We start from the raw sequence: 72,089 nt of genomic DNA, 5'->3' as shown, positions 1-72,089 counted from the left end.
AAAAGAAGGGTCGAACCACAGGGAAAAAAGTCTTCCTATTTCTAATTAATTAATGTAATCTAAATTATAGAGTAACTAAATTATAGATATGATAAATTAAGCTAAAGGAGATGAAAGAAAGGAGAAATCAATTAATAAAAGCCTAGGGTATAGGTTCACCAATAAATAATATTCCAGGGTAAAACATAATAATCAATCATCAATGCATCAATTAACCAGATCATAGAGGGTTTTCGCTACTTATTACAATCACAGAGTTAATCTACCGGTATTAAATCTCATCTCTCAAATCTCGACTTAACCATTTATAAATAAACCTGCCTATTGAAACTAAGCTTAAACATCAATTCTCATCTCTCGAATCTCGAATCAATATTGCAAAACTCATATAATTAAACTAGGCCTAATCTAATTGCATAGCATTAAATCAATCAATAGGAAATTAATCAAGCATTGATAATTAACAATAACAAATTACCCTTTCATATTATTTATGGATCCCCATAAACCGTAGAAAGGAAACTACTCACACATAATTAAATCTAAACTAATCAAAGCAAATAAACAAGACATGATGAATTAAAGAAATTAAATTACTGAAAACAATAGAGAATAAATCGTTACCAAAGTTAACGGAAATTATGAATTGAATTAAGGAACAAAGTTGTAGAGAGAGAAACAAGAGAGAAGTTTAAGCTTAAGAGAAGATTAAACTAATGAAAGAGAGGTAATTGTATCAAAAGCAACTAAAATGTATTTATACAAAACTCTTACAAATCCTTACTAGAAACTAAGTAAAAAAATCGCCGAAATTGACTTCAAGACACACGCCCGGTTGGGCGGAGCTTCGCCTGGCCAGACTCGCCTTTTTTATTCTCAAAGCATCTCTCGCGCCCGATCGGGCGCGAGACAGGGTGCCAATCAACATTCTTGTTCTTCCGCCCTGCCCGGTTGGCGCGCCTCAAGGCGAGGGCTTACCCGATCGGGCAGGCTAGCTTGGGCATCTTGGACTCTCGTTTTGGGCTAACAACTTGGCCCAAAGGCTAATTTCCTCCTTGGGGCTTTAATCACTCTGTCCAATGCCTCTATATCTTCAAAGCAAGCCCTTAATCACCGGTTTGATGACTCTAACCGTTCCTTAGGCTACGAAAGATGGTCGTGCTCTTCCAATGCTCGTAGTTGCTCCAAATAATCCCGGGAAAAATGCTCCAAGTGTGCAATTTCCTACAAAACTCAACCAAAACTACGAAAACACTAGAAAACACAAATTTGTAATAAATGTGGCTCTAAAGAGCCAAAAACACTACTAATTATGACCAAGGGACGGGAGTAAATCACTATATAAAATAGACATATCAAACTCCCCCAAGTCAAACCTCTGCTTATCCCTGAGCAAAGAGCTCATCAATGAATAAATAAAACATGTCTCACCCCCAAATAATCAAAATCAAGAACAACCAATTAAAAGCAAATCTAACAAACATGCTTCAACATCAACCAATCTCATCCATCCAATCACTCATCCTCCCTAACAATTTTCAAGTAGAGTAAACCACAAGAGCATATAGAATTCAAGACTAGTGCTCACACACTCAATCTTATTTATGTGGCGAGTAAAAGATGTACTCAATCGCTCTCCATCCCAACCCCTTTATATGTGAACAATGCCCTCCCAACTTACACTCTCATGTGTTTAAAAAGACATACACTCAACCTAATAGTCGACTCGAAATATGTCAAATCATTCTTTACATTGATAAACAACTAATTTCACATTCACATAATTCTATGCACAAAGATCGGAAGGTCTTTAAAGCTTGTAATGTAAGGCTAGGGAAGAAGGTAGGATAAATTTGGGAAAATGTGAGAGTAAAGCCATGCTTAAAGGAGCCAAATCCTAATAAAACCCAAGGTCAAAAATAAATAATGACCAAACAACTCCAACATACTCAAATCCACCAAAAATTCACCAAATACAACTCCAATCAAAACAATAATTCCCAACACTTACAATTTCACTCATAAAAATATAACAATGTAGAACTTGAGTGAATAAACAAACTTTAACTTTCAAACCTGATTTTTTTTTTCTCATTGAAACTCATTTTTTTTTCTTTTGATCAACCTTCTCTTAGAACATTTGAACATTCAACAATTTTTTCTCTTTTTGCTTTTTTTTTTTTCTTTTGAAGTTCACTTTTTTTTCTCTTCTTGAACTTCTTTTTATTTTCACTATCATGCTTTTTTTTCTTAAAAATTTCAACTTTCAAAACAATAAAAAACAAAACACAATCAAGAACAAAACAACTTCTCAACACCCACCCACATTGTGCAAACAATAAGCACACCACAAACACCCTCACCTCAGTCACTAATAGCTCCCCCTAGCCAAGCTTGGAACTAGTAACCAATGGGGCAAAATGGCTTGTAATGTGGCTAATAAACAATAAAAAAGGGCACAAGCAACAACATGGGTAGCAAGAAGGGAACAAATATATCTAAATTCATCTTAAAGCTACCTAAAAGAACAAATGCCTTCGTCCTCCTCAATGTGCATAATAATGAGTCATATAAATATTAATCAAAGTTGCAAACCAATACTCAAATTTATTGACATACCAGGAACTAACACACAATTCCTAAACAAATCAACTAGTCAAGCACTATATTCACAAGTAGTTGGGCAAAATTGACGTATGTTAGGGCATCTAAGCAATCAAATATCAAATCATGGCTAACCTATCCACAATGTTCATCATCATATACCAAGAATCAAAACAATGTTTAAGTGTGGGGCACAGGGAAGCATGATTAACAATTCATTGGAACGTATTTTTTTATTTTTTTTTATTTTTTCAATTTTTTTTCCTTTTTATTTTATTTTTTTTTTCATTTTTTCAAAGAAATAAAAACTATACTAGAAAGCAATAAATCTATACTAAAACACACCAAAAATAGGAGAAAGAGAAGAAGAAAGATATTGTAGGGAATATTTCAAGCATTACGATCCCAAACTTGAACCCCACTGTGATCATACACTAAAGTACGGTGGCGTTCCAAAGGGAAGGAAATGAGAGCAAAAGAGTCGCCAACAAGTTTTAGGAACTTGTAAACCCAAAAGACAATCCAAAAGGACCATCAACTACTCTATAAGGTCTTGAACCAAACAGGGTCCGGGGATGAGGGTACGAATCCAATCTACAAAAGAAAGGACCCGCCCTATAAAATAGGCCTCTACTTTGTTCTGCTCGTATTCATGTGCGCTTTTCGAATAACATACAAACATTATATTGAACCTAACCTGTTTATCTATGTTGGTTGAATATTAATGCACAAATAAAACTATTATTGGCGATCACTTGAGTTAAAATCACATTAGCCTAAACCAAATTAATAATTATCTTATTAAGCGTGATTTCAAGTACAAATTCCCTTTAACAATCATAAAAGGTGTGATCAAGCAATAATAATATAAAATAAATAATATCAAGCAACATAATAATAAATCAATAACAATAATGATAATAGCATGATAAGGCATAATAAAGCTCAATAATAATAGCAAGATCCTAGGCATGATACTAACAAGATTAATAACAAATCCTAGCATGTCACTAAACAATAAAGATCAAAGCTTTAAACCTAACACGGTACTAACATGATATTAGAAAGAGTAAAGGCACCCTAAACATGATACTAGAAAGCATAAAATAACATCCTAACATGATACTAGGAATATAAAACAATAATAAGCATGCTTTCTACATTGTAAGAGAGTAATAAGATTACATACTTTGAAGCCTCGTACCTCTTTCTAATAACAAAATACACATGTTAGTAAACTTCGATGAAAATCAATAAAGAACAATTAAAGAATTAAATTGAAATCAAATTAAATAAAGTTTTGACTAGTTTTGGACCAAACCCTCAGAAATTATCAAACCTTGCACGTCTAGGGCGAAGGCAACTTCGAACTTGGCTAAGAGATTCTAAGTCTTGTGAATGCGGAATATTGTGTTTGTAAAAGGTTGGTTTAGAAAGAGAGAGAGAAAGAGATTAAGAATGAGAGTTGATGAAAGTTGACGAGAGTTGATTGGAATTGATCGTTGATGATTAAAAACAGAGGTTCGGGACCCTATTTATAAGAAAATAGTCTGGAAAATCATAGAATTTGATAAGGAATAAAACTCCACTCTGTCGCCAGAAAACTAGACCTGTCGCCAGAAATTTATCTTGTCGCCAGGCGACAAGCCTGTCGTTTGGCGACAGAGACAGTTTTTGCGGATTTTGTTTTTATCATATCTTTTGATCTAGAAGTCCAAATAAGTCATATAATATGTCGTTGGAAAGCTCTTGAAGTCTACTTTCTAATGCAATTAGAATCCGATAAAAATCTTTTGTAGAAAAAAAGATATGGCCGAAATAGTAGGACGGTATCAGTTTTGGATAGAGTTTCGTATATCTTTCATATCTTTTTCGTTATAGCTCGGAATTATTATTATAATATATCATTGGAAAGATAATTTCAAGATCTATCCAACCATATAAAATTTGGATAAAAAATATGAGGCAAGAAAATAATATCTGACTATCTTTGAACATCTTTAAATCCGAATAGAATTAGGAAAGTTTTTAAAAAAGGAAAGTTTATATTCAAATCAAATTCCTTGATCTTATCTTTTCAAAAAAGGATAATTAAGATATTTTAGAAACTTATAGAAGATTCTAATCAATCCTAATTAGTTTAGGAATAGGATTAAACCTTTGGACCCTCATCATGATCATTGGGTCGTAGGTAAAATCCAGTTTGGGCCCAGTTTAGTATTTTGGCCATAACTTCCTCATTATTCATCGGAATTGGGCTTATAATATATCGTTGGAAAGGTCTTTTAAAGCCCCATCCAACTAAACTATTATTGGACCCTTATCATGGACCAAAATAAACTTAATTGGACGTTTTTATAAAATAGAGTGGGTTTTCGAAAACAGAAAGAAGGATTTTAATAAAAACTAACCGCAACACTTGACTTTTCACACTTTCACCTCATTCGATTATGGTTCGACGTAAAAGGTATTCATCACCGGGTTTGGTTTTGGGGAGACACAAATGGGTGTCTACAGATACCAACATCCTAAAATCTCCCCCAAGCCAAGATCAGACAATGTCCTCATTGGCTCGGGAACTAGCCCAGCATGGCTAATCCGCAGCATCCTCATCCATGGAGCCAAATCCTCCGCCACTACCACCTGCACCACCAGAAGAACTACCACCAAAATAGTTAGGGTTATAAGTCCCCCCCGGAGGCCCCCCAAAAGGAATGTCTTGGCCATATCCATGAAAGGCCGAATAGTCCGTGTAAATACCATGGGAGGTGGGATCGACGTATCCCTGAGGTGGTGCCTGAAACCAGTCGGGGTAGAGAGCATCGTCGAGAATATCACCCCGACGAGCATAGTCATCAAACATGGGGTATAAGCCTAGTTTTTCTCAATGTACCCTAACCGTTGGTCTATAGAACCAACCATCTGCCTAATCTCTCCATAAGACCCCTCAATTCGGCCTATGGCCTGTCCTATACTCTGTAAATCCCAAACAATCTCGGAATCTTGCCTAGGGGGAGGTGTAGGCATATGGGGTGGTGATGGCACCACCATGGGCTCAGGCTGGGGTGGTGGTGGTGGTGGTGCTCTCCCCTAGGCATGGGCGACTAAGAGGTCATAGGTGTAAGACTCTTGCCCAGGGGGAAAAGCGGTCAACTCAGGGTTAAGGAGGGGAAAGACACGTAAAGGAGGCTCCGTTCCTGCCGTAACACACCAATGGGGGATTCATTAGCTATCCAACTCTACCCAATCCAAACTCTCAAGGTACCTAGTGGTCATATAGGTATCCCCTCTACAGTTTGTGAAACCCTGAGGCCTAGCCTCACTAAACCCGGCTTTCTTAACCGCTATTCAAGTAATAAGGCCTCATAATCAGATAGGGGGCCTAGTGGTGGTACTAGCGGTGGAATGTCTTCTCAAGTGGTGGATAATATATCTACCTATGTTCAATTTACCGTACCCAAACACATAGTGTCCTATGATTGCTAGTTCATTGGTTTGTGCGTTATGGGGCTCATACCTACCTAAAAAACAAGCGCCCGAAAATCTTTGCCGGATTTTAGGGACGGGATGGTGAATAGGTCGGGCACTAGCATGTTGGGAGTTTGGGGCCGGAAAACCAGTTAAAACACGATAAATATCTGCCATTTTATACTCTGCATGCCAATGGTGGGGGTGTTCAAATTCCAAATCAAACAATTTACAAAATTCAATATAAGTTAAACTAATATTTCTATTGTTCAACCTAAAATATAAATTAGGACCATTTTTACTATTAACAACATTCAAAGAGGAAAGAAATTCACATGTTATTTCACGAAAAGTAGGGTAATGCATGTCAATGAATTTTCTCATTCCTATGTCATTCATGAATCTTCTAACATGATCATATAATCCCAAAGACTCAAGAGTAGGGCGGTGTAACCACCGAGAAGGGATTACCTCGTGCTCATAGAGCTTGATGAGCCGTTTTCGTTGGGTTTCCTTTGTGATTCGGATGCTCAGCCATTGAGGGAGTTGCAAATCCGGGTCATAACCTTGGCTTGAGCTTGAACCACGCCTCCCTTGTGTTCTTGACCTCTTTGACGCCATTTTTGAATATGGGTTTGGAAAAAGTTTGTTTGAAATTGAACGAAATTGGTGTAGAAATGTAGAGGATAAAAGAGAGGAGAAGGAATATGTAAAAAAATTTAGATTTGGGTGAGAATTGGAGAGGAGATCTTAGAGAGAAGGTAGAGGTTTTTAAGGTTTTAGAGAGAGAAAGAATGGAGGAAAGAGAAATAAGGAGGAAAGAAAGAAGAAAGAAGAAGAGAGAAGAAGGAGAAAAGAGGAAGGGTAGCTCGCGCCCGGTCGGGCGGGTCGTCGCCCGGTTGGGTGATCTAAATGTGTGATTTTTTCCGCTCTCGCGCCCTGTCCGGCGCCAGCTCACCCGATCGGGCGAGCTAATCCTTCAATTTTCTTCAACTCTCGCAAACCCTCCAATTTTTCAAACGTATTCTCGATCCCGGTCGAGCGAGTTTCTTCTTTCTGAGACTCTCTTCTCGCGCCCGGTCGGGCGCGCTACAACACTAGGAGTCCGTTTTTTTTCTTTTCTTTTCTCCAAATTTGGCTAACTCTTTTCCTCCAAACCTGTACAAAAACTCATAAAACTCATTAGATTCCCTCTTCTCTCCACTCACAAGAAAAAGAAAGAAAGAAAATTAAACTTAAAAGCAAGAAAATACAGGTTGCCTCCTGCAAAGCACTGGTTTATCTAGGTCCCGCACGACCCTCTTACCACATGTCACTCAAGATGAACTGGGATCGATTAGGTGAAGTAATTCAACCGCACCAATCGTAGCCCCTTCATGGTATATCTTAAGTCTTTGGTCATTTACCTTGAACTCACAACCATGTTCATCGATTAAATCCACAGAACCAAACTTATTTGCCCTTTTAACAGTGAAAGGACCCGAACACCTTGACTTTAACTTTCCTGGGAAAAGTTTAAGTCTAAAGTTGAACAACAAAACCTTGTCACCCTCTTTGAACTCTCTCGGAAGGATCATCTTGTCGTGCCATCTCTTGGTCTTCTCCTTGTAGACACGTGCACTATCATAGGTCGTCAACCTAAACTCGTCTAGTTGATTAAGTTGAAGTAGCCTCTTTTCTTCCGCTAGCTTAGCATCCAAATCGAGCTCTTTAATAGCCCAATATGTCTTGTACTCCAATTCCACCGAGAGGTGACATGCTTTACCATACACAAGTCTATAGGAAGTAGTACCAATCGGAGTCTGAAATGCAATTCTGTATGCCCAAAGGGTGTCATCCAACTTATCACTCCAGTATTTTCCTTGATTTTGCTACCACATTCTCTAGAATGGCCTTGATCTCACAGTTGGAAACTTCAACTTGGCCACTCGTTTGGGGATGGTAGGCTAAACCTGTCCTATGGTATACACCATACTTTTTGAGGAGGGTGTCCAACTTTCGCTCATGAAAGTGAGATCCTCCATCACTGATTATAGCTCTAGGCACTCCAAATCTTGGAAAGATGGTTTTCTTAAAGAGTCTATGGACCACCTTGGCATCATTGGTAGGAGTGGCAATGGCTTCAACCCACTTAGATACATAATCAACGGCGACAAGTATATAACAATTCCCTCTTGAAGAAGGAAACGGACCCATGTAATCAACACCCCAAACATTAAAATTTCAACTTCCAATATTTCAGTTTGAGGCATCTCATGCCGCCGTGAGATGTTGCCAGTCCTCTAGCAAGAGTCACAAGCCTGCACAAAAGTGTTAGCATCGTTTAACATAGTGGGCCAATAAAAACCTGACTCATTAATCTTGGCCACCGTTTTGGTGGGACCATGATGTCCTCCATAAGGTGAGTTGTGGAAACTAGTGAGAATGCCGTGAACTTCCCATTCGGGAACACACCTGCGAAATAATCCATTTGCACATTCACGAAACAAAAAAGGATCATCCCAAAAATAATGTTTAACATCATAAAGGAACTTCTTTTTCTGTTGGTAGGACAAGTCAGGAGGTAGAGTACCACCCACCAAATAATTAGCATAATCAGCATACCAAGGGTGTTGCTCTACAACTGCATACAAGTGGTCATTAGGGAAAGAATTATCCATAGGAAGAGAATCCTTACCCTCATCATACCTAATACGTGACAAGTGGTCTGCCACAACGTTCTCTACACCTTTCTTATCCTTAATGTCCACATCAAAGTCTTGGAGCAAGAGAACCCAACGGAGGAGCCTAGGCTTTGATTCCGCCTTGGCTATTAAGTACTTCAAAGCTGCATGGTCAGTAAAAACAATGACTTTAGAACCAACTAGATATGATCTAAATTTTTCTAAAGCATAAATCATAGCAAGAAACTCCTTCTCCGTAGTGGCATAGTTGACTTGGGCTTCATCCAAAGTTTTACTTGCATAATAAATAGCATGCAAAACTTTATTCTTTCTTTGGCCTAGCATGGCTTCTTATGCAAAATCACTTGCATCACACATAATCTCAAAAGGAAGATTCCAATCGGGTGCACATATGATGGGTGCTGATATCAAGGCCTGCTTTAATCCTGTTAAAAGCCTCAACACACTCGTCAGTAAAATCAAATGGGGCATCCTTGAGTAAAAACTGAGTTAGTGGTTTAGCAATTTTAGAAAAATCTTTGATAAAACGACGATAAAACCTCGCATGACCTAAGAAACTCCTAACCCCCTTAACATTAATTGGAGGAGGTAATTGCTCAATCACATAAATCTTAGCCTTATCTACCTGTATACCCTTATCAGATACAATATGACCAAGAACTACTCCCTCTGTCACCATAAAGTGACACTTCTCCTAATTTAAAATTAAGTTGCATTCTTCACATCTTTTCAAGATTTTAGCGAGATTTACAAGGAATGCATCAAATGAAGACCCATATACACTAAAATCATCCATAGAGACTTCCATGATAGACTTTATGAAATCAGAAAAAAAAAATACTCATCATGCAACGTTGAAAGGTAGCGCGGGCATTACATAAACCAAAAGGCATTCTACGATATGCAAAAGTACCATAAGGACATGTAAATGTAGTCTTTTCTTGATCTTCAGGGTGAATTGGAATTTGGAAAAATCCCGAATACTCATCCAAATAGCAAAAGAACTTATGATTAGCTAACCACTCAAGCATTTGATCAATAAAGGGGAGAGGTAAATGATATTTTTTAATGGCGATATTTAATCTACGATAATCTATGCACATACCCCACCCTATAACAGTTCTAGTGGGAATCAATTCATTTTTATCATTTTTAATCACAGTCATCCCACCCTTTTTAGGAACCACCTAAACAGGACTCACCCACTTTGAGTCAGAAATAGGATAGATAATACCTGCATCAAGTAATTTCATAACCTCTTTCTTAACTACTTCCTGCATATTAGGATTCAACCTCCTCTGGAGTTGAATACATGGCTTGTAGTTGTCCTCTAGATGTATCATGTGCATACAAAAATCAGGGTTAATACCCTTGAGATCGTGAATACTGTACCCTATTGCCTTTTTGTGGGTTCAAAAAACCTCTATAAGTTGGGAAGTTTGTGAGTCATCGAGTACAGTACTAATGATCATAGGTATAGTTCCTGCTCATCAAGAAAAACATATTTTAAATGAGAAGGGAGAGGTTTTAGTTCAAGTTTCTTGACCTCTGCAGGTTTTGATTCCTGAACTAATTTCACTACCTTCTTGCTCTCTATAGGATCAAGTCCTTTAATTGCGAGAGCTTTTTCTATGGCGTCCACCTCTGTACTCCAAATACTCGCATTACCTGCATTTAATTCGCCACAAAGAATTTCCTCCAAGGGATCTCTTGCAAGTACCTGTGGTAAGTTTTCTTCACAAATATCATCCATTATATCAATCACATCAATTAAACAACAGTTTTCCTCTAGCATAGGTCCTTTCAAAACCTTCCCTAAATTAAAAGTGATATTATCATCTCCAACAGAAAGGGTTAGTTTTCCATTTTTTTACATCAATTATGGCTCCTGTAGTGTGAAGAAAAGGCCTACCTAATATAATGGGAATTTGTGTATCCTCAGCCATGTCTAAAACAACAAAATCTACAGGGATAAAAAATTTACCAACTCTGACAGGAACATCCTCTAAAATACCTAAGGGGTATTTAACAGAACGGTCTTCCATCTGTAAAGTAATGTTAGTAACATTCAAATAACCCATATTAAGTTTAGAAATCACAAACGATGGCATAACACTAACACTAGCACCCAAATCACATAATGCTTTATCTATGAAGACATTACCAATATGACAAGGAATAAAAAAACTACCAGGATCCTTTAATTTAGGAGGGGATTTATTTTTCAATAAAGCACTACATTCCTTTGTAAAAGCTATAGTTTCTACCTCATCAAAGACCGTTTTTCTAGTCAAGATATCTTTCATAAATTTAGCATATGCAGGAACCTGAGTGATTAAATCAGTGAAAAAAATTGTTACTTGCAAATTTTTCACAACCTCCAAGAACTTACCAAATTGCTTATCAAACTTACTCTTCAAATGTCTATTTAGGAATGGAAGTTTGATAACTGGGCTCTGCACATCTCCACTCTTGTCATGAGATTTACCCTGCAAAGAAACATTAGAAGGATTAGTTTTCTCTTGTAGCCCTGCAGGGTTAGTAACATTAGCACTTGGTATAAGAAAATCAGGATTAGCAATAGGTTCATCATCCTTGGGTATAGGAGGCCCATCATAGTGTGAACCACTCCTTAGTGTAATTGCATTAGCATGATCCGTAGGGTGGATTGGTTGCGATGGTAGGGCTCCTTGCTGACGAGTTTGTAGAGTAGATGAAATCTGCGCAATTTGATTGTCCATAATTTTATTATGAGTTATAATCGAATCAATTTGTGTATCCCTACTCTCCATGTGCTTTTGCATACTTGATAGCATCGCTCTAATTTCTGACAAAGCAGGGTCAGAAGATTTGGAGGGTTGTGATTGGGTTTTCTGGCCAGTGTTAGGATGGTAATATTTTTGTTATGGTGGTGGTTGTTGTTGTGTTTGTTGTGGAGGTGGGGGATTTTGTACATTGGTACTCCGGTAGGAAAGATATGGATAGTTTCGGAGGCCAGGATTATAAGTGTTGGAGTATGGGTTATTTTGCCTTTAGGTTTGGAAGACATTAACTTGCTCCATGGAACTCCTACAATCTTGGTCCCAATGCCAACAATTCCACAATTTTCACAAAAAGCTTCATTAGTATTATTGACAGCAAAAACATTAACTACAGAATTAGGAATAGCAGTAAGATTATCTAGTTTTTGGCAAATAGATGATAACTGAGCCTGTAAAAAGGATACGGAATCAACATTATGTTTTCCTTTGTTAGCAAACCCTCTAGGATTCCCATATTGGGAATTATGAATTGCCATATGTAGACATCCAAATGTGTCTCCCCAAAACCAAACCCAATGATGAATACCTTTCGCGTCATTTGATTATCGAAAGAAGTGAAAGTGTGGAAAGTCTAATGATGAGGATGTTTTATTAAAATATTTCTCTTTCTGTTTTCAAAAAATATTTCTTCTCTTACTCTTGTTTATGAAAAGTAGTCAGTCCAATTTGGTTTGGTCCATAATAAGGGTCCAATAATAGTGTAGTTGAATTGGGCTCGAGAAGAGCTTTCCAACGATATATTATAAGCCCAATTTCGATGAATAATGAAGAAGTTATGGATTAAATTAAATTGGGTTCGAAATGATTTTTACATGTAGCCCAATGATCTAGAGGAGGGCCTATTAATTATTATTACTAAAGTTGTTAGGATTGATTTTGATCTTCTAGAAGGTTCCTTTTAATTCTAATGGAATTAGGACTATTAATTATATTTTAAAGATGTTTTATTTAGAATAAAATATGTTAAATCTAATTTCAAAAACTTCTCGAACGTATAATTACCTGCAACCGGTTTTAAAGGTAATTACGCGTGGAAAAGCGCGTTGACTTTTCGACCAGCGAGAGACGACAGAGTCGTCGCCAGGCGCAAACCTTCGTCACCTGGCGCTGAACTTCGTCGCCTAGCGCTGGCTTCTGTTGCTTGCGACATGAGGTATTTTATTCCGAATATGATTTTCTCCGATCCCGTGCTATTTTTTCTATAAATAGGGGTCGTATCTCCCTGTTTTTAGGGGATCTAAAATCAATAATCATCTAATTCTATTCTCTCTCTCTAAAAGCTAAAAGCTTTCTCTTCTTTCTCTAAACCTTCCCTTTTACAAAATTCTTCATACATTAGATCTAGACACATCTAGCCAAGTTCGAAGTTGCCTTCGCCCTAGACGTGAAAGGTTTAATATTTCTGAGGGTTTGGTCCCAAATCTCTATTTCCATTATTTAATTTAACTGATTGATTTATTATTTCCTTGAAGTTACTAACGCGTGTATTTTGTTATTAGAAAGAGATACGAGGCATCCAAGTAAGTACTTTAATCGCTTTATTGATCTTTTGATATTGAAATCATGCTTAGATTATTTTGTTGATTCCTAGTATCATGTTAGGATGTTTTATTGCTTCCTAGTATCATGTTTAGGGTTAACTAATGTTTCTAATATCATGTTTTTATGATGCTTCCTATTCTTTCCTTCTAATATCATGTTAGTATCATGCTAGGAATAAAGCTTTGATCTTTATTGTTTAGTGACATGCTAGGGTTTATTATTAATCTTGTTAGTATCATGCTTAGGATCTTGCTATTATTATGCTTTATTGAGATTGAGATTATGATGATCATTATTTATTATGTTGCTTAATGATTATTATTGTTATTGCTTGATCACGCCTTTTATGCATGTTTAAAGGGAATTTATTCTTGTAATCACGCTTAATAAGATAATTAATAATCTTGTTTAGGCTAATATGATTATAATTCAAGTGATCGCCAATAATAGATTTGTTTGTGCATTAAATTCAACCAACATAGATTAAACAGGTTTAGGGTTAATCTATTGGTTGTATGTTAGTCAGAAAGCGCACATGAATACGAGAAGAATAAAGTAAAGGCTTATTAAGGGCAGGTTCAATCTCTTTTAGGTTGGATTTGTACCTTCATCCCCGAACTTCCAGTCATGGTTCCTGACCTATTGGAGTTAACGATCTCCTGGATCGTTAAGGGGTGTAACCTTCACCCTATGAACAGTTTACAAGTTCCTAAAACTTGTTGGCGACTCTTTTACTCTAGCTTCCTTCCCTTTGGACGCCACCATGCTTAAGTGTATGATCACAGTGGGGCTCAAGTGTGGGATGCTTGAAATATTCCCTACACCATATCTTCGATAACTTGACCTGCATAATCAACATTAAGATTCATAAACCTCCCACTAGCTGCAGAATTTAGAATTGTTCTAGATGTGTTTCCAAGCCCATTGTAAAAAGCTTGAATCAATTGCCATTGTGCTAAATTATGGAGGGGGCATTCTCTCTGCAGATCCTTAAACCTTTCCCAAGCCTCAAGCCTCATATACAGTTTCATCTGGCTCTTGGGCAAAGTTTTGAATTACACTCCTTAGTAAAGATGTTCTTTCTGCAGGGTAATATTTATTATAAAAATTTAAAGCAAGAGTTTCCCAGTCAGTAATACCAAGTGCAGTTCTATTCAAACCATTAAATCACAGTTTAGCTTTTCCATATAAAGAAATGGGAAAAAGAATCTCCCTGATTTGGTCTTGCGTGACCCCAGCTTGCCTAATGGTATTGCAATACTGACAGAAATCTGTAATGTTAAGATTAGGATCTTCACCCTTAGCTCCACTGAATTGCTTCCTTTCTATCATCGTGAGAAATTGGCGCTTGATCTCGAATTTCTCTCCATCAAGGGCCGGAGTAGGAGTAAGATGTGGAAAATCCGTTAGTGACGGCTGCGAATAATTGCTGAGCTTGCGAGGTGGAGGAGGTGGTGGATTTGCCATCTCTGATTCTGATTCCATAGAAACTTCCGAATCGCTAGAATCAGATGGGGGTTCCAAAGGTGGATTACCTTCAGAAGTGTCTCGTACCTACTGTAAAGGTTTTTCTGTCTATGAAAAGATCTTTCGATTTCGGGATCGAATGGAATGTAGCCTGATCTAGAACCCCCGGGCATAAACACAGAACTGAACAAACAAATATGAGAAAATTGTCTCAAAGAACTTGCTTTCTCTAAGACGGGAGAAAATAAATTAGATTACAAAAACAATCAGAAATAAAAATAAAACCGTTTCCCTGGCAACATCGCAAAATTTTTACAGGATAAAGTCGTATCTACTCGTCAAAAATAATTCCTAAGTTCCTCTAACTATGCAGATAGGGAAGAAGGGTCGAACCACAGGGAAAAAAGTCTTCCTATTTCTAATTAATTAATATAATATAAATTATAGAGTAACTAAATTATAGATATGATAAATTAAGCTAAAGGAGATGAAAGAAAAGAGAAATCAATTAATAAAAGCCTAGGGTATAGGTTCACTAATAAATAATATTTCAGGGTAAAACATAATAATCAATCATCAATGCATCAATTAACCAGATCATAACGGGCTTTCGATACGTATTACAATCATTGAGTTAATCTACCGGTATTAAATCTCATCTCTCAAATCTCGACTTAACCATTTATAAATTAATCTGCCTATTGAAACTAAGCCTAAACATCAATTCTCATCTCTCGAATCTCGAATCAATATTGCAAACTCATACAATTAAACCAGGCCTAATCTAATTGCATAACATTAAATCAATCAATAGGAAATTAATCAAGCATTGATAATCAACAATAATAAATCACCCTTTCATATTATTTATGGATCCCCACAAACCCTAGAAAGGAAACTACTCACACATAATTAAATCTAAACTAATCAAAGCAAATAAACAAGACATGATGAATTAAAGAAATTAAATTACTGAAAACAGTAGAGAAGAAATCATTACCAAAGTTAACGGAAATTATGAATTGAATTAAGGAACAAAGTTGTAGAGAGAGAAACAAGAGAGAAGTTTAAGCTTAAGAGAAGATTAAACTAATGAAAGAGAGGTAATTATATCTAAAGCAACTAAAACGTATTTATACAAAACTCCTAAAAATCCTAATTAGAAACTAAGTAAAAAAATCGCCGTAATTGACTTCAAGACACGAGCCCGGTCGGGCGGAGCTTCGCCCGGCCGAACCCGCCGTTTTGATTCTCAAAGCATCTCTCGCGCCCGGTCGGGCGCGAGACAGGGTGTCAATCAGCGTTCTTGTTCTTCCGCACTGCCTGGTCGGGCACGCCTCAGGGTGAGGGCTCACCCGATCGGGTAGGCTAGCTTGGGCATCTTAGACTCTCATTTTGGGCTAACAACTTGGCCCAAATGCTAATTTCTTCCTTGGGGCATTAATCACTCGGTCCAATGCCTCAATATCTTCAAAGTAGAGCCCTTAATCATCGGTTTGATGACTCTAACCGGCCTTGGGCTACGAAAGATGGTCGTGCTCTTCCAATGCTCGTAGTTGCTCCAAATAATCCCGGGAAAATGCTCCAAGTGTGCAATTTCCTACAAAACTCAACCAAAACTACGAAAACACTAGAAAACACAAAATTAGTAATAAAAGTGGCCTTAAAGAGCCAAAAACACTACTAATTATGACCAAGGGACGGGGGTAAATCACCATATAAAATAGACATATCAGTGTTGCATAAAATTTCACATCTTCCCGACCAACGTGATCTACCTCACGTAACTAAAAGGTAGAATTTATTTAGGCGTTAGCCAAATGAGTCGACTATCGCGCCGAACCATCTAGGACAAGGCACATTCTTGATTGGTAGCAAATACGGTAGTTAGTGAGCTTACTAGCTTACCGGACATTTAGGGTGTCCGTCCACCCCCTGTATAAAGAGTGACATGCGATGTCGCATCTATTTAGACACGGGCCCCCAATCCTGAGACACGTGTTTTCATCTTATGGACAAAACTGCTGAGAGAGTTCCCGATTTTCTTCTCTCTTACTGGATTTTGATATATGCCTCAAGTCTTGAGACATGTATTTTTATCTTGTGGACATCGAATACTGCGTTTTGACAAGCGTGTGTCAAGGACTTTATTCACGTGTTAGGCTACGAATGCCGAAACACCTCCCCTTTTATCATCTTTTTAAACTTGTTAAAATCAGGCCTTCAATACATATCGAGGGACTTTAGACCAACGATGCTATAATTGAGAGGATATCATCCCCTTTAATCCCTTTAAAACCGATTTCTTCTCATGACTTAACATCACCTAGGGCAGCCTTTACTTGTAAAAGCGTTCTACATTTGCAAAGGATCAATTTAGATCCTTTAGCGTGTCAAGAGTAGAAAATTATTTTTCTAGCCTTAATAGCTACTTGTCTCAAACACTTGGCGAATCAAGGATCGTTTCGACATCCTTAACATTACTGAAAGATTCTCTATTCTTAGGGAACTTCGCCGAATGAGTCTCGAATTTATTTCCTTGACTACTTTGATCCTCGTCTATTCTAGACTCGATCAAAGTGGGGGCTAACTTCAGAAATCTACTTTTGGCCTCCTGTCCCGACAGGAAGTGCTATGACGATAAATAAAACCATCTTTATGTTAGGCCAATGTGAAGAATGCTTATGGACAACTGATTAAATCACAAGAATGCAAAATGACTCCCAACCCAAAACAAAATGAATTAAGCTCCAAAATAGCTAAGCCCGATCATAATAAGGCTTAAGCCCGAGGTTGAAACCTAATTATGACGGATTTAGAGGCGCCTAGGTTAAAAATCAATGCTGCCACAAAGAAATCCGCGCGCATCTCAATGAGTCGCGCTAGTCTGGCGCGCGCAACTTATTCAGTTACACGTGACACCCAGCGCAACTGCTAGTGATGCGCTTGCAAAAGATTCAGAATTTCATAAAAATAAAAATCGAATCTTACCATAATACCGTGCGCAAGATGATTAGTTGCGCCGCTGATGAATCATATTTATATAGGGTTCTTAGGCACGTTTATGTTAGTTTTTATACCTTTTTCTTAGTCTTTTTTGTCGATTTTAGGATCGTACTTCATAATTCATCATTTATCGCTCTATTACGCTCTGTTTGCGTTTTTCTTAATATTTTAGGTGATTTCATAGTCATTTAGACGCCTTCAAAGTGTTTGGAGATGATTCAGATGATATTTGAATGGAAATCGATGGATCGAGTTCACTGATCGAGGGATTTATGCTCGTGGATGTTGTCTCTAAGGATTTTATTCATGGGAAATGAATATAGCATCCACAAGGATCGATATGCACTTTTCAAAATTGAATTTGAGTTAGAAATAAAGGAAAACAAAGCTTTGCAAAGTATCAAAAAGGAACCTTGTGCACTGTTTCAGCCATAACTCGGGTTCTACAAATCTATTGATGTGATTCAAGTTGGGTTGGAAACTAGACTTGAAGAGCTTTCCAATAATAGGTCGCACGCCTTCATACGACTCCTAGATTGTGAGTTACAGCCTTCCAAAGTTGGTCCTGCAAATCTAACAGTGAAGCGCCCAGCCATCGGGCGATGGTTTAGCCGCATACACGACCCCTTGAATCTGCCTAGCCCGATGGAAATCCATCGGCCGATGGTCATCGTTGCAGCCCACATCCACTCGACCATCGGCCACCCATCGGGCGATGGGTCTGGCGTGCGGAGCCTTGGGTTATTCGACCGCCACTGACTTTGATCCTCTAAGCGACCAATCAAAAGATGACTTGTTATTTTTATTTCCTTATTTTGTTTTAATTATTTATTTTATTTAGGATTAGGTTTAATATAAATATTGGAGAGGATTTTATTTTCGGGGTTATGCTTTATTTTCTAGATTAAACGTTTCTTAGTTTTCTCTCCATTGTTGAACCCTAGTTTATTATTCTCCATTAATTCAATCATTGAGGTATTTCATTCAATCTTTCGTTCTTAATTTTATTAATTATGAATTCTAGTTTATTTATCTCCTTTGTTTTGTTTATTTCAATTATGAGTGAGTAGTCGTTTTCTAAGGCTAAGTGAAGGAAGCTATGTTTATACCTTGATTAATTGTGCTTAATTATTTATAAATTTATGAATTAGGGTTTGAATAATTCCAATTGATTTGTGCTTTATTGTTTGATTCATGTAATTGGTCAATATCATGAGTTGATTATTTAGCTAATGAAAATTAGAATTGAAAGATCATATTTTTAGAGGCTTAATTACAATTGGCGAATTTGATTATGTTAGCTACCGAACTACATATGTTAATTCGTAAGTGTTAATTCCCGACCGTAGGATTAACAAGTGCTTTAATTATTCAACCTAGTTTGTTTATTAATGGATTATTTGCATTTCTTGGATTGGTATAAGCATGGTGGACCGAACGTATGCCCTAGACCTTTATTTATTTGAGAACAACCTTATTTTCATTTTCATTCTAGTTTAGTTAATTGATCATTAGTTCACTCTTCGTTTATTGAAATAGTTTATAATAATTGGGCAAAAACTAATAGAACCTGTCTCCCTGTGGGATTCGACCCGTATTTGCTAAGTTTCTGCTAACAACAGACACCGTGCACTTACGGTATTACTTTTTATTCATCAACTGCCTATAGCAGCACATCTAAATTACTTGCGCTGGGATGTCGCGCGCAACCCATTTAGAAGCGCGCGACACCTGCTGCGGCAGAACGTTCGAAACCCTAAACGCATCCATTCCCTATAAATAGAGGCTTAATACGAGGCTTAAACAGACATAAATTAACCTTAAAGTCTGGCAGAAAACTTTGTGAACTTGTGTACTATCAAACCCTCTTGTCCTAAACACTCACCCCCTCAATACTTGTTACTACGGTGGAGGTTCTCGAACAAGAAGGAGTCCATAAGTATTCTAAACGAAGATCTAGCAAGGAGAAGTGGTAAATTCCCGAGCACTTAGATCAATCACCTTTATTTTCTTGTTTAAATAACTTTAATTAATTAATTAGTGTTGTTTGATCACTTTAAACGAACTTTTAATTAATTAATTCCATATAGTATCTTGCGTTAAACAAAGAATAGAATTGAATAAATTTATCGTTAATTGATCACTTAAGCCAAGGCAAATCTTGTTTATTTTTGTTCTTTTCACGAATATTGATTAAATAAGAATAACGACTTTTACAATGTAATTCCTACATGATTGATGATTGTAAATAAAATCAACTAACTTAGTTTTTAGGTATCACGTTGCGTATATTGTTTGGTGATGAAATTGTGAAAAAGGAAGAGCTAGTAGAGGCCGCACTAGGGCTAGAATAGCGATTCCTCCCTAAAAGGAACGTTATTTTAGTACCCTCGCTCCCAAACTCATTTCTGGTACATGTAGACCAATTTGGGCATGGGTAAACTTACGATTCGTGCTAAATATCCCTTGAACTCTACATGGGAGAAAGGCATGAACGAGGTTTATGAGTTTTCCTAAAACTCATTGGCGACTCCTACTTGTTTCTTACAAAAAAGCGTAATGATAGGATCAATTCTAATTAAAGGTCCCCCAAACAATCAGAAATTCAAATCCTAATACACCCTAACAAGTGTAAAGTCCTAGGCTTTTTAAAGGGCCATGAGCATTTAAGGAGAAGGATCCCCTACGATGGGCACACCCTCCTTACAATTATCTTACTAAGTTAATTCACTCCCGTGCAACTAACCTAGCATAGGCATGGAAGAATCTAGACTCTCAACCAACTCACTTCCGTAAAATTGATTGAAAGCACAATTAAGAACACCGAATCAATTAGCTAGAAAGATTCTAATCCGTATAAACATCGTCCATACACAATACCAAGAATCAATTGCATACAAGTCACAATTAATCGTTCAATTCATCAACATAACCTTCATCCATTTCCCTAGAACAAAATCTAAGCAAACATAATGAACAAAAACATGGAAAACAAGCTAAAACAAGAATTAAAGCAAGAATCAAACTAGTAAACTAATTAACTACTCAAATCAACAAACAATTAAGTGAAAACAAGAATCAATGAAAGCAATAAATGTGAGAGAAAGTTAGAAAAGCTCATTGAATAATTGAGAAGAGAATCCACAAATTTCCTTCTTCAAAATCTCAAATCTCCATTGAAATCCATGCTTTCTCTCTCTAAAACTATTCCTAAACTAGAGAGAGAAAATCCTAATCTAACCCTAAGAGAGAAAAAATAAAAGAGAGGCTAAAACTAATCTAATTTCAGGTGAATTAAAGTTAATAGAGTATTAACCCAAAATGGGTATTTATATTACAAGGCTTAATAAAATAAAAGAGAAATAAAACTAATTAAAATAATTAAATAAACAAAACTAGAAAAAAAAACAAGAAAGTAAAGGAAAATGAAAATAAAAAGGAAAAAACCAAACAAAACCCACAAAATTCCATCAGACCCCAATTCCCTTTTCGTGGCTGCTCTACTCTGATCATCACAATCACCATCATCACCGTCCGCAATCATATCAAACGGCTGGAAAGCTTCACTTTCAATCATCATTAAATCGTGGCCCTTGGATAATCGAAACGAAATCTCAGCCATCCTAATTCATTAATTAGTACAGATATTAGATGCAAAATCGGAGCGACCACGTTAACCCATAGGAGCGGCCGCTCAAGGCCTCTGCTCTGAATTAAAAGAAATTAGAAGATTGTGGAGCGCCTGCTTCATTATATAGTGCGGCCGCTCTGAACATTTGATTATTTAAGGCTGAAAAATGGCGTGAATTGCTGCGATTGTTGGTGTTTGTTGGCTGCGGTACGGCCGTTGATTAGCGGTTGCAGCACGGCTAGTATCGGTGACTGTGGTTGAGTACAAGGGTTGCGTGGTTGAATTGGGCAAGTGAGGGAAGGTAGAGGATTTCTGGTAGAGTAAGGGAGGTATGTAGTTGGCCTGTTTGAGCTGGGTTGCCGGCGGTTTTGGTGGCTGTGGTTGTTGTTAGTGGCGATTGTGGTGGTGAGATGGAGATGGGTTATAGTTGTGCGGTTATTGCGGCTAGTGGCTGCTACGTGGGTGGTGTGACTGTGGCTGGGAGAAGCTATTGATTCGATGGCTAGAGGTGGGATTTTTGGGCTATTTGGAAAGGAAGGAGGAGCAGGGGAGTAGTGTGGTGTAGGTTTGGTGAATTTTGACGTGTAGGATAAGGGGCTAGCAAAAAGGTCAACGTTGTTTGTGCAAGGAGTTTGGTGTGCCAGTTCTTGAATCTGACCATACACCAAAGCTCAAAACATGACTTTAAATTGTAACACGTGCCTTAAGTCGGACCAAATTTTGGTGGAGAGATAATGGTGAAATAGTTAAGGCCAAACCAAATTTTGGGTGGGAAGTTTTTAAGAGTGAATTGAGGGATAAGTTTTACCCCCCATTTCTGAAGAAACAGAAGGCTCAAGAGTTTATAATCTTAGAGATGGGCCAAATGTCAATCTCAAAGTACTACAATAAGTTTATGACCCTTGCTAGGTTTGCTCCAGAGGTTGTACCGATTGAGGAATTGAAGGCTTAGAGATTTGAACAGGGATTGATCGACCAGTTACAGAAAGACTTAGCTGGGAAAGTTTTTAAGACCCTTGAAAAGGTATATGAGAGAGAAGCTCACATGTACCATCTGTACTCTAGGAAGGTATATGAGGGCCCAATGTTAATTATTATTCCTAGAGTTATTAGAATTAATTATAGTCTTCTAGAATTCTCTAGAAGGTTCTCTTAAGTCCTAATAAAATTAGAATTAATAATTATATTTTGATAAGTTTTACTTGGAATAAAATATTATTTTATGAAAATACGATTTCAGTTTTCATACGGACTTTACAAGTCAATTTTAATTGATAAGCGGACTCCGTGTTTGAAAGCGCGTAGGAATCCAGGCTGTCGCCAAACGACAGGCCTGTCGCTACGCGACAAGACTTGTCGCCACGCAACAGAGCTTGTCGCCACACGACAGAGTCGGTTTTGCGGCGACAGTGTGGAGTTTTATTCCTTATCAAATTCTACCTATTTCCGGACTGTTTTCTTATAAATAGGTTCCTGAACCTCCATTTTTATTCATCAATCATCTACAATCATCAACTCTCATCTACAATCAACAATCATCAATCTCTCTATTTCTTCTCTAAAGCTAGAAGCTTTCTCTCTCTCTCTTTCTAAACCAACCTTTTTCACAAACAAAATTCCGCATACACGAGATCTAGAAACACCTAGCCAAGTTCGAAGTTGTCTTCGCCCTAGACGTGAAAGGTTTGATATTTCTGAGGGTTTGGTCCCTAATCTCTATTTCAATTATTTAATTTGATTGTTGGATTTTATATTTTCTTTGAAGTTACTAACGCGTGTATTTTGTTATTAGAAAGAGATACGAGGCATCAAAGTATGTAGTCTTATTGCTTTATTCTTGTAGAAAGCATGTTTGTTATTTATTAATTCCTAGCATCATGCTTAGGATGTTATTATTGCTTTCTAGTATCATGTTTAGGGTGCTTCCTATGCTTTCTAATATCATATCAATATCATATTAGTATCATGTTAGAGCTAAAGCTTTGATTTTTAATGCTTAGTGACATGCTAGGATTTGTTATTAATCTTGTTAGTATCATGCCTAGGATCTTGCTATTATTATGCTTTAACATGATTATGATAATTATGATTATTATGATTGCTATTATGATTATGATTATGATTATGATTATGATTATGATTATAATTAATATGATTATTATTATGTTGCTTGATATTGATTATTTACTGTTATTGCTTGATCATGCCTTTTATGCATATTTAAAGGGGATATGTACTTTGTAATCACGCTTAATAAGATAATTAATAATCTTGTTTAGGCTAATATGATTATAATTCAAGTGATCGCCAATAATAGTTTTGCTTGTGCATTAAATTCAACCAACATAGATTAAACAGGTTTAGGGTTAACCTATTGATTGCATGTTAGTCAGAAAGCGCACATGAATACGAGAAGAATGAAGTAGAGGCCTATTTTTAGGGCAGGTTCAATCTCTTTTAGGTTGGATTTGTACCTTCATCCTCGAACCCTATTTGGTTCAAGACCTTTTGGAGTTGACGATCTCATGGATCGTTAAGGGGTGTAACTTTCACCTTATGAATGGTTTACAAGTTCCTAAAACTTGTTGGCGACTCTTTTGCTCTAGCTTCCTTCCCTTTGGACGCCACCATGCTTAAGTGTATGATCACAGTGGGGTTCAAGTTTGGGGTAATGCTTGAAATATTCCCTACAGTGGGGAAACCCGTTCGTTGCGTAATTACGCTAAATAAATTATGTAGTTGTTAGTGAGAAGTTTTGTTGAATGTTGTATGCTTGAAAAACAGGTGCAACAAGGTAAGTTGTGTGTTGATAGGTAATTGCATGTTAGTGTGTTAATTACGCTTATGTACTCAGCGTTGCTGATTGTGTGTTTTGTGTGTTTGTTAGTCTTGTCTTTATCTTGGCCCTATGATGACCCATTTTTAATGGAGAGTAGTGGAAGCAAGTAGAGTGAAGCTTGTTAGGTGATGAAGCATATTCATGAATGGGCATGAGTGAAGAGCGAATCTAGCTAGTTTCTATTTAATGCTTTAATTATTTATGATATTATTGTTATTCATGAGACTAACGCAAAAGTTTTGAAGTTGGTTTGGTTTTTATAAGGGCCTATAATGGTTCCAAGTTGTAGGTTGATTTTATTTTACTTCATTTGACTTTGGTTTGACTTGACTTTCGTTGATTGATTTTCAAGTTGACTTGTTTTGAATGGTTTTGAAATTAGTCTTCCGTTGTGTGTCTTTGATAGTTGCCTTAACCGTTTTTACGGTGGCGGTAAATGTCTTAGATATTCCTGTTTAAAGTTTTAAATAGGGAAAAACAGGTATTTTAAAAGGGAGGAATTTTTAGGGTGTTACAAAGTGGTATCTGGGAGCTTTGGTTGAGATTTTATTACCACTAAAGCCAAAAACGTGTTTTAAAGTGTTTTAATTTTAAACTTGGCCAAGTACTTATTTATTGGTGAAAATTTTTAGAGAATTATTTTATTTTATTTTATATTATATTGGGGAGATCAAATATTTATTGATTAAATTTAAAAACCGAATTTTTTTTTTTATTTTAAAGAGGTCTGAAATTTTTTTAAAAATAAGGACCGAATTTTTTTTTATTTTTTTTATTTTTGAGAAGGTCCAAAACTTTTTTAAGGGGGAGGGCTGAAAATTTTGGTCTTCTTTCCTATTTAATTTTGAAAATTAAATTAAAAAGGAGTCAAAAATAATTTTTTAATTTGTTCATTTTGCAAGAAAGCAAGGATTAAGGTAAGTATTATGTGTTTACAGTTTTTAAAGCATGTTGGTGAGAATGGGTAGGAAAGAATTTGGGCATATAAGTTAGAAATAATCATGTTCTTGTATGCATTAATATTTAGGTTGTGAATGTTTAATCATGAATGTATTGCTTGAAGATATGTATTTATGTGTTTAGAAATAAGAAAATTGTTTGATTGAACATTGAACCTAATTCATGCAAGAACTGTATTATTTTGTTTTCTTTGGGAAAGGGAATTCTTTTCTAAGCCTTTTCTTTACAGGATGCCGAATCTTCCTAGCAGATACACCAAATTAGGCACTCTCACTAAGAAACTTAATGAACATCCCTATGATTACGTTCAAAAGATTCGCTTTTACTGTTCCTATAGGAGTAATGTTTTTAAGGGACAGAGTTTTTGATAGCCCTGATCGTATATCAGCTATGATTGTCCGTTGCTTGCCTGATGAGCCTCCTTATTATGCTGTCAAATCCAAATTTTCTAATTTCTATTTATCAGGGGACATCCCGAACTATTACAAATATAGGGACTATTATAGACAATGGTACCCGGATTACAGATTTTTGATTTCTTATCTTGTTAGGGTCGAGAAAGCCCATTGTCGACAACTCCACCTTCCATACCATGACTATTATTTTGAAAATCCAGTGGGGCAAAATCCCCCTTCTCCTAGTCATCAGTTAGGGAGTTCCTCTTCTTCTTCTGCTTCTTCTTCTTCTTCTTCTTCTTCTTCTTTACAGGGTGGTCAAGCAAGGAATGGAGAGCAAGGGGAGGAAGATAGTTCACTCATGGAGATTTCTAATCCAAATCCACCTCCAACTCCAGTCATTATAGAAATTTCTTCTGATGAGGAGGAAGAGGGAGAGTTCGTGCAGGTAGAACCTGAACTAGAGTCACCTGAACCAATGGAGGAGGAAGATGATCCTGAGTTCGACCCTGGTAGTTACAAGCAGTCCGCAAACAAGAAAGACAACATCCGAGAGGATTAGATTTTTATAGTTTTCCTCGTTATGAATAATCAGTTTTAATTACAATTTATTATTATTATTCTTTCAGTTTTAAAATAATAAGTGGCATGACCACAGTGAGTCAGCGAGCTTATGTAGTACATAAGTTTCTAGAACTCAATTTTATTTCAGTAATTCTAGTTTATTTTAATTAATAAAAATCCTATTTATTTCTTTGTTAAAATTATTTATATTATTGATAAATAATTCATTTCATTTTCCAAAATTTTCCATTTCACATCACCATCTCAATAGCCAAAATTCCAAGCAAATTAATTCCAATAAATTATTTCTAAGCTATGGGGATCTATGGGAATTACTTTTTATTATTTATGTGATGCTTTATTAAATGTACGGTTGATTAGCAATCAATAATTGATTGACAAAGCTACAAATTCAGGGAATTCTTAGCTTTTGCTATCCCAATTTGTTAGCTTCAAATTTTACTGTGAACGTTTCAAGGGTGTTAAGTAATAGATGAGTGTATGCCTTGAGAGCTTGCCAAAGCCATTTCTATTATAAACCCTCGTTCTTAATTTAGGAGAAGCAAAATGGCAGGGGGAAGTAATTCTGGTAATAATGGGAATGATTTGAATGAGGTTGTGAGACAATTAGCAGTTGTGGCCCAACAGTTGGCTAGGAATTCAACCAACAATGGGGATGCTCAAGGAGAACTTTTCAAGAAGGTGGCCCAAAGAAAACCACTAACCTATCAAGGAGAGCCTGACCCTACCATACTGGAAAATTGGTTAAGGGAGTTTGAGAAACTGTTTGGGGCAGTTGGATGCCCAGAAAATTCTAAGGTGGGATGTGTTACTTACTACTTGAGAGGTGAAGCTGATCTTTGGTGGCAGCAAAATGAGACAACTATTAGAGCATTACCTAGAGTCAATTGGACTAAGTTCCAAGAGAAAGTGAGAGATAAGTGTACCCTAGCTTATTACGGAAGCAAAAGGCTGAGGAGTTCTCAAACCTCAAGATGGAGGGGATGTCAGTGACTGAATACTATACAAAGTTTATTGAGCTGTCTTGTTTTGCTGAAGAGTCCGTCTCTACGGAGATGGCAAAGGCTAGGAAATTTGAGAGTGGACCACCAATTTGCAGCTGAAGTTGTGTGGACAAATGTTTGAAACCTTGGAGGAGGTGTATGGCAGAGCTGCACACTTGTATGCTTTGGAGTTGAAGAAAAAGAAGGAATTGGCTGATGTGGAAGTGAAAGAAAAGAGAAAAGAGGTGGGACAAAATTTTGGGAACCAACAGGGTAACCAGAACAACTTTAAGAAGCAAAAATACCACCATAATAACAACAACTTCCACAACAACAATAATTCCCAAGGTAATAATCGTCAAGGAGGACGTAACTTCAATGGAGGGGCTAGGAACAATAACCAAGGGAATAACAAGAATGAGAGGCATTATTTTTTCAAGAGGTGCAAGAATAACCATCCTAGAAGAGACTATGATGGAAATCTGGTTGCTTGTCGTGCTTGTAACAAGTTGGGGCATAGGGAATACGAGTGTTTCTCAAAAGGTTCTAATGGGAATAAGCAAAACAATAATTCAGGAGGGACCCAAAGGAACTTTCAGGGAAACAACAATAATTTCACTGGGAATAAGGGAGCGTAGCAGAATAGAGCAAAGAACAACAATAACAGGAACAATGGGAACAATCAGCAGAAAAGTAGAGTTGTAGGAAAACTGAATGTGTTGAGTAGGCATGAGGCTAACTCCACGAAAGATGTCATCACTGGTACTTTTTCTATTCATTCTATTCCTGTTAAAGTTTTGTTTGATTCTGGTGCAACTTTTTCTTTCATTTCGAAAAGAATTGTTTCGAAACTTAAAGATTGTTTGAAAACAGTAGAAGTAGTAGATTTACCAATAACCATTCCGACGGGTGGGGTAGTGAATTGTACCAAAACCTTTAGGAATGTACCTTTAGAGATCGAAGGGAAAGTGTTTCAGTCTGACCTCATCGAGTTTGGGTTAAAGGATTTTGATGTCATCCTGGGAATGGATTGGTTGAGCATGTACAATGCAGAAATAAGTTGTTGATCGCAGAAAGTGAAAATGAACACAAGTGAGAATGAGTCAGTGACTTATTGGATGCATGGTGAAACCAAAAGCCCTAGGTTGATATCCATGTTAAAATTGGCAAAGTACATGAAAAAGGGGCATCTAGTGTACTTTTACAGTGTGAGGAACATGGATCATGATGAGGTAACTAAGCTAGAAGATATAGAAGTGGTAAATGAATTTTTGGATGTATTTCCGGACAAGATCCCTAGAATGCCACCTAAGAGATCAATTGATTTCACCATAGACTTAGTCCTAGGGACAGCACCAATATCCAAAGCACCATATCGAATGGCACCCGCAGAAATGAGTGAGTTGAAGGAGCAACTGCAGGATTTGTTAGACAAGGGATACATCAAACCGAGTGCATCTCCTTGGGGAGCACCAGTTCTGTTTGTTAAGAAGAAATATGGGAGCATGAGGTTGTGTATTGATTACAGGAAGTTAAATAAGGTGACAATAAAGAACAAGTATCCACTTCCAACGATTGATGATCTGTTTGATCAGTTGAAAGGCGGAACCGTGTTTTCTAAGATTGACTTGAGGTCCGGATATCACCAGTTGAGGATTGCAGATGAAGATATACCTAAAACTGCATTTAGGACGAGATATGGACACTATGAGTTTACAGTGATGCCATTTGGATTGACAAATGCTCCGGCAATCTTTATGGATTTGATGAACAGGGTGTTTCATCAATTTATGGATAAATTTGTGGTAGTGTTCATTTGATATATTGGTATATTCAAAGAGCAAAGAAGAGCATGTAGAACACCTGAGGGCAATTCTGCAAACACTGAGAGAAAAAAAGCTTTATGCAAAGTTCTCTAAGTGTGAATTTTGGTTGGAAAAGGTAGCATTCTTAGGTCATTTTGTGTCTAAGGATGGCGTGGAAGTAGATCCAGCCAAGATCGAAGCTGTGAAGGGTTGGCCTACGCCCAAAACGGTGTCTGATGTTCGTTGTTTCTTAGATCTAGCAGGGTATTTTAGGCGTTTCGTGAAAGATTTCTCAAAGATTGCTAAACCTATGACTACTCTAATGAAAAAGGACAAGAATTTTGAGTGGGATGATAAGTGTGAAGAAGCATTCCAACTCTTGAAACAGAAGCTGGTTACAGCACCAGTGCTTACTCTGCTAGACGACAGTGGTATCTATGATGTGTATAGTGATGCATCAAAGAATGGTTTGGGGTGTGTGCTTATGCAAAATGGGAAGGTGATTGCATACGCATCAAGGCAGTTAAAGACCCATGAACTGAATTACCCAACCCATGATTTAGAACTTGCTGCAATTATCTTTGCACTAAAGATTTGGTGCCATTACTTGTATGGAGTGAAATGTAGAATTTACACAGACCATAAGAGCTTGAAATACATTTTCACACAAAAGGATTTGAACTCTCGACAAAGGAGATGGTTAGAGTATACGACGGATTATGACTTGGACATACAGTATCATGAAGGGAAAGCAAATGTAGTCGCAGATGCTCTAAGTCGTAAGACCAGTCATGGATTGAATACTTTACTAGTGGCTGATGAGTTATGTAGAGAAATGAGGAAAATGAACTTAAAAGTTGTATAATGGGGAGTACGAACTGGCATTCTTGCGAATTTGACTATCCAACCAACCATATTCGATGAAATAAGGGAAAACCAAGTAGGAGATGTGAAATTGGATAGGATTCGTGAGAAAATAAAGCAAGTCAAAGCTACAGATTTCAGAATTCATGAAGATGGAAGCTTGAGGTACAAAGGTCGATGGTGTATACCTCAAAAGTGTGAAGAAGTGAAGAGAAAGCTAATGGAAGAGGGACACAATACACCCTATTCAGTGCACCCAGGAGGGGTTAAGCTATACAAGGACTTGAAAAAGGTGTATTGGTGGCTTAGGATGAAGAATGAAGTTGCGGAATTTGTAGCAAAGTGTCTAACTTGCCAAAAGGTGAAAATAGAGCACAAGAGGCCCCAGGGAACTGTGCAATCATTGGAAATTCCTGGATGGAAGTGGGATTGCATTTCAATGGATTTTGTGACTTGCCTTCCAAAATCAAAGAGTGGAAATGATACCATTTGGGTAGTTGTGGACAGACTTACAAAATCTGCGATGGTTATACCAATGAAGGAGACTTGGAAGATGGAGAAACTTGCAAAAGCTTACATCAAAAATGTTGTGAGGTTACATTGAGTTCCAAAGGATATTGTGTCTGACAGAAATTCCAGGTTTCTTTCAAAATTCTGGAAAAGTGTACAGGAAAACTTTGGTACGACACTTAAAATGAGTACAACGCTTCACCCTGCCACAGATGGGCAAACTGAAAGAACCATTCAAACCTTGGAGGACATGTTGAGAGCTTGTGTGATAGATTTCCAAGGAGGATGGGAGGATAGCTTGGATTTAATTGAATTTTCCTACAATAATAGTTATCATGCGAGCATAGGAGTGGCTCCATTTGAGGCATTATATGGGAGGAAGTGTCGTAGTCCAATTTGTTGGAACTACATAAGTGAAACAATGATTCTAGGGCCTTAAATGATTGAGGATACAGTTAAGCAAGTAAGGGAAATTCAAGCTAAGATTCAAGCAGCTCAAGATCGCCAAAAGAGCTACGCGGATTTGAAGCGTAGAGAAGAAGAGTTTGATGTTGGTGACAAGGTGTTATTAAAGGTATCACCAATGAAAGGAGTGATGAGATTTGGAAAGAAAGGAAAGCTTAGTCCGAAATATATTGGCCCATATGAAATAATGCAAAGGATAGGCAAAGTAGCTTATAGGTTAGCCTTACCTATGGAGCTAATAAGCAAAGTGCATGGTGTATTTCATGTGTCTCAATTAAGAAGGTATATACCTGATAAATCCCATGTGCTACAACCTGAAACCATTGAGCTAGACCAAAGTTTAACCTATGAAGAGAGACATGTCAAAATCCTTGACAGTAAAGTGCGTAGTACACACAATAAGAATGTTAAGATTGTGAAAGTACTATGGTCTAATCAAGAATATGAGGAAGCCACTTGGGAGGCAAAAGAAGAAATGAAAAAGAAATACCTAGAGTTGTTTCAGGTATGTTGAGGTATGGGTACGTAACTCGTTTTCTTTTAGGGGGGTAAAATGCGGTAGAATTTCACGCTTTTTCCCTATATTATCAGTTATATTTGTGCTTTTTGTACAATTTTAACGAGTATTTTGAGTTATTATGTTCTCAATGAGACACAAAGGTAAAGGTATGACAAAAAGTACAGCAATATTATACTAAGTGAGGAAAAATTTTGAATTTCGTTTCCCAAGTTTCGGGACGAAACTTCTTTTAAGGAGGGTAGACTGTAATACCTCGTATTTTTATACGTATTTTAATTAAAATAAGTATTTTGGGAAGTATTTAATTAAATTGAAATATTATATTTAAAGTATTTTAATTATTCATTTTAATAAGTTTGGAAATATTTTATAAAAGGAAAGTTTAGTTAATACATTATTTTATTTAAGTTGGGGTTTAATTTAGGAGAGTTTTATTTTAGTAAAGTTTTATTAAGGAAGGGATTAGGAAAGATTAAAAAAGGAAAGTTTAGGGAGAAGGGTTTCTAGAGAAGGGGTATAAATATTCAATACTTGAGGCAAATCAAACTTTGCCCAGAATAGAGAAAACCCAAGATAAACTTCTCTCCCTTTCTCTTTATTTGAGGGAGATGAGGCGGTTGGTGATGAGGCGGTCTTCGATGACATTCGCTATGATTATGAAGGTTGTCACTTTAATTCAAGAAAATAGCTCGTGATGTAGCAGATTTTGACGATGTTCCCTAGGATGTGGAAGATGGTCACAACAAAACCGAGGATCGTTACAAGCAGAATGGTCTTCGATGACGTTCCCTAGGATGTGGAGGGTTGTCACAAATAACTGAAGATGACTACAAGCAGAGTCACCATTGACAAGGAAAGGTTGTCATAAAAATGGGAGATGGCTACAAGCAGAGTTATCTTCGACTATGTTCCCCAGTTTGCGGAAGATGGTCACAAAACAGCAGAAGATCGCTACAAGCGGAGCAATCTTCGATGGTGTTCCCTAGCTTGAAAAAGATTGTCACAACAAAAATTGAAGATACAAGCAGTCACCTCCAACGATGGCATTCCCTAGCTTGTGGAGGGTCGTCACTACAAAATGCAGCAACAAAATCGGTTACTTCGCAGACGTGTACTCAACGATGCAAGATACGCGTTTCTTAACTCTTTTATCTATTTAAACTAACGTTAGTTTGCAGGTATCGGCGCTACAAGAATGATTTAGGATCGCAGAACGTTCTGAATCATTCTTCGTCCCTATCGCTACTTTGACTTTTAATAAACATGTTCCTGTTAGTTCATAATAAATAAATTTTCATGTGGAGTGTTATGCACGAGTAACACTAGAAATCCCTTGGTAGTCTTGTTTTTTTTATTATTTTCTTATTAGTATTTACTAATTTCCTATAGCATGACATGCTTGTTTTATTGATATCCTAGATAGAAATACTAAAGTAAATTGTTTGTTTAAATCTAATTTTAATCTTTTAATGTTAATTAACAGGAACATAATGGTTGTCCCTAATGGATCCACTCAGAGACCATCGATGCCAAGATCTAAAAGCGAGTATGTCCCACCTCTTATGCTCTCTAAAGGATGTGGAAAGGGGTTACCAGGTCTATATCCAAACAAAAGTAATGCTAAAGCTAATGTTGATGGAATAGGGGCTAGTACTGGCATTTTACACAGAAGTAAACATCCTTTAATCCGTTCTAGTAATGGTAGTGATTCTCTTTGTGTTAATAAAGGCCCTTTATCGTCAAATAAACGCCCTTTTAGTCATGTTAGAGCTCCAACCACTTCCCCTAAGGTTGATAGAAACGTAAGAGCTTCCTTTAATCCACTAGTTGTTGGGGTTTGGTGAGTCCGACTCACCGCGGAAACAAACCAAAAACCAAGACCGCACTCGCAATAAATAAAACCATAAATATAATTAACTTAATAACAAGATTAAGATAATAATTATACCTTTGACGCGTGCTTCACCCGACCTCGAGGGGCTCTTACCTCGAAAGCTAGCCTCGAAAATACGACGACCTCCAACGGAAGTCCACCCACAACTCGAACACCGACTAGGTCCAATGCCTTGGAGTTAGCAAGGCCCGACCGAAACCCGAGTAATTGAGTTCAAAAGTTTTCACAATGGTCATGTCTTTTTCAACTCTTGAATTCAAAGGTTTTCACTACAAGTGATGCCTTATTCAACTCTTACTCAAGTGATTTTTCCAATACCCCAACTTGGGTATTTATAGGGAAAATCATGAGTGTGAAAAGCTCTCCCATCAATGTGGGAGAATTTGATTTTCCCATTTTATTTTAAAGCTAAAATAAAATTAATAATCAAACTAGTAATAAATCAACAAGTGGCAAGCTCATATGAGAGGTTAGGTGAGGACCATTTGGAAGAGGGGGGGCCCAAACTTGCTCCCCACTCCCTCTCCCAAAATCGGCCAACACAACACTTCACTACCCTCTCACCTTGCGCCACATGGCACCCACACTTGGGCACCAAGGCACCCAAGGTGGGCTGCCATGTGCTACGGCCCAGCAGGACAGGCCATAGCCCGCGCCACAGCCAGTTATCCGCACTTGGAGACGCGGGCTGCTGCTTGTGGCTAGCAAGCCACGCACTCCGAGGTAGTATAATACATCAACTTAAAGTAACCTGAAATTAGCATCAACAATCCCATTTACAAAAAACATAAATATTAAGAATAGTATCTAACCAATTTGTCTAGTCAATTGCTAAACCAGCAAAGGAATACTTCTTAGCTCTTACTACAAACCAATTGACCACGTAGAATCTCACTAGATAATACTATACCAGATAATAAAGGGGCAAAATAAAATTGGTTCACAATCTTAAAATATGCAACATTACCAACAAAAAAAAAAAAAAAAAAAAAAAAAAAAAAAAAAAAATTTATCAAAATTACTAAATGATTATGTGATAACTCTTTTTCCCATTAGCCTTAAGCACCGTGTCAAATGATCACTTTTGTAATTAGCCTAAAGCATAATAAAAAATTCCCATGGTGATTTTAGCAAGTTTCACATCTTTCTTAGACTTAGTAAATAAAGTGACTGTTATATACCTATCAAGTAGTATATATCTAATTCCCATAATGCTAAGATTAAGGTTGTCAAACAATTCTTATGATATGAATATTGACATAGGGGAGTAGCTAGCTTCCCTAAATCGATCTAATAAGAAAGTTAGCCGAAAATTGATGTAGTGATATAACTTTATATCATCAAGAGTTTTTAATTATTATATAATTCCATAATTTTGAATATTAATACTCAAGGAGACTGATTGAAAAACCAAAAAAAAAAAAAGGCGCAAATACAAAGCATATGCAGAGAAAAAGGAGCTTCTATGTAAAAAGGAGCTATACATTTATGAAAAGAAATGGATACTCAGGGGCGGACAATCAATATCCGGGAATTTCCTTTATAATATTACAAATAAAAATTTCTAGACCCTTCAATTTATCATTATTTGTACCGGTTCACAGATATTTCAGAGCAAACGTTTCTCTACAGAAAATCATTAGGAGAGCGGAGAGCCATGAGAGATATCCCAGTCACCCCATCCTCCTTTAGATAAAACTTCAGAGTAAAATTTTTATAAGTATATTACGAAGTATTTAGTCATTTATATCAATTGAGACGTGATATTTATAAGTGATTCCATAGTACGTAGTATCAGATTTCATCAGCTAAATGATATACAGAGAAAGGCCTACTCTTGATCTATATAAATGAGACTTTGGCAGGCTTGATATGATAACTTTCATTACAAAAATCTTGCACCACTATTTGCGTTTACATATCAGCCAATATAATCAGAAATAAAATCTTGTACAAGGATCATAAACATAAATTTGATTTCTCGGTTTTATTCATCTCTACTTCAAGATAAGTAGTCTTACTTAGCTTACTTCATTTGAAAAGTAAAGATAGCAAATCCATCAAGCATATATGCTTGTAGTGCGCTCATAACAAATTGGCAAAACTTTTTCTTTTACTAGTAATAAGTTAAATAAAATCTTGAGCAATTGTCAAATTCTAACATGAAACCCCTTAGTTCACCACCACCATCTACTGATCTAACCCTTCCAACCCCCCTTCCTTTTTTTCTTGGTGGTGTTATATATTCTACTAGCATTAGGTCCCCATTCACAACAAATTCATTCATGCGCATCTTCTATTGAGTGCTAAATCACTAGCTATATTTAAACAAATAGAGGAATTTGCACCACAATTAATTGAAATTGAGAATCTTCAATAATATCAATCAATAATCACAAGAGATATACATTTAACCATACCTTATTCGACTTCTCACAGGAATTAGCCCACCATGGCACCTACCCGTTGACAACCTCCTCAACAGCAACCTGCTCTTTTGTGTTTGAAACTTGATCTCACCACCCAACTGCTCAAAAGTTAAATCCCGAATAAATATGATACCCAACTTTGCAACTAGCAATTCAAGTAATAAAACCCCTGTACTTCCATTAAACTATATTAACAAACAAAAGCATAAACCCTAGAATTTCATCTTTTTAGTTTTTTTTTTTATTTTTTTTTCTCAGATAATCGCTTAATCATTAAAAAACAAATTAAGTAGAGATTGAGAGTGTACCTTGATGATATTCTTTGATAATAGAGATTTGGAGCCCTGGAGGAGCTTCAAAGGAATGTCAGTGGAGAGAAAAATTAAGGGTGTGTGTGAAAAAATGGGCTAAGTTTGAATGTTTGATACGGTGGGAGGAAGACAGAAGAATACAAGTACTTTCTCAAAATTCAAAAAAAAAAAAAAAAAAAAAACCAAGAGCATTTAGTAACTAACCTTGATAAAGCCCATTACCATTAATAAGGTCAATAAAGTCTGACTTATTATTTGTAACTGGCCTTTTTTATGCTCCTTACTATATAGTTAATCAGCTTACCATTGACCTACTATTTGTAACTGGCCTAGGTTATGCCAGTTATTAATACTAATGTATTTGTAACCCGCGCTATCTATGTCAGTTACTAATACTCTTATTGTAACTAGAATTGTTTATGTCAGTTACTAATAGGGCGTTACAAATAGCATTTTTTCTACTAGTGATATTATTTGCCTTATTTCGACTTCTGGATCAAAAGTTATAATAAAAAAACTGCAAAAACTGCTGTCCATCGAGTTTTATTCCGATTTGAATTCGGATTCTTATCTATCCCTTTGACCCTATTTTTTCCTATAAATAGAGGTCATATCACCCCTTTTTCAATCATCAACAAGCTTGATCATCAACAATCATCTTTCTATTCTCTCTCTCTCTCTCTCTCAAAGCTAGAAGCTTATTCTTTCTCTCTCTTTCTAAACCTTGCCTTTTCAAAACCATCATTCGTCCATCACGAGACTTAGACACACCTAGCCAAGCTCGAAGTTGCCTTTGCCCTAGACATGAAGGGTTGATAATTTATGAGGGTTTGGTCCCAAATCTTATTTCAATTCTTTGATTAGATTTACTATTTAATATTTTCATTGAAGTTACTAACGTGTGTATTGTTTTGATAGAAAGAGATACAAGGCATCAAAGTAAGTAATTTTATTACTTAATAATTCTTTTGATATAGAAATCATGCTTAGAGTATTTTATTAATCTCTAGTATCATGCTTAGGTTGCCTCCTATTTTCTTCTATCATGTTAGTATCATGTTAAGATAAAGCTTTGATTTTTATTATTTAGCGACATGCTAGGATTTGCTATTAATCATGTTAGTATCATGCCTAGGATCTTGCTAATATTATTATGCTTTGATGAGATTATTATTATGATGATGATATGTTGTGTCAATATTATTATGTTGCTTAACATTGTTGTTATTGCTTGATCACGCGCTCTCTTGCAGGTTTAAAGGGAATTTATACTTGAAATCACGCTTAATAAGATAATTAATAATTTTATTTAGGCTAATATGATTTTAATTCAAGTGATCGCCAATAATAGATTTGTTTGTGCATTAATATTCAACCAACATAGATTAAATATGCTTATGATTAATATATTGATTGTATGTTAGTCAGAAAGCGCACATGTATATGAGAAAAATAAAGTAGAGGCCTATATTTAGGGCAGGTTCAATCTCTTTTAGGTTGGAATTGTACCTTCATCCCCGAATATCCAGTTATGGTTCAGGATCACTATGGAGTTAGCGATCTCATGGATCGTGAAGGGGTGTAACCTTCACCCTGTGAACGGTTTACAAGTTCCTAAAACTTGTTGGCGACTCTGTTGCTCTAGCTTCCTTCCCTTTGGACGCCACCATGCTTAAGTGTATGATCACAATGGGGCTCAAGTGTAGGATGCTTGAAATATTCGTTACAATACCCATCCAGGTGAATTCATCGTAGAGAGCATCTCCCATTTGGGTGGTACAATACTTTATAAACAAACGGCCCTACCGACTGTCTGGATTAGGATAAGCTCGCAGTTGTTTGACTTAATCTAAGTTGAAACCTAAAAAGCTTAAATTACCGGTTGTTACATAACAAGCGGTAAACGGCTACTTTTTCAATTAGAGGCTTTTATACAAGTATTGATAAACCGTCTACTATAGCTATGGGGCAATGCAGACAGCTAAATTCTACTTAATAATTTTAAGCTAAGTCAAAAAACTTAGCGGCTTAGAGTTTGTTCTTAAATAACTTAGTGAGGCTAATGGCCGGATGATACTAGAACTTACCCGTCTGCTCGATGGCCGATTGTCTGCTTGGTTTGGGTCAATCACCATAGTGATTGATTGACTTAGAAACTAATCATACCTTTTAGGTATCAATAATTTCTAAGTCAATTAATTCACCTTTGAAACCAAACGCACATTCGGCCAGGGGCAAAGACATCTGGTACAGTCATAATTGCATAGTATACGAGTTAAACACTTAGCTTAAAATCTATGCATACCATAAAAAAAATTCGAAAGCTTTAAAAAATTTTAAGGCAAAAAAGATCAATATGATAAAAATCCGGCCACATAGCCGGATGATTCATTAATTAACCAACCGTCCCTATAGACGATTATAAAAGTTAACCGATACAACCGAAAGAAATTGTTAAATTACCCGACCTCCTGGTCGGTAAAAAGACAAAGTTACTCGGCACACAGGTCGAAAGTGATAACATATGGCCATTCGGCCGCAGAAAAAACAGAAAAGCTTAAGTATCAGGGGAGAGGTTTTCAGCATTAGCAACTGCATCATCCTTGTTGCCCCCAGGCGACTGCTCATCATTTTCCTTATCCTCCTCCTCCTCCTCCTGATCTTCCCAGAGGACGACTCAACCTCGACCTCAGCTGTCGCTTCCTTCTCAGCCTTCTTCAAAAGTTGGGCATTGAATTCATCGTTTGCAGCATCAAACTTGTCCTTCCAACCCTTGTAGTCGGAACCCGGATGAATGGATTCCCAAGTCATCCGCATGATGGCGTTGTAATCCTCCATCATTTCTTTGACCAGGGCTTCCTTCTCTTGCTCAGCCAGGACTTGTATTTTTTCCCAAGTTGAGCCTCCTTGTTTTGCAGCCGACACTTCAGCTTGTGGACAGTTTCCTTAAGCCCATCAACCTTCTTTTCCGTCTCTTAGAGGGGCTCGAATTTGGCCTTGAGGTCCTTGACCTTATTTGGGAGATCTGTTATCCATCTCCTCGCTACGTCCAAGTCGGTCTTGACCTGTAGGTTGTCCGACGCCTAGGGATACATCATATCAAGTGTCAAAAGCTCATTTTGAGCATCTAAGAATTTGTTGTATCAAGAGAGGAGGTGGCCCGAGCTTTTGCATCCTTTACCTCTTTGTTCTTGTCAAGAATCGGCCTCTTAAGGTCGTTTACTCGCAGCATAGCCTGCATTCGTCCCAATGAAGAAAAAGTTAGAAACACACGGCCACATACTTAATACAAGTCAAAAAAAATTCACAAGTGTTATACCTCACAAAGAAGCGCCAGGATGTCAAGGTTGAGGGAGCCGACTCCTCTAACGGATGCTTTGTCGTCAGGGTCAATCGCCCTCAGCATCTTAGCCAGTTGCTGGACATCTGGCCTCTGGGGGACATCTGCACATTCAACGTTTTGTAAATAAGTTTTGTAAATCCGGCCGAAGGACCGATTGTCTTCTGAGTTGCTGGACGACTGCTGATGAACTTTACCCTACAAGGATAGGGTAAAGGGTTAAAAGCAGTAATACCTTCCGCCTCCTCCGTAGGAGATTTTCTCCCACCCATTGCTGAGCCGCCAGCAGTATTGAGTGGCTTGAAGCCACTCTTCGATGCATCATGGGCATCCGGCTTGGTTGGTGTCCTACCAGTTGGGGGGTGGGAGCCGTCAGTTGTCTTCTTCTCGGGCTTGTGAGCAACGTGCCTTCTAGACTTGCTAGAAATACCCACGTCACCATCCGTCCTTTTTTGGAGCTTCAGGTCTTTTTGAGCGGAGAAGGATGATTTGGAAGACCCGCCCTGCACAAACCTCAGGAGTTAGAAAAGCAGGCGGGAAAGTTTGAATCTACTTATGCAACATAAGTATCTGAGTCTAAGCTCACCTTGGGCGTTCGCTCCGCAGCCGGATCATCGTTCTTCCGTTTTCCAATGGACGAACGGCAATAGGCGGCCGAGTAAGCAGCTGGTTTCTTTGAGGCTGACAGTTCCTCCATAGCTTTGTCTGCAAAACAAGTCAAGTGATTAGAAATTAAATAATGTCAAGACTAGTAGAAAACTTGAGTAAATGTACGACTCGACTACCTCTCGGCCTCTCAGAACTCAGACCGTAAGCGGCCAAATAAACCCCATCAGATAGCCACTCTGGCGGGGAACGTAGCTTTGGGGGGTTACTTCCTTGTCCCCCGTCCTTTCATTAGTCCGGACGATCACAAAAAAGAGACCCCGGTCAAAAATCTGCTCCTTTGCCTTCCTAAGGGCAGGCAGCAAGGATATATTTTTTGTTTCGCAGACGGTCGGGAGAGGAGACGATGTAAAACTTTCTCCTCCAGTCCTTCCACTTAGACTCTTTCCCGACTGCCATCATGTAACCCTTATGGCTAGTAAGGGTGAACCATCCGGTCCCACTTGATTTTAGGGTCCGGCTGAGGTAGTGTATATGGGTGAAGGCCTCAAAGCTCAGCTATACCTCAAGCATCTCACATGGGGCAACGAAGCCCATGATGTTGACCCAAGAGTTTGGGGCAAGTTTCCAGATGCCCAGCTGGTACCCATCTAAAATCCTCTTCATCCGGCTATGGAGAGGAAAACGAAGACCTGCTAGGATGGCCGTCTCATAGCAGCCAAAGTATTCGTCCCGGTAGCTAGACGCTTCTAACCAAACTATCGTGTCTTCAGCATCCGGGACGCTGAGGAGAAAGACATGCCCCATGACATGCTGCAAGATAAACTCCCCAAATTTATCCCGGAATATTAATTATTGGTGAACCTGTGACCCTAGGCCTTCTAATTATTGTTTTTCTCCCTGAACTTGATCTCCGTAGTTTAATTTCACATTACAAACAACAAATTGGTTACTTTAATAACTTAGATTATATTAATTAATTAGGAGTAGAAAGACCAGTTTCCCTGTGGATTCGACCCTACTTCCCTATCTACTGTAGTTAGAGGACTTAGGTATTACTTTTGATTAAGGGATACGACTGTACCCTGTCAAAATTTGGCGCCGTTGCCGGGGAAACGGTTTTATTTTTTTTTCTAATTGTTTTTGTAGTCTAGATTATTTTTCTTTTGCCTCAAAGGACATTAGTTCTTTGAGGTAGTTCTCATATCTGTCTTTTTAGTTCTTTGTTTATGTCCAGGTGTTCCAGATCAGGTTACATTCCAGTCTTTTTAGTTCTGGGAGTAACGATATTCCTAGAAATCCATTACCTACTTCTAGTGATTCGGAGCATTCTTCTGATTCAAAACTAGAGATGGGTACACCACCACCACCTCCACCTCGCAAGCTCAGCGATTATTCGCAGCCATCTCTGACGGATTTTCCACATCTTTCTCCTACACCTGATCTCGAGGGAGTCCAGTTCGAGATCAAGCCCCAGTTCATAACGATGATAGAAAGAAAGCAGTTCAGTGGAGCTAAGGGTGAAGATCCTAATCTTCACATTGCAGATTTCTGTCAATATTGCAATACTATTAGGCAGAATAGGGTAACGCAGGATCAAATCAGGGAGATTCTTTTTCCCTTTTCTTTATGTGGAAAAGCTAAATTATGGTTTAATGGTTTGAATAGAGCTGCACTTGGTATTACTAACTGGGAGACTCTTGCTTTGAATTTTTATAATAAATATTACCCTGCAGAGAAAACAGCTTTATTGAGAAGTGACATCCAGAATTTTGCCCAGGAGACAGATGAAGCATTATATGAGGCTTGGGAAAGATTCAAGGATCTGCAGAGGGAGTGTCCCCACCACAACTTGGCAAAGTGGCAGCTAATTCAAGCTTTTTACAATGGATTAGGAAATGCATCTAGGACAATTTTAGACTCCGCAGCTAGCGGTAGATTTATGAATTTAAATGTTGATGATGCAGGTCAGGTTATTGAAGATATGGTGATCCATAATTCCCAATATGGGAATGCTAGAGGTTATGCTAATAAGGGCAAGCATCATGTTGATTCAGTAACCCTTATGCAAGCTCAACTTACTTCTATTTGCCAGAAACTAGATAGCCTCACTACTTTTCTAATTTTGTTGCTAATGTTTCTGCTGTTTCTAATAATGCTAATGACGCTTTCTGTGAAAATTGTGGAAGTGTAGGTCATTATGAACAAGATTGCAGGAGTTCAATGGAGCAAGTTAATGCTTTCCAAACTTATAAGCAAAATAACCCATACTCGAATTCCTACAATCCTGGCTACCGAAACCATCCCTACCTATCTTACCGTAGCACTAATGTTCAAAATCCTCCACCTCCACAACAACCACAACAAGCACCCCCTCCACAGCAGAAATATTACCACCCTCATGCTAACCAGAAACCCCCATCACAAGCCCCTACTACATCTTCTGACCCTGCTTTATCAGAAATTAGGGCAATGTTGACTAGTATGCAAAAACACATGGAGAGTAGAGACCAACAGATTGACTCTATTATAGCCCATAATAAAGTCATGGACACCCAAATTGCCCAATTGTCCTCTACCCTTCAATCTCGTCAGCAGGGAGCTTTACCAGCGCAGGGAATTCAACCTACGGATCATGCTAATGCAATCACCCTAAGGAGTGGTTCACACTACGATGGGCCCCAAATGCCCAAAGAGGATGAACCTGATTCAATTAATATTGCTAATCCTGATTCCGTTGTACCAATTTCCCCTGCAGGGTTGCAGGGTAAAATTATTGATACTAATATTTCTGATGATTCATTGCAGGGTACAACCTCAGGGAAGGATGCACCCCAGGAGAAGAGTAGGGAAGCACCACCAGTTATCAAGCTACATTTCCCCAACCGTCACTTGAAGACTAAGTTGGATAAGCAGTTTGGTAAGTTTTTGGAGGTAGTAAAAAATTTGCAGGTAACAGTTTCTTTCACAGAACTTATTACTCAGGTTCCTGCATATGCTAAATTCATGAAAGATATTTTGACTAGGAAAAGGGCCTTTAATGAAGTAGAAACTGTAGCATTCACTGAGGAATGTAGTGCACTTTTACAAAATAAATCCCCTCCTAAATTAAAGGATCCCGGTAGTTTTTCTATCCCTTGTCATATTGGAAATGTTTTCATTGATAAAGCATTATGTGATCTAGGTGCCTCTGTTAGTGTGATGCCATCGTCTGTATGTGCTAAATTGAATATGGGTGATTTAAAAGTTACTAATATAACTTTGCAAATGGCAGATCGTTCTGTTAAATACCCTTTAGGTATTTTAGAGGATGTACCTGTTAGAGTTGGTAACTTTTTTATCCCTGTTGATTTTGTTGTTTTAGACATGGCTGAGGACACGCAAATTCCCATTATATTAGGTAGACCTTTTCTCCATACTGCAGGAGCCATTATTGATGTCAAAAATGGTAAACTAACCCTTTCTGTTGGCGATGATAATATCACTTTTAACTTAGGGAAAGTTTTAAAAGGTCCTATGCTTGAAGAAAATTGTTATCTAATTGATGTGCTTGATGTAATGGATGATATTTGTGAGGAGAGCTTACCACAGGTTCTTGCAAGGGACCCCTTGAAGGAAATTCTTTGTGGAAATTTGTCTGCAGGTGACATGAGCATATGGAGCAAGGAGGTGGATGACATAGAAAGAGCTCTTGCCACCGAGGAATTTGATCTTAATGATTGTGTGAAGGTAGTAAATTTGGTTCAGGAATCGAAACCTGCAGAGGTGAAGAAACCTGAACTAAAACCTCTCCCTTCTCATTTAAAATATGTTTTCCTTGATGAGCAGGAATTGTACCCTGTGATCATTAGTACTGCAATGGATGACCCACAAACTTCCCAACTTCTAGAGGTTCTAAGAACCCACAAAAGGGCAATAGGGTACAGTATTGATGATCTCAAGGGTATAAGCCCTGATTTTTGTATGCATAGGATACACTTAGAGGACAACTACAAACCCTATATTCAACCCCAGAGGAGGTTGAATCCTAATATGCAAGAGGTAGTCAAGAAAGAGGTTATGAAATTACTTGATGCAGGTATTATCTATTCTATTTCTGACTCTAAATGGGTAAGTCCTGTACAGGTGGTTCCTAAGAAGGGTGGGATGACTGTTGTTAAAAACGATAAAAACGAATTAATTCCCACTAGAACTGTTACAGGGTGGCGTATGTGCATTGACTATCGTAGATTAAATATCGCCACTAAAAAGGACCATTTCCCTCTCCCCTTTATTGATCAAATGCTTGAGAGGTTAGCAAATCATAAGTTCTTTTGCTATTTGGATGGGTATTCAGAATTTTTCCAAATCCCGATCCACCCTGACGATCAGGAAAAGACTACATTTACATGCCCTTATGGCACTTTTGCATATCGTAGAATGCCTTTTGGTTTATGTAATGCACCTGCTACATTTCAACGTTGCATGATGAGTATCTTTTCTGAGTTCATAGAGTCTATCATGGAAGTCTTTATGGATGATTTTAGTGTTTATGGTTCTTCATTTGATGCATGCTTATCTAACCTTGCTAAAATCTTGAAAAGATGTGAAGAATGCAATTTGGTTTTAAATTGGGAGAAGTGTCACTTTATGGTGACATAAGGAGTAGTCCTGGGTCACATTGTATCTGATAAGGGCATACAGGTAGACAAAGCTAAGATTTCAGTGATTGAGCAATTACCTCCCCCAGTTAATGTTAAGGGAGTTAGGAGTTTCTTGGGTCATGCGGGGTTTTATCGCCATTTTATCAAAGATTTTTCAAAAATTGCTAAACCACTAACTCAGCTTTTGCTAAAGGATGCCCCTTTTGTTTTTACTGACGAGTGTCTTGAGGCTTTTGACAGGATTAAGCAGGCTTTGATATCGGCACCCATCATATGTGCACCCGATTGGAACCTTCCATTCGAGATTATGTGTGATGCGAGTGACTTTGCTCTAGGAGCCGTGCTTGGACAAAGGAAGGATAAAGTTTTGCATGCTATTTATTATGCAAGCAAGACTTTAGATGAAGCCCAAGTCAACTATGCCACCACGGAAAAGGAGTTTCTTGCTGTTATATATGCTTTATAAAAATTTAGATCATATCTTGTTGGTTCTAAAGTCATTGTTTTTACTGACCATGCAGCTTTGAAATATCTAATAGCTAAGGCGGAATCCAAGCCAAGGCTACTCCGGTGGGTTCTTTTGCTCCAAGATTTCAATATTGAGATAAAGGATAAAAAGGGAGCAGAGAACGTAGTGGCAGATCACTTGTCACGTATCAGGTATGATGAGGGTAAGGATTCTCTTCCTATAGACGATTCGTTCCCTAATGACAACCTGTATGCAGTAGTGGAGAATCACCCTTGGTATGCGGATTTTGCTAATTATTTAGTGGGTGGTACTCTACCTCCTGACTTGTCCTACCAACAGAAAAAGAAATTCCTTTCTGATGTTAAACATTATTTTTGGGATGATCCTTTTTTGTTTCGTGAGTGTGCAGATGGATTATTTCGCAGGTGTGTTCCCGAATGGGAGGTTCACGGCGTTCTTACAAGTTGCCACACTTCACCCTATGGTGGACATCATGGCCCCACTAAAACGGTGGCTAAGATTAACGAGTCAGGCTTCTTTTGGCCTACCATGTTTAAAGATGCTAACACTTTTGTGCAGGCTTGTGACTCTTTCCAGAGGACTGGCAACATTTCGCGGAGGCATGAGATGCCCCAAACTGGGATTCTTGAAGTTGAAATATTTGATGTTTGGGGTATCGATTATATGGGGCCGTTCCCATCTTTCAATGGGAATTGCTACATACTTGTAGCCGTAGATTATATGTCCAAATGGGTTGAAGCCATAGCCTCACCAACAAATGACTCTAAGGTAGTCATCAAGCTATTCAAGAAGATCATATTTCCCAGGTTTGGTGTTCCACGAGCCATTATTAGTGATGGGGGTACCCACTTCCACGAGAGACAACTGGACAACTTACTTAGGAAGTATGGTGTGTATCATAGAACCGGGCTTAGTTACCATCCCCAAACTAGCGGTCAAGTTGAGGTCTCTAATAGGGAAATCAAGGCGATCTTAGAGAAGGTAGTAGCCAAGACTAGGAAGGATTGGAGTATGAAGCTAGATGACACACTTTGGGCATACCGAACAGCATTTAAGACACCGATTGGTACTTCACCTTATAGACTAGTTTATGGTAAGGCATGTCATCTTCCCGTAGAGTTGGAGTACAAAGCTTTTTGGGCAATCAAGGAGCTTAATATGGATTCTAAGGCCGCGGGTAAGAAGAGACTTCTCCAACTAAATGAGTTGGATGAGTTTAGATTGTCGGCATATGACAGTGCACGCATCTACAAGGAGAAGACCAAGAAGTGGCATGACAAGAGGATCCTACCGAAAGAGTTTGCACCGGGCGATAAGGTTCTTCTCTTTAACTCTAGATTAAAGATTTTTCCAGGAAAGTTGAAATCTAGGTGGTCTGGTCCCTTCACTGTCACAAAGGTGAATAAGTTTGGTTCGGTGGAGTTGGTGAATGACAAGGGTGAAGAGTTCAAGGTAAATGGCCAAAGGTTGAAAGTGTATCATGAAGGTGCTACTATTAGAGATGTGGAGGAGACTCTCCTAACTCCACTTCCTAAATGAGCTCAAGGGTGGTAAGAAGGTCGTGCGGGACCTAAATAAACCAGCGCTTTGCGGGAGGCAGCCCGTATTTCTTGCTTTCTAGACTAGTTTTCTTTTCTTTTTTTTTATTTTTATTTTAGAGAGGTGAGAAGAGTGATAATTTTACCATTTACAAGTGTTGTTGTACAGGTATGAATTTGACAGGTAAAGGACTTAGAAAAATTTGAAGAAGAAAAGGATTCGGAGTGCTCAGGGCTAGGTACGGGCCCGATCGGGCGAGCTCGCCCGATCGGGCGCGCAAGTGAGGCGAAAATTGGGGCAAAATTCGCCCGAACGGGCGAATAAACCCGATCGGGCGCGCAAGAAGAGCTGATTTCGGGGACAATTTCGCCCGATCGGGCGCATTTTTGTGGAAAATCGAGTGAAGGAAAAGAAATGTCGGGCAAAGCTCACCCGATCGGGCGAAAATTTTGGCGAAATTCACCTTCGAGTTCGCGCCCGATCGGGCGCGCAACTATCATCAAAAAAAATTTGCAATTTCGCCCGATCGGGCGCGCCTCCAGGCCGTCAACCTTATTTTCCTTTCCTCTTCTTTCTTTCCTCATTTCCTCCTTACTTCATCTTCTTCATCTTACTTTCTCTCTCTAAAATCTCCATTTTCAAACCTTCAACTCCTACTTCAATCTTAGATCTTCTCCAATTCTTCCATCCAAACTCAAAAATTCTTACATTTTCCAACTCCTTTCATCTTCCTCTACAATCTACACTAAATTTTCAACACTTTCTCTCAATTTTCACTCAAACCCTTAGAGAGAGAGAGCTTCAATTTCTACTAATTCTCAAAGAAAATGGCATCAAAGAGGTCTAGAATGCAAAGGGGTGAAGGATCGAGGCAACAAGCACCAAGTGTTAACCCGGAGCTTCAAATTCCGGGGTGGGAGAGGGTGGTCATCACCACCCAAGAACAAAAACTAAGGATGCTCAACCTCATCGCGCGGCAGGTAATTCCTACCCGTTTTATTCATCATCCCACATTATCTAGACTAGGAATTGACAAGCATGTTGAAAAATTGTTTAAAGGAATAGGCATGAGTGGTTTGTTCAAATTACATTATGATACATATGATTATTTGACCTTAGAATTTATTTCTAGTTTTAATGTCATTAAATCAAATGCTTTAATCTCTCATGTTCAATTTCGTTTGTTCAATAATGATATTAGATTGTCTTTGAAAGAATTTGGGAAATTGTTTGATTTGAAATCGGATAGACCGATTGAACCGCCCCAAGACAACATCACCTTTGTCTATCATGCTTTAACGGGGAATCCCAATTTAAACCTCCAACATGCCAAGGGCACTTGGATTCAACATCCCGTGCCAAAACTTTGGCAACGGTTTGTTGGCCTCACCATCTTTGGGAGGCATGAACCCGCGAATGTGAGGAGGGATGAACTAGAATTGTTAGGGTCTTATATGATCCCTAGGAGTGACAAGTTGAACATAGTTCATAGGATGGCCCAACATTTCCAACGGGTGGCCAATGCGGCCGAGTTGGGTAGGTCTAGGGTCCCGATTTACTTTGGAGGGTTAGTAACCCACATAGCGGTCAAACACCTAGGTTGGACCCCTAGCGGCGATGGTAAGGTGGCCGGCCCAACCCTTATGGACGGACCTTATTTAGGAGGGCTTAACTGGATAAATGTGATAGGGGGTGAGACTTGGTGGGTTATTCATAGGGAGTCGGGTAGACGGGAGAATGCTTTCACTTTGCCTAACCCGGCCATAACTAAATTTGAGAAGGGTCTTCCCTCCTACACCTTCGAACTAGGAGACCTAGGAGAAGCCCAACCTCACCACCAAGCACCCCCCTCACCACCACAACATTTCCACCAACCATCACCCCAACACTACACACATAACATTCCCACTTCCTCAACCAACTACAACATCGACCATAACGCCCCGTATGACTTCTCGGCTTTTAGAAGCCAATTAGACCGGATAGAGAGTGGGCAAGGGAGGATATAGGGTATGGTTAGGAACTTGGACACTAGGGTAGGATCCTTATATTCTAGAGTTGGGGTGGTGGAGAGGAACCTAGGGCGGGGTTTATACCCATGTATGATGATTATGCCCGTCGGGGGGCTATTCCCCCCGAATCGCTAGTTCCCGATTGGTTCCAACCTCCCTAAGGGGGGTACGCGGACCCAAGTGCCTACGGTACCTATGTGGACTATTCATCGGTCCATGGATATGGGACCGATGCTCCTTTTGGTGGGCTTGGGGGGAATGTGGACCCTACCTATTTTGCAGGTGGTTAGGGTTATGGTGGTGGTTCGAGCTATGGAGGGGCTAGTCCTAGCCATGGTGGGAGCGGCTATTCGAGGATGGATGAGGATGAGGAGTAGGTTACACTCCCAAGTCAATGAGGGCATTGCTTGATTTGGCTTGGGGGGGTAATCTTTCGCTTGGTAACTCTCTTTCCTTTCTCTCTTTTTACTTGCTTTTTAGTGTAGTTTTATTTGCTTTCTAGGTTAGTTTTTCCTCATATGAAAAATACAAAAAAATTGAAAAAACAAAAAAATCAAAAATACGAACCAATGAACTGTAAATCATGCTTCCCTGTGCCCCATACTTGAGAAAAATTGTTTTGATCCTTGGTATTTGATTTTGAGCATTGTGGATTTGTTGATCATGATTTGAAGTTTAATTACTTGGATTCCTAAACATGCGTCAATTTTGTCCAACTACATGTGAATATGGTGCTTGACTAGTTGATTTGGTTAGGAATGTGTGATTAGTTCCTGGTATGTCAATGAATTTGAGTATTGGTTTGCAACGATGAGTAGTGTTTCATAACTCACTATTATGCACATGTGGAGGATGAAGGCATTTGTTCTTTTAGGTAGCCTTCAGATTTATTAGATACATTTGTTCCCTTCTTGCTACCCATGTTGTTGCCTTGACTTTTTATTGTTTTTAGCCACATTACAAGCCATGTTTGCCCCATTGGTTACTAGTTCCAAGCTTGGCTTGGGGGAGCTATTAGTGAGTGAGGTGAGGGAGTTTGTAGTGTGCACTTTATTTGCACAATTTGGGTGGGTTTGAGAAGTTATTTGTTCTTGATCATATTTTTGTTTGATGAGTTTAAAAGTTGTATATATTCTTGAAGAATAAAAGTGTGATGGAAAAAGAAAAAAAAAAGAGAAGTTTAAGAAAAAAAAAAGTGAGAAAATAAAAATAAAATAAAATAAAAAAAGTGAACTTCTAGAAAAAAAAGAGAAAAAAAATGAAAAAAAAAAGAGCAAAAAAGAAAAAAAGTGTTTCATGTTCAAATTATCTAAGTGAAGGTTTATCAAAAGAAAAGAAAGAAAAAAAGTTGAGTTTCAATGTAAATATTTCAAGTTATGAGTTCAAAGTTTATTATTCACTCTTGTTTCATATTATCATATTTTTATGAGTGAATTTTGTAAGTATTGGGTTTGGTTTTTATGATTGGAGTGTATTTGGTGGATTTGTGTTGGAGTTAGTTTTGTTGGAGATGTTTATGATCATCATTTTTGGTCATGGGTTTATTAGGATATGGCTCCCTTTTTGCAAAGCTTTTCTCTCACATATTTCCCTAAATTTATCCTACCCTTTACCCTAGCCTTACATTACAAGCTTTAAAAGACCTTTTGACCTTGTGCATAGAGTTGTGTAAATGTGAAAGTGTTGTTTATCAATGCAAGTTATGACTTGACATATTCCGAGTCGACTATTAGGTTGAGTGTATGTCTTTTTAAACACACGAGTGTTGTGAGTTTGGGAGGGCATTGTTCACATTAAAGGGGTTGGGACGGAGAGCGATCGAGTACATCTTTTACTCGCCACATAAATGAGAGTAGAGTGTGTGAGCACTAGTCTTGAATTCTATATGCTCTTGTGGTTTGCTCTACTTGACAATTGTTGGGGAGGAAGGGTGATTAGATGGATAAGATTGGTTGATTTTGAAGCATGTGCACTTAATTTGCCTTGAATCGTTTATGCTTGATTTTTATATTGGGGTGAGGCATGTTTTATTGTTCATTGAGGAGCTCTTTGCTTAGGGACAAGCAAAGGTTTGGCTTGGGGGAGTTTGATATGTCTATTTATATAGTATTTTACCCCCGTCCCTTGGTCATAATTAGTAGTGTTTTTGGCTCTTTAGAGCCACTTTTGTTACTAATATGCGTTATCTAGTGTTTTCGTAGTGTTTGTTGAGTTTTGTAGGGAATTGCACCTTTGGAGCACTTTTCCGGGATTTTATGAAGCAACTACGAGCATTGGAGGAACATGACCGTCGTTGAAGCCCAAGGCCGGCTAGATCCATCGAGCCGGTGATTAAGGGCTCGGTATTTGGAATACCGAGGTTTGGACCGAGCATTCAAGACCCGAGGAGGAGATTTGGATTGGGCCGAGGAGTCGAGCCCAATCGGAAGTCCAAGACTCGAGGAGCCACAAGGGCCCGATCGGGCAAGCATAGCCCCGATCGGGCAAGGCAAGGCATCAAGGGGGCTACGAGTGCTAGGCGCGCCCGATCGTGCGATGCTTAGCACGATCGGGCATGGTGCGCAGCTAAGGAGCATCGAGCAAAAGGCGCGCCCGATCGGGCGGCCCTTAGCCCGATCGGGCGCGTGTTTCTGGAGGAGTGTGTTTGACGAACACTTAGTTTTTATTTAGGAGTATTGTTTAGAAGTTGTTTAAGTACGTTTTAGGATAATTATTTTTACTTACTCTTTCCTTTTCACTTTCTCTCTCTACTTAATATTTTCTCTCTCTAGACTTTTCTCTCTACCTTACTTTTGATCTCGACTACTTTGTAATTTCGCCGTCTTGGTACGATTTCTATTTCAACTAATTTCAGTAATTTCTTCCCTTCAATTCCTTATGGCTTACTTTATTACTATGCATGTTTTAGATTTAACTATGTCCGAGTAGTTTAATTCTAGGGTTTATGGGGATCCATAATTAATATGAAGGGATAATTTATTATTGTTGATTATTGATATTGCATGATAATTTCTTATTGAATTGTTTTAATTCTTTACAATTAGATTATGAATCGAGCAGATGTAATTTGATTGTGAATGTTTGGCAATATTGAATTGATGAATCGAGCAGATGTTAATTTGATATTAAGGGCTATTTTCAATAGGGACTTAGATCTAGTAAATTGCGAGAGCCTGTTAGATCTATGTTGGTTAATAAATTGCGAGAGCCTGTTAATCATGTTATCTGTGTAATGTTGATTAATTGATTGTTATGTTTTATCCCGGAATATTAATTATTGGTGAACCTGTGACCCTAGGCCTTCTTATTATTGTTTTTCTCCCTGAACTTGATCTCCGTAGTTTAATTTCACATTACAAACAACAAATTGGTTACTTTAATAATTTAGATTATATTAATTAATTAGGAGTAGAAAGACCAGTTTCCCTGTGGATTCGACCCTACTTCCCTATCTACTGTAGTTAGAGGACTTAGGTATTACTTTTGATTAGGGGATACGACTGTACCCTGTCAAAATCATATTAGCCTAAATAAAATTATTAATTATCTTATTAAGCATGATTTCAAGTACAAATTCCCTTTAATCCTACAAGAGAGGGCTTGATCAAGCAATAACAATAACAATATCAAGCAACATAATATTGACAACAAATCATCATCATAATAATATTCAATCTCAAAGCATAATAATATTATTAGCAAGATCCTAGGCATGATACTAACAAGATTAATAACAAATCCTAGCATGTCACTAAACAATAAAGATCAAAGCTTTAACCCCAACATGATACTAACATGATAGAAGAAATAGAAAGCAACCTAAGCATGATACTAGAAAGCAATAAATAACATCCTAACATGATACTAGGAATTAAAATAATATAAGCATGTTTTCTAAAGATATAGAGCAATAAAACAACTTACTTTATTTGTTGCCTCGTATCTCTTTCTATCAAAACAATACACACGTTAGTAACTTCAATGAAAATATTAATCAAATAATTAATTTAAATAATTGAAATAGGGATTTGGGACCAAACCCTCAGAAATTATCAACCTTTCACGTCTAGGGCGAAGGCAACTTTGAGCTTGACAAGGTGTGTCTAAGTCTCGCGAATGCGGTATTGTATTTGAAAAGGGAAAGCTTAGAAATCAAGAGAGAGAAGGAAAGAATAAGCTTTAGCTTAAAGAGAGAAAGAATTAGATGATTGTTGATAATTGTTGGTGATTAAAACGTGGGAATACGACCCTATTTGTAGAGAAAAACATCCGAAAATTATTAGAAAAGAGTTAGAATTCTAAACGGAATAAAATTCTTTTTGACACAGGACTATCGCGGCGCGATAGAATTATCACGTCACGATAAAAATAGTTTTCTGAGGATTTTTGTTTTTATCATAACTTTTGATCCAGAAGTCCAAATAAGGCATATATTATGTCGTTGTAAATCTCTTAAAGTATTCCTTACAACCCAATTAGAATCAGATTAAAATATTTTGTAGAATAAAAGATATGGCCGAAATAGTGGAAGGGTGTCAGTTTTGGAAAGAGTTTCGTATTTCTTTCATATCTTTTTCGTTATATCTCGGAATTAATATTATAATATATCATTGGAAAGATAATTTCAAGATCTATCCAAACATTTAAAATTTGGATAACAATTATGAGGCTCGAAAATAATATCTGAACATATTCCATTTCGCACAGAACAATGACTCTCAAAAAGAGGAGTTTTATTCAATTTCAAACTCTTTAATCTTATCTTTTCAAAAAAGGATAATTAAAATCTCTTAGAAACTTATAGAAGCTTCTAATTAATCCTAATTGGTTTAGGAATGGGATTAAACCTTTGGACCCTCCACATGATCATTGGGTTGTAGGTAAAATTCGGTTTGGGCCTAGTTTAGTATTTTGGCCATAACTTCCTCATTATTCATCGGAATTAGGCTTATAATATAACGTTGGAAAGGTCTTTTCAAGCCCCATCCAAATACAAAATTATTGGACCCATATTATGGACCAAACAAAACTAGACTGGACATTTTTCATAAACAGGGTACGAAAAGAAAGATTTTCAAAAACAGAAAGAAGTAATTTTATTAAAAACAGAGAGATTCACGAGACTCTTTCACATTTCACCTCGTTTGATAATCAATGATGTGAAAGGTATTCATCACAGGGTTTGGTTTTTGGGGATTCATAATCAAGGGTCTACGGAAGCCCCCACTTTGACTGAGTTTGGAGAAACATAAGTTTCGAAAACAAAAGTCAAAGTAGCGATAGGGACAGAGAATGATTCAGAACGTTCTGCGATCCTAAATCATTCTTATAACGTCGATACCTGCAAATTAGCGTTAGTTAAAAAGATAAAAGAGTTAAGAAACACGTATCTTGCACCGTCGAGTACACGTCTCTAGGGTAACCGATTTTTAGCGCTGCATTTTGTGACGATCTTCCTCAACCCAGGGGAATATCGCCAAAGACCGCTCTGCTTGTAGCCGTCTTCACCTTTTTTTTTTGCTCTGACAGTCCTCCGCAAGCTAGGGAACACCATCGAAGATTGCTCCACTTGTAGCGATCTTCAGCGGAGCAATCTTCTGTTGTTTTGTGACCATTTTCCGCAAGCCAGGGAACATACTCGGAGATAACTCCGCTTGTAGCCATCTCCCGTTTTCATGACAATTCTCCACAAGCTAGGGAACATCATCAAAGGCAACTCTGCTTGTAGTCATCTTCAGTTGTTTTTGACAACCCTCCACATCTTAGGGAACATCGTCAAAGATCATTCTGCTTGTAACGATCCTTAGTTTTGTTGTTGTGACAATCTTCCACATCCTAGGGAACATTGTCAAAGATCTGCTGCTGCTACATCACGAGCTATTTTCTTGAATCAAGGTGACAACCTTCACAATCATAGCGAATGTCGTCGAAGACCGCCTCATCATGAACCTTTCTTCTCAAATCTGGGTGACGACTTCCACAATCATAGAGAACGTCGTCAAAGACCGCTCATCTTGTGCCATCTTCTAAATTCTGGGTGACAACTTCCACAATCTTAGCGAAAGCCGTCGAAGTTTGCCTATCTCGTGCTATCTTCTCAATTTTGGGTGACAACTTCCACAATCTTAGTGAAAGCTATCGACGATCGCCCATCTCGTGCCATCTTCTCAAATCAAATGATAACCTCCTCAATCATGGCGAAAGTTATCGAAGACCGCTTCATCTCGAACCGCCCTTCTCAAATCGAAGCGAGAGACCCTTTAATCTTAGAGCCTCCTGTCGAAGGCTTCTTCCTCTTGAGCCTTCAAATCTTCTTGTCTTTACCCCTAGAAGTAATTGACCTTTCTATATTTGGAAAATTCATCTTAAGAACCATATCTAAGATTCTTAAAGTCTTCAAATTGATTTGTAGAAATCTTCCATTTAGGAATTCTTTGTGATTATAATCAATTACTAATCAATTTTCAAATCTGCTTCATTTGATCGTCATCAGGCCGATCATCAATCAAGTTGTAATCGAGCTGACTACTAATAAAAAGTGTTTATTCAATATGTAATCAAAGTATGATCGTCATCAGGCCGATCAATCAAGACTGCAATCGAGCCGATTACCAATCAAATATCTATCAATTATTCAAATGCTCATCAAAAGGCTCAAATGGATTAGTCATGGATCGACCAATCCAAATTGGAGACCATCGAAGGCTGACGCGGGCGAATCAGAGCCATCGCGCAGTGACAGGTATATCGCGCAGCGACATGTATATTGTGCCGCGTTAGGAAGCTTCGTGCTGCGCCAAGGTGCATCGTGCTGCGTTGGAGTTCATCGTGCTGCGTTGTTTATTTTGCAATGTGCTTGAATCCTAGTCAGATATTTTTCAGCTCGTTCAGCTTTGGACTTAGTGTACATGCATCTATATTTTGGATTATAGGACTTTGCCCATGTTTTTCTTAAGGTTGACCTAAGGCTTGGTGTTATTCAACTCATTGTGTGAACTCGACTTAATGTGTTTTGACACATACGACTCAACATGACTCAAGGTGCAAGACTCCACTCGATGTGATATGACATGACATGACTTAATGTACATGCCTCGTGTGTGCATTGTATTGTGATTGTGCTCGTGCGACTCGAAATGCAGAAAAGCACAAATTTTCCATCATTTTTATGGAGGGTACCTACTTTCTCCCGAAAAAGAAAGACGCGAAGAAGAAGTAAAAAATGTTTGAGAGTGCATGTTGAATGAGTTTAGTCAAATGTATGTGCTGATGTTATACTACTAGAATTTAAATATTTAACAACAATTCAATAACGACGAAAACATAATCTTGTCGTTAAAAGCACTATTTTTCTAGTTTGCAACGTGAATATAAAATGTTTCTCGTAAATTGTCTGTCAAATGTTAAGACAATATTTTATGCCCGTCGTTAATGTTTAAAAAATAAAATGAAATAAAATAATAAAACATAGTTCTGTCGTTAATAGGAGTAAACACATATATACGCGGGATGAAAATTTCACCTAGCGCTAAAAGAAATCACTCTTCCCGCTGGCCTTAATTATTCTGTACACTAAAACCCACAATTTTTTTCTACTCTCAAATCAATAATTCTCCAATTCTCAATCCGTGGTTCTTAATTCTTGTAGTTAGGGCTTGAAATTTCTCCAAATCAGTGAATTCGTAAGGAATATTTCAGAATTCTGGTATGTTAATGTCTTCTTTCAAATCAATAATTCTAATTTAGGGTTATGAATAAATTGTTGATAATCTAAAATTTTTGCTTTGGTTCATTATTAATTATAGTTATATGTATAATCCGAATTATAGATTTCATTGAATTACTTTTGTTTTGTTTTTCAGTTAGTTTCAATTTTTCGTTTAATTGTCTTTATATAGATTAATTAATTCTCAATCTGATGTGATTTGGGTGTGTTAATGGATTCATCTTGTTTAGCTATTTGATCTTATATATTCACTCTGTTTTTTTTTTTTTTTTTTAATTTCCATTTCTTCAAATTTTCGATTTCTTGATTATTAGATGCATGTATATGATTTTCTTTTAATTTTTTCTTCAGTTCGTTTTTATTTATTTATTTTTTTTTCTTTATTCATTTTTTTTTTTTTTTGAAAACAATCAGTTCGTTTTTAATAATTAACACTGTGTTGGGTTTTATTCAATTATCTTACTGCTGTAAAGATTTTAAAGGATTTATTATATGTCACTGAGTTTTTTTTTAAGGGACTTAACAATTTCTGGGTTTTTTCTTTCAAATTTTTAGCACTGAGTTTTTGGTTTTATTTGGTTACAGGTGGTGCTTCTTGTAACAATTCCGACTCATCCTCCTCTTCTAATCTTTTGGGTTCTCTGGCCAACGCCCTTATTATTGGCTCATCCTCCAAAACACAGGTCTTTTGTTTTCCCCTAAATCTTTCCCTTAATTCTGGTATCCCTCTGGTATACGAGTATTATTTTATTATTATTGTGCGTACAAAAAGGGTAAAATTTTAGTCAATGATTTCTATTGCATGCGTTAGAGCTAGGACTTATTATCTACATCTTTGCCTGATTAATTCTATATATTTTACCATGACATCACCTTTGATTCTTCACCCACTCAGCTTTTCTTATCAGTTCATGTATATTTTGTGTTACCTTGGCATCAAACTAATATAAATTTAAGAGTAGTTTTAGAAATAAATGAATGGGAAATAGCATTATGTACAACTGTGATGCTTACACTTATTTGGTGGATTTGTGGCTGCAATGCATATTGATAATTGGAGTTACTTTGATATTGTATAACCCTTTTAGCTAAAGCCACATCATGTTAAGCATTAAAAACTTTGAAATGGATATGATTCATATAACAAATCTGCCAGACATGAACTTTTGTCCTTATTAGCATGGATTTATATAAATTATAAAGGTTTCCATTTTATATGATTTGAGCTTCCTTTTACATGAATATAAATGGAAATGATGACTTTTTTTGTGAGTGCAAAGCTATTTCCAGCTAGATATTAATTAAAATCTCAAGGAATTTAATTGAATTGTATTAATCTTTTTTTGGATTTATAAATTAAGCTATTAACTGAATAATTGTGGTAGGATTCAACGTATTGTTTTTTCCTTGATTGACAATTATTAGTTGTTGTATAAAATATTTAAATCATTAATGACCTATAAAATTGCAATATAATAACCTGAAACAATGATTTTATTCTTATTTTATTTCTTTATTTTTTATTTTTTTTTTTGGTTTATAGAAATGACTCCTAGTAAAGATTGGATGACCATTGAAGATTATGTTAATGACCCATTATATGTGGAGGGGGTAGATAGTTTTTTAGACTATGCGTTTAAAAAATTAAAAACTACAACAATACGTTGTCCTTGTTGTCAATGTATGAATGGAGAGTCTGGTAATCTTGAAAAAGTAAGAGAACATCTACAAGTTTTTGGAGTAGTTAAAAGGTATACCTTTTGGTATCATCATGGAGAGGGGTTAGATGAGCCTCAACTTGAATCTGATGAGGATGATGGGATAGATCATGAAAACCAAGATGAGCTACATAATATCTTGCGGGATTTCTATCTAGATGGTAGTTCCCCTATTGATGTCAACGATGTTAAGGAGCCAAATGCTGACACTAAGAAATTTTATAGCTTGTTGAAAGATTCGCAAGATCTCGTTTATGAAGGTTGCAAGAGTTCTAGAATGTCTGCACTCTTAAAACTCCTTCATATCAAAACTCTTGGTCGTTAGAGTAATGAATCATTTACCATGCTATTAGATTTCCTTAAGAAAGAGCTTTTGCCCGAAAAATTAAATTTGCCCGATTCTTATTAAGAGTCAAAGAAGATCATAAAAGATTTGGGGCTTTTTTATGAGAAAATTGATGCTTGTATCAAAGACTGTATGTTACATTGGAAGGATGGTGCAATTGGATGCATGCAATGTGTGTGGTGCTTTAAGATGGAAAAGTAACAAACACAACGGTGAGGACAAATGCAAGAAAAATGGCAAGAAAATACCTCAGAAAACCCTTCGATACTTTCCTCTAAAACCTAGGCTTCAAAGATTATTCATGTGCTCAAAAACTGCTTCTTTGATGACTTGGCATCATGGTAAAATGAAGAAAAATGGTACGATGAGACACCCTGTTGATGGAGCTGCTTAGGATTCATTTGATAAAGAATTTCCCGATATTGCAGTGGATCCTAGAAATGTTAGGTTAGGGCTCTCTAATGATGGTTTTCAACCCTTTGCAAATTCAAAAACATCATATAGTATTTGGCCATTGGTTCTTATTCCCTATAACTTGCCCCCCGAACTTTGTATGAAGCAGTCTAATATGATTCTATCAATGCTTATTCCTGGCCCTTTTAGGGCCAAGCCTGGTAATGCAATTAACATATATTTGCAACCTTTGATCGAGGAATTGAATGACTTATAGGCCACTGGGGTAAATACTTTTGATGCAACAACTCAACATCATTTTCAACTACGTACAGCTTTGATGTGGACCATTAATGATTTTCAAGCATATGCAATGTTATTAGGTTGGATTACTAAGGGCTATTTAGCATGTCCTTGTTGTCTTAAAGAAACGCGATCAAAGAGGTTATCTCATGGAGGCAAGGAATGCTATATGGGCCATCAAGTGTATTTGCCAAAGAATCATAGATGGCGAAAGGATAAGGCTTCATTTGGTGGAACAGTGGAGCGCGATTTACGTCCAGAACCTTGTTCGATAGATGAAATTCTTCAACAACTTGTGGATCTCGAGAGTATCATATTGTCTAATGATCCACAAGTGAAGACAAAAATATCTCATGAGCTTAGGGGGGACAATTGAAATTAAAAAAAAAAAGTATTTTCTTTAAGCTTCCTTACCGGAGGGTGCATCAATTACGACATAATCTGGATGTGATGCATATTGAAAAAAACATTTGTGAAAGCATTATAGGGACAATAATGAATGTGAAAGGAAAGACAAAAGACACTAATAAATCTCGTCATGACTTAGAAGAAATGGGATTGAGGCCAACATTACATCTAATCAAAGAAGGGGACAAGTGGAAGATGCCTCCAGCCCCTTTTACCTTTTCTTCTGCAGAGAAGCACACTTTCTGCAATTTTTTGAAAGAATTAAACGTTTCAGATGGTTTTTCATCTAATATATCCTATTGTGTCAACTCTAAGGAGGCCAAACTCTTAGGGTTGAAGAGTCATGATTACCATGTTATACTCGAACATCTTCTTTCTATAGCAATGCGTGGCCTACTAACTCCACTTGTACGCAAAGCACTAATTGAGTTGTCAAGGTATTTTACTATTTTATGTGCTAAAGTAATCAATGTGGAAGAGTTGAAATAACTAGAGTCTCAAATTCCTATCACCCTTTGCAAATTAGAAGAGGTGTTTCCTCCTTCTTTCTTTGATGTGATGATACATTGACTTGTTCACTTAGCTAGTGAAGCTAGAGTTGGGGGTGCTATTCAATTCAGATGGATGTATGTATCCTATTGAGTAGTATATGTACAAGCTCAAGTCATACATAAGAAATAGGGCTCGTCCAGAGGCTTCAATTGCAGAGGGCTATTTAGCAAATGAGTGCATGACTCTTTGCTCAAGGTACATGCAGAATATTGAAACTAGATTTAATCCTTGAGCAAAATTATGAAAATTCAAATGGTGATGGAGGCCTTGCCTATATTTAGTCATCTTAGTCGAGGCTTAGGAGCTCCAAATGTCATCGATGTTCCAAAGTCTGAGTTAGATCAAGCTCATAATTATATTTTGAAAAAATTATGATGAGGTTCAACCATTCCTTGAGTAAGACTCTTAGCCTCCACTAAGTTTTTTTTATTTTTTTTCCACCGCTATAGTTTCATCAACTTTTTTTTTTCCTTTTTTTTTGGTAGAGAATATTCTCAAGCCTATCCAATTAATGGAATATCTGAAGAGAAATGGACTAAGAATTTTAAAATGTGGCTTAAAGATGAAGTAAGCCTTTTAATTTTCATCAAATAATAAGATAATTGATATTTAAGTTCGCCGTTAATACATAATCTTTTTTTTTTGTACTTTCTGGTAGGTTGCTCGGTTATATGTGAATAATAAGAGCAAGGGAATGGAAAATCTCCTTTCATTATCACGTGGGCCAACACAATATGTAACCTCTTTTAGAGGTTATACTGTGAATGGGTATAGATTTCACATACAAAATCGTAAGAAGACTTTGAGAACACAAAATAGTGGAGTGGTTGTGATTGGAAACACTAGAGAAGAAGATGATAACACATATTATTATGGAGTAGTAACAGATATAATTGAGATGCAATATCTTGGAGGAAATCGAGTAGTGTTATTTCGTTGTAAATGGTGGGACGTATTTGATAAGGTTAGAGGAGTAAAAGAAGACGAATATGGAATTGTTAGTGTTATTGCAATAAGCAATTAAAGACTAATAAACCATTAATCTTAGCTAGCCAAGCAAGACAAGCTTTTTATGCCATTGACAATGCTAACAAAGGTTGGTATATCGTGTCAAAGACTCAACCTCGCAACTTATCAAGTGAGGAGGATAATAATTTTGAGGAAGGTGATTCATATCAGCAGGGTGAATTTTAAAGCCTACATATGTTGCAACTTCGTCAACTATTGCAAGTGCTGAAATTTGTAGAAGTCAGATGGGTATAGATCCAATTTTTATGAGTGAGATTTCCAAAAAAGGAGGGGATGAAGTACCTCTAAAGAGGAGAAGAGAAGAATAATTTGTCAATTATCTTTTTTCACATTGTTTTTATTTATTTCTAGAAGAAAAATACGCCCATGTTTGAGGTTTAGTTTTCTCATCAATAGCTTTAATGTTATCTTCTCCTACTGACATTTAAATGGCAATGGTGTAGTTCACTCTTATTGTACTTGATGCGTAGTGCTTGATTTTAATAATATTTTCCTACAGCCAATGTTGGATGAGAAAAACTTTTAACAAAGGGGGGTTGCACATTTCCCAAGTCAAAACTTTTAAGGGTGTAAAACATGAGTTAATTGCATGTGATTAAGTTTTAAAAAGGAGGGAAGTAAAAGGGACCACTTTTTTTTTCAAAGCCTTCACATGGGCTGATTTTGGGAGGGTGTACTTTTCCCTCCCAAATTTTCACCAAAATTTAAACATTTAGTTTTCCACCACCAATTTTTTCCCTCCACTTACTTTTTCCCAAGCAAATGTGGGTATAAAATGTTCACAACACACAGCAATTCATAAATTCATTACATCACTATTTTCATCTACCTCCTAATGAATACATTTCACCATAAATATCTAAAAGTTAGCACTAAAAAAGTTCAAAACCTACCATAATTACACACAACCTACATCCATAAATCTAATTAGTGCTAAATTAGGGGTAGCATCTTTATTTTGAAATCTTCCAAAAGCTAGTTCAGTTCGAGTTGTCCAAAAAGTTGCATCCTCCACTTCATCATCATCCCAAGACCTGGGTCAGAACAAGGTGGTAGTATCTGTCAATGGATATTGATATGGAAGAATTTTTTTTCAATAGATTAGTTACTAGGTGAAGAACAACAAGCTATATCCACTGATTCATCACTGTCAAGTACTGATTCAGAGGATGAATATGCTGCAGAATGGGCATACTCTCAGATTTTACAGAATCAGCAAACAATCCAGCAAGGAGAAGAGGAGAGACCTCACCATTGAACAGAAAAGGCAAATCGTGGATGCCATTCTGTTAAAGATGCAAGGAGGTGATCTGCCAAGGGGTTTTTTATCACAACAAGCAAGACAATTCGACATTCATAGATCAACAATGTCTAGGTTATATGCAGACATTAAGAAGCAAATGGCCTAGGGGAATGTCATTGATGTTAGGTTAAAAAAACTGGGCAGGACTGGTCCAAAACCCAAAGAGTACTCTGATGAATGGTTGCAATCTGTCCCATTATACAAGAGAACAACAGAGAGAAGTTATGCAGGAGCACTGAAACATTCAACAATTCACAGATTAAGGAAGAAAGGAAGACTAAGGACACACACAAGCACAAACCATCCTGCATTGACATCCAACCATAAAGTGGCAAGGTTGAAGTGGGTTTTAAGTCACATAAACCCAATTCCAACTCAAGGGGACCCAAAGTTTGTTGACATGCAAGAAGTAATTCACATTGATGAGAAATGGTTCTACTTGAACCCTGAAACCAGAAAATTCTATCTCCTTCCAAAAGAGGAAGATCCCTACAGGTGTCAACAATCAAAGAGGTTTAAGGTCAAGGCCATGTTCATGGCAATGATAGGCAAACCAATTTAGGACTCTACTGCATGATGGAAAGTATGGTATATTTTCAGTTGTCAAAAAACAGATGGCAAAGAAAAGAGCAAAAACAGAGAAGCTGGAATATTGGAGACTAAGGCTGTATAGAATGTCAACAAAGATGCTGTCAGAGAAATGCTAATGGAACACATCATCCCAGCAATACATCAACAATGGCCACAGAATGTCCCCAAAAATGTCAAAATACAATGGGACAATGCAAGGCCTCATCAAATTCCCAAAGATGAGGAATTCATTGCTGCATGTCATGCAAATGGTTTCAATATTGAAATGGTGTATCAACCAGCACAGTCTCCTGACTTGAATGTGTTAGACCTAGGGTTGTTCAAAGTCATTCAATCCCTACAATACCAAGCCTTCCCCACAACTTTAGATGACTTAATCAAAGAGGTCATCCATGCATACAATGCATTTGAGGCTAAGGCCAACAAGTATATATGGCTAACACTATAGTCAGTCATGATAAAGGTGCTGGAAAAACAGGGAGGCAACAACTTCTCCCCACCTCATATGTAGAAGAAGAAGCTGGACAGATTAGGTGTACTTCCTAAACACCTACATGTTCCTAGGGAGCTGATACATCAAGCTATGACTTATCTAGACACCATGTTCATCCCAACAACACATGCAGTAGAGGAAGAACCACACATGGAAATAGATGCTTACTGAAGAAATAGCAATGCAAGGAGCCTAACAAGTATATATGACTGCCACACATAACCTTCAAAGTATTTTACTGACTCTGGTAAGAAGTATTGTGTGTTATTATAATGTGACGTTGTGTTGTAGTTATATACTTAATGCTTAGGTTATGTGTATTTTGATCAATCAAATTCAACACATGTAAGGCAGTCATGTAATGTTAGGGGCTTCTTATTTTGAAATCATGGGTGTACTGGTTAACCTTTTGGTATTATCATATGAATGTTTTTTTTTGTAAAGAACAATGATTGATGTACCATCAGCAAGGGTATGCATATATCAAACAGTTGCTTCATGTAGTTACCTCAACACCAAGGCCATATGGCCATTGATGGAGCAAATCTACCACTAGCATCTATTATTCAAAAGAGTCCCTTCATCATATGACTTAATCAACTAGGGCATAGTCACTGAAAACCTATGGAGGGACACACTCACACAGCTAATCAAAAGAGTCCAGAAATTAAGGGTCAATGGGGTTTGCAAACCAAGCATATAAACATAGGATAGGACTCATAATAGCATAATAGCATAAGGCAACAGAATACTAACATGCCATTTAGAATCAATAGGGAATCATAACAGCATAAGGCAACAGAATGAGCACAATCACCTTAAGTAGGTGGGACTCAGTGACACAGCTTACCAAAACAAAGAAATACCATCACTCATGAAGGGGGGTTGCATACCAAACAGGAAAACAGAGTTTTCTCTCATTAAGCAGTCATTGAGAACATGGTAGGGACTCATAATAGCATAAGACAACAGACAAAACACATTCACCAACACAAAAAAAAAATCCCTCATCACTCATCAACATAACAATCCCCTGGCCATTGTCAAACCAACATAAAAGGCAGCAAGGAACAACCAACATCATTAAAATGATCAACCAACCAACACAGAGAATACCATAAGCCAAAAAAACACATCAATGATACAGGGACTCTTAAGGCAAGGATAACAGCAACAAGTGAACAAGTACAAAAGCAAATAAACATGATTTAGGGAGAAGAAAGGTTATACGCTGCAGGGTTAATTGTCAGTGAACCAGGGTGCATATCCCTCAGAAAATCCATGTAATCTTCATCAGAGAGAAGCTCCGGATCAACAGGCAACCTAGATCTCACCCTTTTCATCCCTGACAAGGACCCTTTATTCTGCTGTTTGGCAGTAAGGGACTCACCTTCTTCAACCACCGCCTTAGAGCGAGAACCAGAAGACATCCCAGTTCCAACAGCGCTAACCTTCCCAGAATTTAAGGACTCTTTCAGGGCCCCTTTGGCACACCAGCAGCGTCCCCCTTCCCACTTCTGTCGCCGTCACTCTCCCCTTCCAGAATAGGATACTTAGGGTTTTTTCCAGCCAAATCTGACTGGACCTCACTTTCATCATCTGAAGAGACATCAAGTTTTGCACCACGACGAACCCAACAAGAGAGCGGCCTCATCCTAGCGCGGCGCAAGGGTTTGATCTTCCCAGATCCCCTCTCACAGATGTATTGAGTCGCACTTGGAGGGAGGTCGTCCTTGGGTGTTTCAGGTGGAAGATTCCCATAGCAAAACAACGAAGCATCGGTTTTTTCAGAGGTACTCATATTATGATGAAGGAAATAGGACAGATCTAGAAAGGGAGTAAGGTGAAAAGTTTGGAAGAGGGAGGAAGCGACGATTCAGAGAAGAAGAGCTAGAGTTCCAAAAGAAGAAGAGAGAGAAACCCTTGCTTTTAAAGGGAGAGGAGAAAGACGAGGAAGCCATGGAGTAAATGCAGGTTGGTGGAGAAACTGGACATGGCATTGAATGGAGTGGTTGGGAAGATGAACAATTTTGTTCATGTATCTGATGCATAAATATAGAGGGGAGAGAAAATGGTGATGATTTTTTTGGTGGGAATGATTATCAGTTGATGATAATTTAACAATTTCATTACAATTAGATTAGGGTGATTTATCAAATTAATGATACAAAAGTATGGATAATATGGTAATTTTACCTTAAAAAATTTACTAAATAAGGAAAAAAAAAACTTGTTGCAAGAAATGTGAACCACCCAAATATGGCAAATGGTGCAAGAAATAAGAAACGGAGGGAGTATTAATTATCATAATTAATCAGGTTAACTTAATTTCAGAGGAATTAATATTGCTGCAGTGAGTCTTTCTCTCTATAAACATCAACTTTTACATATGATAGGGTCGTAAAAGTACATTATTTTATTTATTAGAATCTTCATTTTATATTGACTTTTAATGATTTAAATGTTTATTAAGCAATTTTTCTTCCCGAGACACGAGTTACTACTATTTGATCTATTTGTTTATGGGAAGGAAGATTACGGTATCAAAATGCATTTTACCAAGCTCGGAAAAAAAAAAAAGCAAAGCTTACAAGACCAAGTGAAGTCACATACTTTAAGCCCAATAGTCACATGGATCCTGAAATATATCAACTTGACCCTCAGCCAAAACAAAAATAATAAAACATAAAGAAAAATAAAGGAGCTGCTACTCATTGTTCTTGCGGGTAAAACACAAAGTTCTCCACCAACTTTCGAGGGTACCAAACTGTCAAGAAAGAGATGCTAAAGATGAAATTGGATAATTATTGGAGCGAAAAACTCGAATTTGCTGGGGATCGAAGACTCCTATGGATATATATGGGGATGCCGAATTGGGGGGATGAGGAGAGTTTAATTTTTGGGGGCTTTCTTCTGGGCAATTTCGGGAGCTAGGTTGAGGAAAAAATTGAAGAATTCAGCTGAAATTTGGGGGGATATCTAGCAACGGACAGGAGGCGGGAGCATCTTGAAGCAGTGGAGTTCGTTTCATCTTCTCTTGTAATCATCAAATTGAGTTTGGTATTACATTAGTTAAATGTCTTCTTTTACTCTTTATTTAATATTGGATTTATTTGATTTCGATAGTCATTTGGTTAGAATATTGGATTACTTTTTATTATTATGTTCAACATTATCAGTTTATTTCAATTGATTGGGTGGTGATTGTTGGCACTTTGTTCACTTAATTTTGTTATCTTATTCATTATATATCAGTTCATGGTTTAATTAGCTAGTTTAATTATTATTAGTATGCAACTTAACTTTGGAATTCTCAATATTTGTATTATTTTGAGCTTTAACATGTCAGGCTAGTTTTAATAAGGGTAGGGAGATATATTATGCATTGGACTATTGTATTGTGAGAATAGATTTGTTGTAATTATTGGGTATTATGCTTATGTCTTGATTGGATTGATAATTTGGTTTATTGATATGAATTGGTTGAATTATATTTTAGACCGGTCATCTTTAATATAATCTACAAGTTTGATTGCTAGGATTTTAACTTGTGGTACATAATTGTCCTTGTTAGTTTCCCTTGGTAGCAATTAGGAGTTTAATAGGTGACTAAAGCTTGTTATAATGCCTAAGATTATCAACCCTTTGAGTTGCACGAATTCGAGCTTGTGAGGTTTGTGGCTTAAGTTAACTACTTCCTCGTTTTCAATGCTGCTAATTAATCGAGTCTAGAGAGCTTGTTCTAGATTATTAATTAGTTAGACAAAACTCCAAGAGCTTGTTTGGTTTATTTGCAATTAAGGGAAGTTTTAAATGCTTGTTTGTGTCAATTGGTTGACATTAAGGTATAATATGATTTATATAATTCAATGATCAATTAATATTCCAATGCTATAATAATCTACCGATCCCTACTTCATTATCCTTGATTATATCATATTTTCATTTTGTTAATTTATTTCTCCGTACTTTATTTGTTATCTAGTTAGTAGTTTATTTATTAGATCATATCATTATTTCTTCAAAACAGGGGCTTCTAACTAACACAAGTAATAATTTGGTAATCTAATTCTATGTGGGATCGACCCTAGGTTACCCTACTACATTTTAGGAGGTTTTAGTTAGGTTTATTTTTGGTAGACACGCGACAGTCGTACCAACATACTATGCTATCACCTTTCATCATTAAGCTATGTTTAACTGTAAATAGTCCTAGGATGTGTTCATGTGAGTGGAAAGCTTCTGCACGTCTGTGATTGAGGCCAGTTTCAAGTAGCAGGAAACTGCTAATAGATGACTTATGCGTAATATAACAGATTTTCCACACTCAATTGTACTGCGCATCCAGAGTCCAGCTGACAGGTCTGGAGTTATGCTGTTAAGATTGTGAAAGTATTGGTAGCAGAGTATTGCCAATCCAATTATCCAATACATCTTTAGAAAATATGATATGAAAGAGCAGGAGAGTGAACATATTAGTATCTTACGGAGTAGTGATTGAGGTATCTCCAAACCTCAACAGAACATCATCTAGGCAGAATATGTATAATAATGCATTTTCTTAGAGTTATTAGTTTTGATATGTGTGATTCCTTTAGGATTCAAGACTTTTCAAGAACAAGGGACAGTTCCCTATTCAAGAAAGGGCATACTACCCTGCTAATACTTGAAGGTATCTCTGGTTTTTTTGTATTTTGGTACACACTGAGACTGAGTATTTTATTGTCAATAGTGACTCGCTTTAGTAGGTAATCACTAGTTAGGTCAAATGTCGGATAATGGTTAACACATTGTTTGGTACCTGTGGTAATAGGGTGGAAAGACTGGTTAAATTAAACAAATTGAGATGCAATCAAGAGAGCTCATGTTGTATCCCCAAAAGCCAATGGTGTACCACTCTTACTTGTTTTTAATAATATTATCATTGTTGTGCAAATCAGGTTATGCTAGACATGTATCAAAGTATGTCAGACATGTAAAGTTACAAGTGAAATAAATTTTCATGTGGAGTGCTATGCACGAGTAACACTAGAAATGCCTTGGTAGTCTTGTTTTTTTTTTATTATTTTCTTATTAGTATTTACTAATTTCCTATAGCATGACATGCTTGTTTTATTGATATCCTAGATAGAAATACTAAAGTAAATTGTTTGTTTAAATCTAATTTTAATCTTTTAATGTTAATTAACAGGAACATAATGGTTGTCCCTAATGGATCCACTCAGAGACCATCGATGCCAAGATCTAAAAGCGAGTATGTCCCACCTCTTATGCTCTCTAAAGGATGTGGAAAGGGGTTACCAGGTCTATATCCAAACAAAAGTAATGCTAAAGCTAATGTTGATGGAATAGGGGCTAGTACTGGCATTTTACACAGAAGTAAACATCCTTTAATCCGTTCTAGTAATGGTAGTGATTCTCTTTGTGTTAATAAAGGCCCTTTATCGTCAAATAAACGCCCTTTTAGTCATGTTAGAGCTCCAACCACTTCCCCTAAGGTTGATAGAAACGTAAGAGCTTCCTTTAATCCACTAGTTGTTAGGGTTTGGTGAGTCCGACTCACCGCGGAAACAAACCCAAAACCAAGACCGCACTCGCAATAAATAAAACCATAAACATAATTAACTTAATAACAAGATTAAGATAATAATTATACCTTTGACGCGTGCTTCACCCGACCTCGAGGGGCTCTTACCTCGAAAGCTAGCCTCGAAAATACGACGACCTCCAACGGAAGTCCACCCACAACTCGAACACCGACTAGGTCCAATGCCTTGGAGTTAGCAAGGCCCAACCGAAACCCGAGTAATTGAGTTCAAAAGTTTTCACAATGGTCATGCCTTTTTCAACTCTTGAGTTCAAAGGTTTTCACTACTAGTGATGCCTTTTTCAACTCTTACTCAAGTGATTTTTCCAATACCCCAACTTGGCTATTTATAGAGAAAATCATGAGTGTGAAAAGCTCTCCCATCAATGTGGGAGAATTTGATTTTTCCATTTTATTTTAAAGCTAAAATAAAATTAATAATCAAACTAGTAATAAATCAACAAGTGGCAAGCTCATATGAGAGGTTAGGTAAGGACCATTTGGAAGAGGGGGGGACCAAACTTGCTCCCCACTCCCTCTCCCAAAATCGGCCAACACAACACCTCACTACCCTCTCACCTTGCGCCACATGGCACCCACACTTGGGCACCAAGGCACCCAAGGTGGGCTGTCATGTGCTACGGCCCAGCAGGCTACGCCATAGCCCGCGCCACAGCCCAGCTATCCGCACTTGGAGATGCGGGCTGCTGCTTGTGGCTAGCAAGCCACGCACTCCGAGGTAGTATAATACATCAACTTAAAGTAACCTGAAATTAGCATCAACAATCCCATTTACAAAAAACATAAATATTAAGAATAGTATCTAACCAATTTGTCTAGTCAATTGCTAAACCAGCAAAGGAATACTTCTTAGCTCTTACTACAAACCAATTGACCACGTAGAATCTCACTAGATAATACTATACTAGATAATAAAGGGGCAAAATAAAATTGGTTCACAATCTTAAAATATGCAACATTACCAACAAAAAAAAAAAAAAAAAAAAAAAAAAAAAAAAAAAAAAAATTTATCAAAATTACTAAATGATTATGTGATAACTCTTTTTCCCATTAGCCTTAAGCACCGTGTCAAATGATCACTTTTGTAATTAGCCTAAAGCATAATAAAAAATTCCCATGGTGATTTTAGCAAGTTTCACATCTTTCTTAGACTTAGTAAATAAAGTGACAGTTATATACCTATCAAGTAGTATATATCTAATTCCCATAATGCTAAGATTAAGGTTGTCAAACAATTCTTATGATATGAATATTGACATAGGGGAGTAGCTAGCTTCCCTAAATCGATCTAATAAGAAAGTTAGCCGAAAATTGATGTAGTGATATAACTTTATATCATCAAGAGTTTTTAATTATTATATAATTCCATAATTTTGAATATTAATACTCAAGGAGACTGATTGAAAAACCAAAAAAAAAAAAAGGCGCAAATACAAAGCATATGCAGAGAAAAAGGAGCTTCTATGTAAAAAGGAGCTATACATTTATGAAAAGAAATGGATACTCAGGGGCGGACAATCAATATCCGGGAATTTCCTTTATAATATTACAAATAAAAATTTCTAGACCCTTCAATTTATCATTATTTGTACCGGTTCACAGATATTTCAGAGCAAACGTTTCTCTACAGAAAATCATTAGGAGAGCGGAGAGCCATGAGAGATATCCCAGTCACCCCATCCTCCTTTAGATAAAACTTCAGAGTAAAATTTTTATAAGTATATTACGAAGTATTTAGTCATTTATATCAATTGAGACGTGATATTTATAAGTGATTCCATAGTACGTAGTATCAGATTTCATCAGCTAAATGATATACAGAGAAAGGCCTACTCTTGATCTATATAAATGAGACTTTGGCAGGCTTGATATGATAACTTTCATTACAAAAATCTTGCACCACTATTTGCGTTTACATATCAGCCAATATAATCAGAAATAAAATCTTGTACAAGGATCATAAACATAAATTTGATTTCTCGGTTTTATTCATCTCTACTTCAAGATAAGTAGTCTTACTTAGCTTACTTCATTTGAAAAGTAAGGATAGCAAATCCATCAAGCATATATGCTTGTAGTGCGCTCATAACAAATTGGCAAAACTTTTTCTTTTACTAGTAATAAGTTAAATAAAATCTTGAGCAATTGTCAAATTCTAACATGAAACCCCTTAGTTCACCACCACCATCTACTGATCTAACCCTTCCAACCCCCCTTCCTTTTTTTCTTGGTGGTGTTATATATTCTACTAGCATTAGGTCCCCATTCACAACAAATTCATTCATGCGCATCTTCTATTGAGTGCTAAATCACTAGCTATATTTAAACAAATAGAGGAATTTGCACCACAATTAATTGAAATTGAGAATCTTCAATAATATCAATCAATAATCACAAGAGATATACATTTAATCATACCTTATTCGACTTCTCACAGGAATTAGCCCACCATGGCACCCACCCGTTGACAACCTCCCCAACAGCAACCTGCTCTTTTGTGTTTGAAACTTGATCTCACCACCTAACTGCTCAAAAGTTAAATCCCGAATAAATATGATACCCAACTTTGCAACTAGCAATTCAAGTAATAAAACCCATGTACTTCCATTAAACTATATTAACAAACAAAAGCATAAACCCTAAAATTTCATCTTTTTAGTTTTTTTTTTTTTTTTTTTTTTTTTTTTTTTTTTTTTTTTTTGCAGATAATCGCTTAATCATTAAAAAAACAAATTAAGTAGAGATTGAGAGTGTACCTTGATGATATTCTTTGATAATAGAGATTTGGAGCCCTGGAGGAGCTTCAAAGGAATGTCAGTGGAGAGAGAAAAATTAAGGGTGTGTGTGTAAAAATGGGCTAAGTTTGAATGTTTGATACGGTGGGAGGAAGACAGAAGAATACAAGTACTTTCTCAAAATTAAAAAAAAAAAAATTAAAAAAAAACCAAGAGCATTTAGTAGGTAACCTTGATAAAGCCCATTACCATTAATAAGGTCAATAAAGTCTGACTTATTATTTGTAACTGGCCTTTTTTATGCTCCTTACTATATAGTTAATCAGCTTACCATTGACCTACTATTTGTAACTGGCCTAGATTATGCCAGTTATTAATACTAATGTATTTGTAACCCGCATTATCTATGTCAGTAACTAATACTCTTATTGTAACTAGCATTGTTTATATCAGTTACTAATAGGGCGTTA

The 72,089-nt window shown here is 37.3% G+C and overlaps 2 long non-coding RNA genes and 1 other non-coding gene across 3 annotated transcripts; all 3 read right to left on the bottom strand.

The window, feature by feature from the left end:
- Positions 1-39,484: 39,484 nt before the first annotated feature.
- On the bottom strand, positions 39,485-52,357 carry LOC145563922 (uncharacterized). Its single transcript, XR_014094683.1, has 3 exons — positions 52,339-52,357; positions 39,711-39,829; positions 39,485-39,627 (listed from the first exon to the last, which is right to left on the bottom strand). It is a non-coding gene; the product is annotated as an uncharacterized LOC145563922 (long non-coding RNA).
- LOC145565901 (small nucleolar RNA R71) lies at positions 41,478-41,584 on the bottom strand. Its single transcript, XR_014095258.1, has one exon. It is a non-coding gene; the product is annotated as a small nucleolar RNA R71 (small nucleolar RNA).
- A 9,211-nt stretch (positions 52,358-61,568) lies between the features above and the next one.
- On the bottom strand, positions 61,569-71,778 carry LOC145563921 (uncharacterized). Its single transcript, XR_014094682.1, has 3 exons — positions 71,641-71,778; positions 71,303-71,409; positions 61,569-61,923 (listed from the first exon to the last, which is right to left on the bottom strand). It is a non-coding gene; the product is annotated as an uncharacterized LOC145563921 (long non-coding RNA).
- Between the last annotated feature and the right edge of the window lie 311 nt (positions 71,779-72,089).

The sequence above is a fragment of the Chenopodium album genome, chromosome 10 (assembly GCF_948465745.1).
Source record: "Chenopodium album chromosome 10, dcCheAlbu1.1, whole genome shotgun sequence".
Taxonomy (NCBI): domain Eukaryota; kingdom Viridiplantae; phylum Streptophyta; class Magnoliopsida; order Caryophyllales; family Amaranthaceae; genus Chenopodium; species Chenopodium album.
The sequence above is the reverse complement of the archived record's forward strand: the minus strand, read 5'-3'. Positions and strand labels throughout refer to the sequence as shown.